Genomic DNA, 72,089 nt, shown 5'->3' with positions numbered 1-72,089 from the left:
TGTCACCGCCCCGCTTCACAGCCTAGGCACATTACGGCAGATGGCGCAGAGTAACCACGATGCAGTGTGGAGGGGGGGGGGGGCACGGGGGTCACTGACGGGAAGCCCTGTGGCGTCCCGGATGATGTCGCAGGCCTTGTCCTGCTGCCCGCCCTCGAGTTTGCGCAGGAAGAAGTGCAGCTCCCACCAGTGCGTGCGGCCCAACGAGGACCCTTCCTCGGGCCCGTTCCAGCGCTCCGGCCCACCCGAGGCCTCCCACAGGTACGGAAACGCGTATAACCCCGCGAGCGGGCGGCCCGGCATCTTTGCGGGCTCTGTGGAAGAGGGACACGCCAGAACCACCCGCATCTCAGTCACACACTGCACACTGCAGCAACTAAGATTCGTCATCAATATTGATAAGCACCGACGACTCAATGTAAACGTGCCCAGAGCTCTGACCTCTCAGCCACTGCCCACTACTGGAGTAACAGTTTTGATATAGCACTGTGATTAATGCTATTATTAATTTTTCTGCTTGTTTACTCAGGAAACTTCACCGAGACACACGGCTTTATCAAGGAGGGCCCTGTCCAGTTTTCGCAGTCAGCGTAGCTATAAGTAACATGCATATCTTTTCAGCATTCAGATGTTTTGGTCAATATCAGTTACACTGTATGTGTTTTCTTAGCTGCACAGGGGAACCCGGAGAACTCAGAGCAAACCCATGCTAAACAGACGGGGAAACGCACAAACTGCACACAGAAAAGGACCCCAAGTTGGAAGGTCCTTCTTGTTGCCAATGCATCGCCCCTGCTGCCCAAATTGCTGTGAATTACCTTAATTTGAATGTGCATGTCTCACCCGAGCTGGGTGTGGCAAGTGGGGGGGGGCTTGGGAAGAGGTTCTGGGTCGGGGTGGGGATGGCCGCGGTCCGTGGGGCCGCCGCCGCTGCCACCTGGACGGTGGGGGTGGTGCCACACTCTGTGGGGCTCTCGTCGGGCATGATAGCCACCATGTTCCAGTTCACCCAGTACGTGGCCTGCATCGAGTCCCAGTACACCTGTGTGCCAGGTGCAGGGGTGTGTGCGGACGGGGCGGTGGGATAGTGAGCAACATCTGTCAACACACGGGGATGAAACGCAACTTTTAAAGCATTGAGCATAGAACACAACGTGGATTTGTACGGCATATAAATGTGGCCGAATTTTGTTTTGTGTTGAGTTTGTTGTCCTTCCCCCGCACCACCGATTAGCACGGTTGGCTATGTACTTTACTAGCCGTGTCGGGTGGTAGAGGGTTACGATAAATGTATACTTACGCGATCTAACCCAAAAACTTTTATTATGAATAATATTGGTTGCGAAAGCCTACGTGTTAAACAATAAGCTGTTAATAAACATTGCGCATTTTATACAATCGTAAGAGGCAGGCGGTTAATGGCGGATGAAAAAAGGAGGGTCTTGAGCCTTCAGCTGCACAGATGGATGGAGGAGGGGAGTTCCAGACCATGGGGGCAGCAAAGGAGAACAAATACCAACGGTACGGCTAGCATTTAGAGTACGGCTCTATTACTTTGAGCAATTATCCGATAGCGTTAGTAGCTACAACAGCCAAGCACTGGCCATCTAGCCTGCGCCGATGGTCGGCCGATGGCGCCGCTCACCTGCACGGGCGGGTAGCCCTTGTTGACACAGCGCACCTCTCCCTTGTCGCCGGCCGATACCTTCTCGTAGTCCTCCAGCATGAGCACGCGCATCCCCACGCGGAGCTGCGCCTGCACAGACTCGCCGTAATCCGCACGTCTCGGAAAGTCGTCCGGCTGTCGCAGCGCCAGCTTTGCCTGCTTGGCGGCGCTGCCGTTAGCGGTGGCGGTGGCACTGCTGCCGCCGGCCGAGCTGGAGCCACCGACACGGGGGACCGGAGCGAAGGAGCTGAGGGCTCCGACAGACGCGCCACTGGAATCCGGAGGAGTGGTGGCCGGAGCGGAAACATTGCTGTCCGCCGAGGCCTGGAATATAGAATGCCGGCTTGGAGTCTGTAGGAGGGGAGATGGAACAAGTTCGTCAATGTCATCAAGAGCCACCGGGCATGCAAAACCGATACGAGCAGCACAGCCGAGTGGAGAAAAGGAAAAGTTACCGCAAGGGTGGCGATGGTGCCGTGCTGCTGGTTCTCAGGTTCTTGGCGGTCCCAGCCCAAAATGCGTGCCAGCTCCGTTATGAGATTGGCCATCGCCATACAGAAGTCAAACTCGCGCTGCAGTCGGCTGGACTCACTCGGGCCCCCTCCAGACCCCACCCCAGCTCCATCCGTGTTGCTCAGAGCGTCGGCCAGCGACGTCACGCACAGGTAGCGCTTCACCAGCGAGAACAGCAATCGCCCTGGAATCTGCGCGCGTGTGCACCAACAAATGCACGGTCGCACACGGTGCCATCTCCTGGAGTCGCGTCACACGACACAACGGGCCCGGGGTGGCGTGCACAAAACACGCATACTCGCGCCAATCTGCTCATTTCACCTGAGGAAGGTGGATGCCTTCGAAGCTCATGCCGTGCTCCTCGGAAGAGGTTGTCTCGGCAAACAGCTCCAGCAGCGTGAAGCGGTTGTCGAAGTCCATGCGCTGCTCGATGCCATCCTGTTGGCTCAGCGAGAGCAGCACGTACGCCCGGCTGCCTGCGCCAGCAAAACCCAACAGACCCATCAACCGCGTGGTGTTTTATTTTTAGGTTTATTTTGACGCAGGTCGGATTTCCTTACTCCAGGAGATTCTATTCCGTGACCCTCATGTACCGGCCAGGTGGCTCGGCGGTAGAACGAGTGGCTCTCCATCAGAAAGCTGCGAGTTCCAATCCTGGTTGGGGGGGGGGTTGACTCCGCCGATCATCTCTCCAGGGCTGATAACACGAGTACAACATTGTAAAGAAGTCAACAGTGGTTGTCCTCTGGACAGACTCGCCCTCAACAAAGGAACGTGCAAATTCTACCACTGGCTCAGGGCTGTAAACGGATGATGATCACCAATGCCTCAATCCTCATTTGAGCAGGAAACCACTTCATCTACTTTCCTATACATGTCTTTCCATTACATCCTACCATGTCACCCTCAGCCTTCCTCTATTCATGCCCTGCACCGTTGGCATCTCCATACCCCCTTTAATAGTTGGATTTTCTTATCAGCTTGGCAAGGGCAAAATCCGCCGGGGCCACACGGAACGTACAAACCACGCAAGGGCTCGTGTGCGGCCTGTGCAGGCGGCCGAGCGTACCTGCGTCGTGCGAGGCGAGAGCGCGCAACATTCTGCCGGCGCTGCGACGAGTCTGCATTTCTTTGTTGCACAGCAGCTCCATGAGTAAGTCCAGGGCGCCGGCCTCCTTGAAGACGGGCGCCAGCGGCCCGATGCTGGCGTAGGCGCTCAGCACGTGGATGATGTGCGAGATGTTGCGCGTGGCTTCAGGGCCCAAGGTCCTCTCCACCTGCCGCCGTGCGCGGCTGACCAGCTGGATGACGTCGCTGCGCATCGAAGAGAACTCCCGCTCCTCCAGGTCACTGTCGGCATCAACGCTCTGCAGATGGAGACACCACAATCATCATCACTGCCGCTGTAACAGCTCCAGCACACCTCTACCACCCTCTATGGAGCACGCCAACATCCCCTCTGGAGGCGCACAACCACAATTGATAATAATCCTAACAATAAATATAGCATTTCGATGGCACTGCTTAAATACTTCAGCAACTCAGTGGCAGCTGTCCCCGTGTAGCACAAGGTGTATCAGCACAGGCATTTAGTAGAGCCCGATTATTACCAGTAGGGGGCGATAGTTGGTATGGGTTATGCCCATCAAGTAATTTGCAATATATTTTTGAGATTTTTGAAAATTTTGGCCTTAAGTACATGGAGCACTGTGTATACATCAAGACTGGAGAGACAAAGGCGGCCGATTATGGTGCTGGCCACCCACCCCCTCATGTGCCGTGCCAGCTTTTATAGGTTCTCGCTAACGGCGCTTGACCCAACGGTCTGTTAAGGCTATATGGAGGATCTTTGTCCCAGGTATCTTCAGCCGAGTCGGGTGCAGTCGACCCAGTAGGAAAAACAGGCGAGGTGCAGGGTCTGCCTTGATGGTAGGCCTCGCTGTGCCGACACTAAGAAAACGATGACCGCTGCTCAATGAGCGGTGCTGCCGGTGCAGCTGAGTGGGATGTCGGGGACATGGAAAACAACCTCTACCAATGTCACTCGGCTCAAGTGTGAACGAGCAAACGCGAGTGAATGAGCGAATGGTGGTGTGTGCAAATATCAGCACTGGGGAGAAAAAGGTGACCGGGCGTGGTGTTGGCCATCTACCCCATCATGTGCCATGCCGGCTAAGAACAATTTCTCAAAGGCTATACGGGGGATCTTTGCTTTTGTTGGTGGTTTGAGTGTTGGTTCCGTTTTTTGGTATTGTGAGTTTTGGTGGTGTGAGTGGAGTGGTGTTGGTGGTGTTTCCAGTTTATTTCGTTTAACCAGATGAGAAACTCAATAGAGCAGCAGAATTATTTGCAAGAGTGACCTGAGGTATTAGTCTGCCAATATGGGGCGGCGATTTCTGCTTTGTGGAAATGCCGACACAACATGGCCTACTCTTCTTCACTGGATCTTTAATGTCCAGACGCCCGTTGTAATTACGGTTAATAAACACGCATTATTAAGCAGGGCGGCCTGTTGAATGGAACCGGCGAACCTCTGCAACAAGCAGCGAACGCGCTACCGCTTGGCCACGTCGCCAAGATGTCCAAACCTGCGGCTCTACCAAGAGACATCACCTCACCCACTCGACGAATCCGTGCACTACGTGCTGGAAGGCAGCAGTGCAAGCCCATCGTGCCAGGCTCAGAATATTTTTGATTAGAGTGCAATGGTTTTCCGGCCAGCCAGTCATGTCAGACAGGGATTTCGGAAACCCCTTCCCCGATTTCCCTTGCACGACATTCAGTTGGTGGAGCACAGAGATACATTTCAGCAAAGTCTGCTTGGGTTGGCGACCCGGAAAATATCTCTACACGTGACGCACCGCATCCGGCATACCTCTCGCGACTCGCGATGGCTGTGGCTATGACTAGTCGCCTGTCACCTACGCCAGTCTAACAATACCCGGAAACATCAAGCGAGAAGTGACGCCCTGGGTGGCGAGGAGTGCGGCGATCCTACCGAGCTCTGCTGGAGGAGATGGGTGCCACCACGTTCACTTCCTTCGGGTTTGTGCTTGCGCAAGAGAGCACCACAACACGCGCGCACGTCCTCTTCGCTCATCCACATGAGAATGTTCTCGGCTTTGCCGGCGGCGTCGCCGGTCGAGCTCCAGGCAGTGGCGGCGACCGCCCCTGCCGCGGGTGACCCCCCAGCGCCGCCGCCGCCCGCCTCGTCCGCAGTGGAGACCGTCCAGCGGATGAGGTAGTCGGGGCCGCCTTCCAGTGTGCGGCGCTGGCGCAGGAGCTCTGCAGGCCATGCCTGCACCCCGCGGGCCAACTGCACCACCAGCTTGCCTTGACTTCTCTCCGCCATCTCTGCATCCACCGGACCCGGCCACGCAGCAGTGGTCACGGCACACACACATACATATTCCTGTGGCAAGCATTGGCCTCACCCAACACAACCTGGTCCAGCAGCGTGCTCAGAACACGGTGAACTTGACACGCTTACACCCAGCACAATATATTAGTACACAGTAGTACATAGGCCTCGGCAAGGTAAGGTAAAAGTTAAAAGGTAAAAACAACGAGCCTACCTTTACCCTACCTTTTACCTTACCACAATACAATCACACTACCCTACCTTTTACCCTTTAGCAGGTAAGGTAAAAGGTAAAAAGCAACGAGCTTACCTTTACCTTACCTTTTACCCTTACCCCATACAAATTACCCGATTACAGGGTAATTACTAGGGAACTACTACACATGAACAAGGTTTATAACGGTAAATGCTATAGGTAGAGCGCTTTAATCATATAGCATACTCTCGATGATGCCAATTTTACACGCTTTCTTTTAACTCACTCTGTCTGTTGTTGTTGTCGTTGTTGTTGTATCCTCAAATCTTGAAACTCAATTTTTACCCACTTCCTAATGTGGTGTCGACTGCAAACTTGGTATACTTAGGTCATACTGATGACAATACTATATTCTATCATAAAAAATATATGTTTTTAAACATTATTTTTTATGTTATGTTTCGGCTTGGGTCTAATTGTCCACGGTCAACTCACGTTGGCTGTAAATCACCACGGTTTTTTACGTTATAGCAAGCTTCGGGGCCACTTCCTGAAGTCGTGGAGTTCTCCCATTACTAGTACATTTCATAAAAGCGTGTTTTTAATAAAGTTTGTTTTAATATTACTTATTAAATGTAGACCACGGACTGCGCCACGGAGCTTTTAGCGGTAAACAAGGTACCGTATTTACCGGGTAATACTTTGCGCTACCTTTACCCTACCGGGTAATTCTTCCGAGCTACCTTTACCCTACCCTTTACCTTACCCCTTGGCATGTCGACACCTTTACCCTTTTACCCGGTAAAAAGGGTAAATTACCTTACCTTGCCGAGGCCTAGTACTAGTACACTCATACGCAGCAGCACCCACAGCAGAACAACAGTACCCAGCATCTCAGCCAGTACCCCCAGCACCCAGCACAGGAACACATGATGCCCGAGCATCCAGCTAGCGGACACGCTAGCACCCAGTCAATAACGAATGGTTCACACCATGCACCCACAGAATCAGAACCCAACAATAGCGCTCCAGTTAGTCTGTCATCCAGCATCTTCATCGGAACCCTAGAAGCCACGACTATCACACCCAACGCTTACAGTAAAACCTCACTGGCACATGACTAGCAGCCACAGCAATAACAACACGGTATACAGTACTGGATGTGGTGTGCCGTGTTCCTGGCCGCTGGTAGACTTAAATTAGTGGCACGTGATTTAGTAACAACCACAGCCACAACGAGATGTATACTGCCTTAATTTGCCTGGGGTAGCAACATCTTTCGCACCTGATGACACAAATGAGCCAACACGCTCCACCACAGCACCCCCCGGGCTCAAACCTCACCCTAGAGCGGCGAGGCCACGGGGCCCCGGACCAGGCCCTCAGCTCTCGTAAGTACAAAGTGGGGGGCCCGAGACCTCTATTCATGAGGGTCCCAGGGGGTTCCCGGGGTGAGGGGGGTCCTGGTTCAAACCCCTCTCCCACTCCAGAGCGCGCGTGACGGCGCAGCAGCAGCAGCACCGAGATTCTTGGGTTGCAGTCGAGGGCACCCACACAGCCGACCGCCCGGGCAGACCCAACCACCTCGAGCCCACGGGTCGATCACCACTTACTACAATATACACGCCCCCCCCCCGCCCCCTTTCCACACGGTCTAACCACATGAATATGGCCCATAGCCCACACGGAACCCGAGGCCAACCGCGTACCGAAGGGCCTAAACACCGGCCTGGCAACCCCAGCCCTGCACAGGCGGCCTAAGCACATTCACGCGGCCCACGTGGAAAACGGGGCTCAATCACGAGCCGACACGGGGCCCCAACTTCCCTACCCGGGCCCACGCGGCCCACACAGCACGGACCCAACACCAAGCCTGGCGCACATCGGGGGGAACCCCGGGGCCGCCAAAACCACCAAACCCCGGGCCCCCCACACGAGGGGGCCCGGGGCCCAGACCGCCGCGCATCGCCCCTCGCCACCAAACCCCGACCCACCAGGGACCCTTCGCCGCGACTCGCTCGGGCCCCGTCCGCAGCCCTTCGGTCCCCGGCGCGCGCTGGGGAAGCCCCTGGGAGGAGGCGGCGGTGGTGCTGGTGGAGGTGTCGCTGCTGCCTCCTTCACGATGTGGGCCCGGCTGTGGCAAGCCACTAGGGGGGGCTATAAAGCTTCCTCACCCCTCCACACTCCTCCACAACCTCCTCACCCTCCTCACCCCTCCTCACCCTCCTCACCCCTCCTCACTCTCCACACCCTCCTCACCCCTCCTCACCCTCCTCACCCCTCCACAACCTCCTGACTCCTCCTCCTCACCCTCCTCACAACTCCTCACCCCTTACCACACCTCCACACCCTCCTAACCCTCCTCACCCTCCACACCCTCCTAACCCTCCTCACCCTCCACACCCTCCTCACCTCTCCTCACCCACGGGGCTTTCTCAGTCACTTGCCATCCTGTAACTTGCCAAACGAACCCGACATTGAATTTTGGGTCAGGCCACGCGTTGGTGGTGGCTTTCATGGCAAAGTTATTGTAATTTTCCCTCCACCACCCGACAAGATAATTCCGTTTGCACGGATATCGTTATTATTCATATTCTAACCAAGATACCTCATCCTCATCTGTGTATTTGGGCTTTTCTTGTCGGGCGTTTGAGGGTTTTATATCACAACAAGAAGCGAGAATAGAACGGCGTGGCCGAATTCCGTTTGGGATGGGCCCACAACGAATCGGTAGATGTCGCTAGATCTCCTCTCAAAGTCGTACAACATATCTCACCAGCATACAATGTCACCAAGATAGAGGGGTTCTTTTTTGGGTTAGATCGCGTAAATATATAAATGTGTCGTTAAAACCCGCCACCACCCGACACAGCCAACTAGTAAGTGTTGCCACGTAAACAGAACGTGCCAATTCGTCACTAGTACAGCACACCGGTGGGTTTTAACGACACATTAATATATTTACGCGATCTAAGCTCCGAAAAACCCCTCTATTATGGATTATATTGGTCGCGAAAGCCGACGTGTTGAAATGTAACCAAGCACAAGCTCTTAGCACGCGACTACTGTGACTCATGGTCTAATGTTTGGGTTTGGTCAGGAAATGAAATGGCAATTTGTTTTCGTTGTGAGACCCCCCACCACCCAACACGGCCAAACAAATTAAAATGTCACTTGTGACGACAGGCCGATTCTATTCTCGTTTCATCTCGCTCATCGGGCTGAATCTGAGAGATGATCTCCAATACGGTTCTGGACCGTCACTCGACACAAGAATGGTTCACGGACGTCGCCCGGCGCCTGTGTTGACGTGGACAGCAGTGGGGGGGGGGGGGGGGCAGCTCTGCACCCCCTCGCCCCGCAGGAACAGCGTGGTGACGTTTGGTCAAATTACCGACACTGCCCACACGGTAGGGGAGGCTGCCCTCATCCAGCAGTGGATTGGATTGGCATCGGGGGAATGCAATTATGAGTCTCGCACGCCTCGGCTGACTGGAGGATCAGGGCAATGGTAATCCATGTGTTCCACAACGTCGAGAGCAGGGGTAGGCAGCCAAAACAGCAAGACACTTTTTTTTTCGAATTTCAAGAGCCGCACTGCGCGTGAATACGAGGCGGTCCTTAGCGATGCGGAAAATTGCCGACCCCTGCTCATGCTAAACTGGGCTCCCATGGTAAACTGGACTCCCATGGTGAACTGGACTCCCATGGTGAACTCGACTCCCATGGTAAACTGTACTTCCACGATCAGGGGTCGGCAACCAAAATAGCAAGAGCCATTTTTTTTCGAATTTCAAGAACCGCAATGCGTGTGGAGAATACGAGGCGGTCCTTAAAGAGCCGCATGCTCATGCTAAACTGTACTCCCATGCTAAACTGTACTCCCATGCTAAACTGGACTCCCATGCTAAACTGGACTCCCATGCTAAACTGTACTCCCATGGCAAACTGGACTCCCATGGCAAACTGGACTCCCATGGTAAACTGTACTCCCATGCTAAACTGGACTCCCATGCTAAACTGGACTCCCATGCTAAACTGTACTCCCATGGCAAACTGGACTCCCATGGTGAACTCGACTCCCATGCTAAACTGGACTTCCATGGTAAACTGGACTCCCATGGTAAATTGGACTCCCATGGTAAACTGGACTTCCACGGTCAGGGGTAGGCAACCAAAACAACAAGAGCCATTTTTTTTCGAATTTCAAGAGCCGCACTGCAGTCCTTAACGAGCCCGACCCCTGTTCTAGAGAACGTGTAGAGGCGAGTGTCTCCCTGATCTCAACACAGACAACGGGCACCTCGTGGTGCCCCAGTCTCCACCCACGAGGACATCACACGTCTCGTTTATCTGCCTCTCATGCAGGAAGCCAGAAAGCTCCCCTCCGTCAACTAGGGCCACATGCGGCGGGAACGTTTGTGCCCGTTAGGGGCCGTCCATAAATGACGTCACGCACCTTGGTGGTGGGGGGGGGGTCAGACATTCGTGACGATATGTGACGAGGGAGGGGGGGTTTGAGAAATGTGACGTCATATTAAAATGCGAAACTTTAAATAAATATAGAATTTTTGATTTAAAACTTTCGTGACTGCAGGGATTGGTTCTTTCGGTAAAGTCACGTAGAAGGGAAATAATAAAATCATATAAATATAAAACAATAATAATTCTCACGACTTTTCAACTGCAACACAAGCAATCATCATCAGGTGTGAATTTCACACCTGATGATGATTGCTTCGTGAGAATTGTTATTGTTTTAACAGGACCCTGCGGGGTGGGCTGGTAGGAACGAATAACCAAAGAATATAAACATCATGTAGTATTACACTTGTTTAGCCAGGAAAGCCCCACTGAGTCAAAAGGTTTTTGTAGGGTCCTGCCAAGTGTTTGCAGTAGGGGGCGATGTTGCTACACCTAATCGGACGATACGAAGGGAGAGATTGAGGCCTAGTTCTAGGCTTTAGGCCTAGCTGTAGGATTTAGGGCGCTGTGAGTTAATTTTTAATTTAAATGTTTTAATTATTAATGTAAAAGCTTTAAATTTAAATGTTTCTATTTAAAAACATGAGGGAATGTAACATTGTTAAACATTAACTCCCTTTCACACACGCGGGGGTACGATACGAAGGGAGAGTTTCAGGCCTAGTTCTAGGCTTTAGGCCTAGCTGTAGGCTTTAGGGCGCTGTGAGTTTGTTTTATTTAATTTCAAAGTTTTAATTAAAAGCTATCTCAGGGAATTATAAGGGAATGTTACACGTGTTTAGCCAGGAAAGCCTCATTAATTTAAATGTTTTAATTAAAAGTTATCTGAGGGAATTATAAGGGAATGTTACACGTGTTTAGCCAGGAAAGCGTCACTGAGTCTAAAGGTTTTTGTAGGGTCATGCCAAGTGTTTGCAGTAGGGGGCGATGTTGCTACACGGACGGACGGATGGTCGAACGGACGGACGGACGAAATAATCTATTGGTGGCTGGTCCACTTCGTTCCTACCAGTATTATTTCCCTTCTATGTGACTTTACCGAAAGAACCAAGAAAATAAATATTGAATTGTTATAACACTAATTGTTATAACACTCCTACAACATCAGAGTGCAGTGCCACATTAAATACGCACGACAATGACAATAGTTTCAAGCGATTTGAAGCATGTTTTGTTTTCAAAATAGAAATATGGTTTGGGGGGGGGGCAGAGCTTTGTGACGTCATATTTGAGGGGGGGGAGGGGTCTGACTTTTTGTGACGCCGTGTGACAAGGGGGGGGGGGGGGTCAAAAATCGTCCAAAATCGCGTGACGTCATTTATGGACGGCCCCGAGAGCCTCGGGGCGAGAGGCGGGGACCTGGCGAAGTAACGGAGTCTTGGCGCACGGGACTGGCTGGCGTGGCATGCTGGAGAGCGCCCATGAAGACGAGACGCCCAATGTTTAAACCGATCCATGGGATGTGTAAAAAATAATAATGCACTCGTATTTTTAATGTGGAGAGAAAGACATGGGAAGGATGCGAATGGTCTGCTTATTTATTTTGCCACATATTCCCCACGACGCCAGTAATGTGTCTGTGTTATGTACTGGTGAGTTTTGTATTGAACTATGACCCGTACACGTTGATTCAAGCAAGTCTGACCGTGCTGATGAGACGATTAATGTCAAAACCGGTCCAGTTATCTTGTTGAACCGTTACGTCGAGGGACAGACATGGGACAGGCACACTGCTTATGCATCTTCCTATGGAGGCAAACGTGTCTCGAATGTTGGTTCTGGTACTGGATTCTCGCCTGGTCACCTCATTGCTCCCGTACTCTACCCAGGTTCTAATTTCAGGCCGAGTAAACCTAGGTGAATTCCACGGTCAGATATTCACTTCCATCGACGTGCACGGTCGGGAATGGTCATGGCGCTGTGATGGTCAAGGCGCTGTGCGGGGATGGCAACCACTACCCCAACCCATCTTCACGGGACACCAAGGCCACGCGATTTGTGCAGAACGAATTTATTTACAGTAGTGTACAGTGACATGTACAGTGTTTGAAATTCAGCCACCGGGCACGGGCACTGACACAAGTGGGGTCAGCGGTCCACATTGGCCCGGCCTTCACAGGGTGTGCGAGCCTCCACGTGGAGGCCCATCAACCAGGGAGAACTTTCAGACGGAGGTACCATCAACGAGAACGTCCACTCGAGGGCTCATCACCACGGAGAGACCCATCAAACGTGAAGAGCTTTCAAATGGAGACCCATAGACATTCTTGTGAGGTTCCATCAACCAAAAGAGCTTCACACATCGAGACCCATAAACATCCGTGTGAGGTATCTTCATATTCTTGGTTCTTTCAGTAAAGTCACGTAGAAGGGAAATAATTAAAATTAAACAATAAAATTCTCACGACGTTTCGATTGCAACACAAGCAATCATCATCAGGTGTGAAAACCACAGCAAACATTTGCTTGCTGTGGTTTTCACACCTGATGATGATTGCTTGTGTCCACGCAAATGTTTGCTGTGGTTTTCACACCTGATGATGATTGCTTGTGTTGCAATCGAAACGTCGTGAGAATTTAATTGGTTTATTTTTATTATTTTATTATTTCCCTCCTACGTGACTTTATCAAAAGAACCAAGAATATGAATCCCTGCAGTCACGAGACTTAAATCGAAATGAAATCCATGTGAGGGTTCCTCAACCAGGGAGAGCTTTCACATGGAGACCCATGAACATGTGTGAGGGTTTCTCAACCAGGGAGAGCTTTCATATGGAGACCCATGAACATCTGTGGGGGTTCATCAACCAGAGAGAGCTTTCACATGGAGACCCATGAACATCCATGAAGGTTCATCAACCAGGGAGAGCTTTCACATGGAAACCCATGAACACCCGTGAGCGTTTCTCAACCGGGGAGAGCTTTCACATGGAGACCCATGAACATTCGTGAGGGTTCATCAACCAGGGAGAGCTTTCACATGGAGACCCATGAACATGTGTGAGGGTTTCTCAACCAGGGAGAGCTTTCACATGGAGACCCATGAACATGTGTGAGGGTTTCTCAACCAGGGAGAGCTTTCACATGGAGACCCATGAACATGTGTGAGGGTTTCTCAACCAGGGAGAGCTTTCACATTGAGACCCATGAACATGTGTGAGGGTTCATCAACCAGGGAGAGCTTTCACATGGAGACCCATGAACATCCGTGAGGGTTCATCAACCAGGGAGAGCTTTCACATGGAGACCCATGAACATCCGTGGGGGTTCATCAACCAGGGAGAGCTTTCACATGGAGACCCATGAACATCCGTGGGGGTTCATCAACCAGGGAGAGCTTTCACATGGAGACCCATGAACATGTGTGAGGGTTCATCAACCAGGGAGAGCTTTCACATGGATACCCATGAACATGTGTGAGGGTTTCTCAACCAGGGAGAGCTTTCATATGGAGACCCATGAACATCTGTGGGGGTTCATCAACCAGAGAGAGCTTTCACATGGAGACCCATGAACATCTGTGGAGGTTCACCAACCAGGGAGAGCTTTCACATGGAGACCCATGAACATGTGTGAGGGTTTCTCAACCAGGGAGAGCTTTCACATGAAGACCCATGGACATCCGTGAAGGTTCATCAACCAGGGAGAGCTTTCACATGGAGACCCATGAACACCCGTGAGCGTTTCTCAACCAGGGAGAGCTTTCACATGGAGACCCATGAACATCCGTGGGGGTTCATCAACCAGGGAGAGCTTTCACATGGAGACCCATGAACATGTGTGAGGGTTCATCAACCAGGGAGAGCTTTCACATGGAGACCCATGAACATGTGTGGGTTTCTCAACCAGGGAGAGCTTTCACATAGAGACCCATGAACATCCGTGAGGGTTCATCAACCAGGGAGAGCTTTCACATGGAGACCCATGAACATCCGTGAGGGTTCATCAACCAGGGAGAGCTTTCACATGGAGACCCATGAACATCCGTGAGGGTTCATCAACCAGGGAGAGCTTTCACATGGAGACCCATGAACATCCGTGAGGGTTCATCAACCAGGGAGAGCTTTCACATGGAGACCCATGAACATCCGTAAGGTTTCATCAACCAGGGAGAGCTTTCACATGAAGACCCATGAACATGTGTGGGGGTTCATCAACCAGGGAGAGCTTTCACATGGAGACCCATGAACATCTGTGGGGGTTCACCAACCAGGGAGAGCTTTCACATGGAGACCCATGAACATCCCCGTGAGGGTTTCTCAATCAGGGAGAGCTTTCACATGAAGACCCATGAACATCCGTAAAGTTTCATTAACCAGGGAGAGCTTTCACATGGAGACCCATGAACATGTCTGGGGGTTCATCAACCAGGGAGAGCTTTCACATGGAGACCCATGAACATCTGTGAAGGTTCCTCAACTAGAAAGAGCTTTCACATGGAGACCCATGGACATCCGTGAGGGTTTCTCAACCAGGGAGAGCTTTCACATGGATACCCATGAACAGCCGTGAGGGCTCATCAACCAGGGGGAGCTTTCACATGGAGACCCATGAACATTCGTGAGGGTTCATCAACCAGGGAGAGCTTTCACATGGAGACCCATGAACATCCGTGAGGGTTCATCAACTAGGGAGAGCTTTCACATGAAGACCCATGAACATCCGTGAGGCATCATCAACCAAGGAAGAGCTCTCACATGGAGACCCATTCAACAAGGAAGACCTCCACGTAGAGACCCATCAAGCATGGCGAACTTATTACCCAACGGAGGACCTTTACATGCAGGTCCATTTATATAAACATTCATGTGAAAACCCCTCAGCACACGCCAACAAAAGCCTCTGTGGCAGAGGTCCATAAATACAGCAGAGCCTCCCCTGGAGAAACCTGGCAAGGCAGCAGTGAGAGCCCTCCCCCGAAGTGGAGACTCGACAAGTCAGCAAGGATCCACACATCAACAACAAGGCAGCTACGGACCACACGTACAGGTTCCTTAAGGCAGTGAGACCACGTGTAGAGGTACATTGACAAGGCAGCGGGAGCCCAGTAAAGTGCGGCTCCTGCGGAGGAGGTCTGGCCTGCGGGGCCTCAAGGCGAGACCTCCTCACGCAAGCTCTGCGGGCTCCCTTTTCCCAATGTCAGAAGCTACAGTAAATAATTGCATAAAAACGCTTATAAAATAGTGGAGTTTTCAGTGTATGTTACAAACAAGGCCACAGCGTGTCTCCAGTGCTGCTGCTCAGCACCTGCAAACGATTGCATTACATTTCAAAAAATAGGAAATATATTATTCTTTGGTGCATTAATAATAATAAAACACAATGTACATATATACAGTGAAATGGCATGGACAGAAGGTGTGGTTGGGGCAGCCGCCCAACTCTCGCGGAGCGCCCCGGGCTGCGGTGTTGCTCCGCTCGGCTCCACCCTCTTCAGCGCGCGAGGAGGCCACAGTCCACGGTCAATGGAGGTCGGGGCGGCGAGTTGGGCGAGCGAGTGGGCAAGGAGGCAGGGGGCTCAGTTTCCATTGGCGGCGGGCTTGTGTTCCGTCACGCGAGCCACGTGCAGCTCCGTCAGCGACTCGCTGCTCATCGTCGGTCCGATCACGGCCATCTGCCCAGGATGACAGACGCACGCACGCACGCGCACCCCAGGAGTTAGCCGCTCCTGGGGTGCGCACGCACGCATGCGCACCCCAGGAGTTAGCCGCTCCTGCAATCGACTCCGGACGCCGCACCTTATAGCCAGTTACTTTTATTTCGTCGCTGCAAACGGCACAGGCCCAGAAATGAAGTGGCCGGGACAACACACAGCACCATTAAATTAGCAAGAGATAACTGTCAACTCGTTCCTTGACTTGAGCAAAGTTATTATTATTTGAACAGCTTGGAAAAAGAGATGATGGCGATGGGATGAGGGAGGGCATTCTAAAGTGGAACAGTGCGTGGGAAGGAGAGAGAGAGAAATTAGGTGATCAGCAGTGTCGTCTGTTGAACACAGTGTGGCGATTGCTCTGTAGAGTTTGAACGTAGCGCCTCCACGATGGCCTTCGCGTAGTAAGAGCAACACAAACACTGCACGTCCACGTGAGCATGCAGCGGTGTCTGACATGCAAACGTTCGGCCACTTCTGTTAATCCACCGCAGGATGAGCGAGGGCCTCCCCATGCCGTTGTGGGTCACGGGGGTTTCAAGCGACCGTGCTCATTAGTGGGGGTTGGCGAAGGTGGTGAGAATAGATGCAGGAGCATAGAAGTACAGTACAGCACTGGATTTCAGTCCCAACCTGCTGGAGCTGCATAGGGATGTGCACAGGGCCGCTCGGACCGGCGAACATCAGCTGCTGGAGGCCACCTGAACACACACACCCACACGCATACACGTCTCTCGCACACACCCCAAAGACAAAGATCTCCCCCACAGCCTGAACAGACTTTTGGGAAGTGCTGTAAGTAATGACCTCTAAAGGCCATCACAGCACACAAGGGGGTGGGTGGCCAGCACCACGCAAAGATCGGGTACTTATTCGAGGCAGAGTCGACCTAGGTACTCATTGGAGGCCGAATCAACCTAGGGGAGGCCAAGGACCAGTTAAATAATTGTCACTGATGTTGGCCGTGAGTGGGACTCGAACTCTACGAACTTGGGTCACCGAGTTCGTAAAGTAGCGCACAAACCGCGACACTACCACTCCCCACACTCCCTGCACATACACGCGTTTCAGACACACCGTGGGCAACATGCCACTCAGTGTCCTCATCAGGGCTTCATTTCTCATTGAATATGAGTGAGAAACTTATTTTGCACCGTACGTAGCCAACTGTGCTAATCGAAGGCATGGAACATGTCCCAGGTTGCTGGTAGACTGGAGTACGTGGCACATGACGAGCAGTAGCGCCAGTCATCGCTACAGGAATACTGGATGTGGTGTGCCAGGTTCAGACCTACTTATTTCGCTCACCAGCCCGGATAAGAGGCCTATGAAATCAAGCCCCGGCCCTCACTCAAATTGTCCCGCAGCGACACAACTCTGAATGCGCGGTCGGTCCTCTAAACCCAGCCGGAACCGCGATCCAACGGAAGTCGTCCACAATCGATTGGTCGTCGCTTCCTCTCGGCCCACGCGTGGGGACCCACCCTGCTCGGCCGTGGGCCCAGGGCCGTGGTGGAGCTGCATGGAGGCCGGGCCCCCGTGGAAGGCGTTGAGGTGCACGGCGAGGCCCCCGCTGAGGCTGGTGCCGTCGCCGCCCAGCGAGGGGGAGCTCGCGTACATGATGCCATGCGGCGCCTGGTACATGACGTGCCCCGCCACCGACACCGGCATGCTGGATGACACCAGCGTGGCCGGGATGGGGACTGCACCCGCACGGGAAGAGGCACGTGAAGCGCGCCAAGAACAACAACAACCGCCAAGGACAACAACAACAACCGCCACCAGCGTCACCCCACTCACGACCACAGTCGATCAACGCTGACTTTTTCACAGCCGGAAGGCCTCACTTCGCCAATTGCCTAAGTTAACGCCGACTGCCCATTGACGAAGAGCGGTCGTGGCGCAGCCGAGTGGGCGGTCGAGGTCGTTTGCAAACGTCCAATGGCCCTTGGCCGTGGAAGCGGTTTGACTGGGGGGGGGGGGGGGGCGGGCGGGCGACCTAATGCCGCCTAGAGGCGACCTCCCCGGCCACAAGCGGCGACCTCCGGGGAGAACGGCCGCTGCCCCACAGCCCCCCACCACCCACCCCCCGTACCTGCCACGTTGCTGCCCAGCGATTGGCAGCCGCTGCCCTCCGACGCCGCCACCGGCTGCGCTCCCTGGGGCAACGCCACGTGGCCGTGGGCAGTGGAAGGCAGCAGCTGCGAAACGGCGACCCCACCTGGGCAGGCACGGCACGCACGGCATCACCGCGGCGCGGGCTACCCATGGGCCAAAGTGTGGAGAGACCGGGAGGTCGTTTGCTCACACCCACTGACCTTGCTCACTCCCATTCACTCATTCACGACCTTCCACTGATGCCAGCACCGCGCTCTTCCTCAAAGAGCAGTGGGCACCGTTTTCTTGGAGTATCGGCAGAGTGAATCTTCCCATCGCGGCAGACCCTGCACCCCGCCTAGTTTTCCTACCGAGTCGACTGCACTTGACTGAGCTGAAGGGACAAAGATCTCTCGTTTTGCCTTAACACTGTTGGGGCAAGAGCTGTTAGCGAGCATCGCCTATAAAGGCAAGGGCGGTGCACGATAGGGTGGGTGGCCATCACCACGCCTGGACGCCATTGTCTCCCCAATGCTGATGTTCACACACTGCACCAGCTACTCATTTAAGGCCGAGTCAACCTAGGGGACGCCCAGAACCGGTTAAAACATTCGCCACTATGCGTCGCCAACGTCCTGCAGGGCCATCCTCTACGGAACCACCCGGATGCAGGAATCGACGTCGCGGGTCGCCAAAGTCGCACTCCGCCCGCTCGCCCACCCGAACCCGTCCGCCTGCTCATCCGCAGCCGTCCGCTCACACCACCATCTCACCTCGACCTGGGCCTAGGTGAGCACGGCACGTGCCGGGTGGGGGGTGGGGGAGGTGTGGGGTGAGGGGGGGTTTGAGTGATCCCACCTGACAGCGAGTGTCCCTGCATCTGCTGCGTCTGCGTGTGACCCGCGGGTGGAGCGCCGCCCGCATGCGAGTTTCCTGCAGCCACAGACACACGGAGACACAGGGGTGCATGGAGATACGGAGACACGGAGAAACACCACGGAGAGACACTGAGTCGGGGGGTGAGTCGGGGGATGAGTCGGGGGATGAGTCGGGGGATGAGTCGGGGGATGAGTCGGGGGATGAGTCGGGGGATGAGTCGGGGGATGAGTCGGGGGATGAGTCGGGGGATGAGTCGGGGGATGAGTCGGGGGATGAGTCGGGGGATGAGTCGGGGGATGAGTCGGGGGATGAGTCGGGGGATGAGTCGGGGGATGAGTCGGGGGATGAGTCGGGGGATGAGTCGGGGGATGAGTCGGGGGATGAGTCGGGGGATGAGTCGGGGGATGAGTCGGGGGATGAGTCGGGGGATGAGTCGGGGGATGAGTCGGGGGATGAGTCGGGGGATGAGTCGGGGGATGAGTCGGGGGATGAGTCGGGGGATGAGTCGGGGGATGAGTCGGGGGATGAGTCGGGGGATGAGTCGGGGGATGAGTCGGGGGATGAGTCGGGGGATGAGTCGGGGGATGAGTCGGGGGATGAGTCGGGGGATGAGTCGGGGGATGAGTCGGGGGATGAGTCGGGGGATGAGTCGGGGGCCGAGTCGGGGGCCGAGTCGGGGGCCGAGTCGGGGGATGAGTCGGGGGATGAGTCGGGGGATGAGTCGGGGGATGAGGTGGGGGATGAGTTGGGGGATGAGTTGGGGGATGAGTTGGGGGATGAGTTGGGGGATGAGTCGGGGGATGAGTTGGGGGATGAGTCGGGGGGTGAGTCGGGGGGTGAGTCGGGGGGTGAGTCGGGGGGTGAGTCGGGGGATGAGTCGGGGGATGAGTCGGGGGATGAGTCGGGGGATGAGTCGGGGGATGAGTCGGGGGATGAGTCGGGGGCCGAGTCGGGGGCCGAGTCGGGGGCCGAGTCGGGGGACGAGTCGGGGGACGAGTCGGGGGACGAGTCGGGGGACGAGTCGGGGGACGAGTCGGGGGACGAGTCGGGGGATGAGTCGGGGGATGAGTCGGGGGCCGAGTTGGGGGATGAGTTGGGGGATGAGTTGGGGGATGAATTGGGGGATGAGTTGGGGGATGAGTTGGGGGATGAGTTGGGGGATGAGTTGGGGGATGAGTTGGGGGATGAGTTGGGGGATGAGTTGGGGGATGAGTTGGGGGATGAGTTGGGGGATGAGTTGGGGGATGAGTTGGGGGATGAGTTGGGGGATGAGTTGGGGGATGAGTTGGGGGATGAGTTGGGGGGTGAGTTGGGGGATGAGTTGGGGGATGAGTTGGGGGATGAGTTGGGGGATGAGTTGGGGGATGAGTTGGGGGATGAGTTGGGGGATGAGTTGGGGGATGAGTTGGGGGATGAGTTGGGGGGTGAGTTGGGGGGTGAGTTGGGGGGTGAGTTGGAGGCTGGGTTGGGGGATGAGTTGGGGGATGAGTTGGGGGCTGGGTTGGGGGATGAGTTGGGGGATGAGTTGGGGGATGAGTTGGGGGCTGGGTTGGGGGATGAGTTGGGGGCTGGGTTGGGGGATGAGTTGGGGGATGAGTTGGGGGATGAGTTGGGGGATGAGTTGGGGGATGAGTTGGGGGATGAGTTGGGGGATGAGTTGGGGGATGAGTTGGGGGATGAGTTGGGGGATGAGTTGGGGGATGAGTTGGGGGATGAGTTGGGGGATGAGTTGGGGGATGAGTTGGGGGCTGGGTTGGGGGCTGGGTTGGGGGCTGGGTTGGGGGATGAGTTGGGGGATGAGTTGGGGGATGAGTTGGGGGATGAGTTGGGGGATGAGTTGGGGGATGAGTTGGGGGATGAGTTGGGGGATGAGTTGGGGGATGAGTTGGGGGATGAGTTGGGGGATGAGTTGGGGGCTGCGTTGTTGTCAGCGCTGGGTGGCAGGGTGGGTGCGGAGCGACCCCCTCACCTGACATGAGGGTGAACGAGGACGCGTTGCCGTGCGTTTGCATGTGGCCCCCCTGGACCGTCTTGCAGGAATGTCCGCCGCCCACCATGTGGCCGCCCGCCATGCTGGTTGGGGGTCCCGCGGAGGAGGAGGGTGGGGAGTAGCTGGGGCTGGAGAAGTGGTGCGGCCCGGGCGAGGAACCCGGGAAGTTGGTGATGGTGAAGAGCGTGGGCTTCAGAGACTCCTGCAGCGGCAGCACGGACGCACACGTCAGGCCCACGCTCTCTCCCACTCCCTCCGGAGCTCTCTCCACGCTGAACCAGACAGGCTCCACACCTCGAGTGCAACCCTGGAGCACGACCTCGTTTAAAGGTCACGGCCACGGGGTTGGGGGCGTGACCCAGTGTGCGGAGGTTCGCGGTTCAGCTCCGGCATGCGGCCCTGGTTAATACTGCGGTGTGCGTTAACCTTTAAATTACCACGAGCCGTCCACTTCACAGCCGACGTCAAAGACCCCGTGGTGTCATTAGAAATAAGGTCGCTGGCTGCCGTCGGCATCACGATCCAAATTTGCCAAATTCGAAAAATCCGACCGCGATTACTTAATTTGGATTACACGGCAGACACATCGCTCGCCACTGCCAAGTCACTGCAGCCTGTCCCTGCACCGCACCACACCGCACCGCACCACACCGTACCACACCACACCACACCGGTGACGCGGCCCCGTCACCTTATCTCGGCGATAAGGCTTCCTCTGCCTGACATCTCTTAGCAGAGGGGACCTCCCGGCAGGGCAGGAGTGGGTGGGCGAAGGGACGCGACCCCGGACCCCTCTCCGTGGGGAGGGAGGTAGATTTGGGGGGGGGGCGGTGGGCTGGGCCTTGGAGATCGACGGGGAGGGGGGGCACTTCGTCCACGTGTGACGGAGCTGGGCAGCTGAGGGCCCTGGACATCCATCGTTGGGACCCCAGCTGCCACCCACACAGCTGAGCATGCGGGGTAGGGGGTGGGGGGGTGCGGGGCACGTGGCAGCTGCCACCTGTGAGGCTACACAGGTGTAGGGGGTGGGGACGAGGGGAGGGGGTGCTCTGGTGGGGGAGCGGTAACATGTTAATTACATTGTGTACACACACTCGCACACTCACTCACACACATACAGTGACACTCACTCACACACACAGTGACACTCACACAGTGACACTCACTCACACACATACAGTGACACTCACTCACACACACAGTGACACTCACACAGTGACACTCACTCACACACACAGTGACACTCACACAGTGACACTCACACAGTGACACTCACTCACACACACAGTGACACTCACTCGCACACTCACTCACACACAGTGACACTCACACACACACAGTGACACTCACTCACACACAGTGACACTCACTCACACACAGTGACACTCACTCACACACACACACAGTGACACACACTCGCACAGTGACACACACACACACACACAGTGACACACACACAGTGACACACTCACACACACAGTGACACACACACAGTGACACACTCACTCACACACAGTGACACACTCACTCACACAGTGACACTCACTCACACACACAGTGACACTCACTCGCACACTCACTCACACACAGTGACACTGACTCACACACACACAGTGACACTCACTCACACACAGTGACACTCACTCACACACACACACAGTGACACACACTCGCACACAGTGACACACACACACACACAGTGACACACACGCACACAGTGACACACACACAGTGACACACACACACACAGTGACACACACACAGTGACACACTCACTCACACACAGTGACACACACACAGTGACACACTCACTCACACACAGTGACACTCACTCACACACACACACAGTGACACTCACTCACACACACAGTGACACTCACTCACACACACAGTGACACTCACTCACACACACAGTGACACTCACTCACACACACACACAGTGACACTCACTCACACACACACAGTGACACTCACGTACTCACACACACAGTGACACTCACACACACAGTGACACTCACTCACGCACAGTGACACTCACGTACTCACACACACACAGTGACACTCACGTACTCACACACCCACCCCGGCTCCTCCCCACATCACCGCTCATTAATCGATTAGGCGCACGTGCACGCGCAACTCCCCCGGGCACGCGCCTGACGCCCCCACCACGATCACCACCATCCCGGCCATCCAGCATCTCCACGCGCACGCGCGGCAATGACAAAGATCCCCCGTACGGCCTTCACAAGACTGCTGGGGCAAGAGCCGTCAGCGAGTCGCACCTATGAAGGTCGGCATTGGCACACGAGAAGGCGGGTGGTCAACACCCACGCCCGGACGCCTTTGTCTGCCCGGCGCTGATGTTTAATACACAACGCACAGAGTAGAGTCGCCCTACGGGAAGCCCAGGACCGGTTGGTATATTCGTCACCATTGCCGGCCGTAAGCGGGCATCGAACTCAGGCCCTCCGGCTTCGAAGCGCAGTGCGTCAACCACTGCGCCACCGCTCCCCACGTGACAGCCACAGCATGATCCTGACCCCTAAGCACCCCGACGACTGACGACTCACCCTAAACCCTGAGAGTCTCTAACCCCCCCCCCCGACTCCTGACGACTCACCCTAAATCCTGAGAGTCTCTAACGCCTACCTCCCCCCCCCCCGACTCCTGACGACTCACCCTAATCCCTGATAGAGTCTCTAACGCCTACCCCCCCGACTCCTGACGACTCACCCTAATCCCTGATAGAGTCTCTAACGCCTACCCCCCCCCCCGACTCAAAACCGCTTACTGCCCGCATCGCCAAACTCTCGCTCTTTTCGACCCCGACCTCGAAATTCAAACCACAAATCGTGACCCTGAACTCGGATCTGTCATTGGAGCCTCGCGAGCGCGGACGTCAACCGCGAGCCCCAAGCCTTTACCCCAAAGCCCAACACTCACACCCACAACTAACCGTACCTCGAAGTATCACGCGAACTGCCAACACAAACTCTGAATGATACTCTCCCACCACTAACCACAAACCTCGACCCCTAAACTCTACTGACCCCTAAACTCTACTGACCCCTAAATTCTACCCACACCGACACCTACCCCTACCCACACTGACCTCTAGCCCCTACGGAGGGCCGTCTACCCCTAACACGTACCCAGTAACCCCTGCCCCCCGTCCTAGGGGAGCCCAGGGCAGTGAGTGTGGGCCCCGGGCCCCCCACCTCCTCCTCCCCGTGTCGGGGGGAGGGGAGATGTGGGTCCCTGATTGACGCTGAGATTGGAGAGGCCTCGGAGGAATGTCGGAGCGACGGCGGGACACGCGCACGGCATAAACACTCTCTCAACACACACACTCACACAACACACACTCAACACACACACACTCACTCTCAACACACACACACTCACTCACACACACACACACACACACTCTCTCAACACACACACACACCACCCCCCACACACACACACACCCACCACACACACACACCTCACTCCCAACACACACACACACACACTCTATCAACACACACACTCACTCTCTCAACACACACACACACCCCTCAACACACACACACACCCTCTCACACACACACACCACCAACACACACACCACACCCAACACACCCACACACACCACCCTATCACACACACACACACACCCTCACCAACACACACACTCACTATCAACACACACACACACTCTCTCAACACACACACTCACTCTCTCAACACACACTCCCCACTCATCAACACACACACACACACACACACCCTCAACACACACACCACTCATCAACACACACACACACTCCCAACACACACACTCACCAACACACACCCACACACACTCCCTCAACACACACACACACACTCACTCTATCACACACACACACACACCACTCTCAACACCACACACTCACCTCTCAACACACCACACACACTCACTCTCTCACACACACAACACACTCACTCTCTCAACACACACACACACACCACTCTCTCAACACACACACACACACTCACTCTCTCAACACACACACACACACTCACTCAACACACACACACCACTCTCTCAACACACACACACACACTCACTCTATCAACACACACACACCCACTCCTCACACACACACACACACTCACTCTATCAACACACACACACTCACTCTATCAACACACACACACACACTCCTCAACACACACACACACACTCACACTATCAACACACACACTCACTCTCTCACACACACACACACACACACTCTCAACACACACACACTCACTCTATCAACACACACACACACACTCACATACTCACACACACACACTCACACACACACACACACTCACTCTCTCAACACACACACACACACACTCACTCTCTCAACACACACACACTCACTCTCTCAACACACACACACTCACTCTCTCACACACACACACACACTCACTCTCACACACACACACACTCACTCTCTCAACACACACACACACACTCACTCTTCAACACACACACTCACTCTCTCAACACACACACACTCACTCTTTCACACACACACACACACTCACTCCTCAACACACACACACACTCACTCTCTCAACACACACACACTCACTCTCTCAACACACACACACACTCACTCTCTCAACACCACACACACACTCACTCTCTCAACACACACACACTCACTCTCTCAACACACACACACACACTCACTCTCTCAACACACACACACACACACTCTCAACACACACACACCACTCTTCAACACACACACACACACTCACTCTCTCAACACACACTCACTCTCTCAACACACACACACACACTCACTCTCTCAACACACACACACTCACTCTATCAACACACACACACTCACTCTTCAACACACACACACACTCACTCTCTCAACACACACACACTCACTCTCTCTCAACACACACACACTCACTTACTCAACACACACACACACTCAACACACACACACACACTCACTCTCTCAACACACACACACACACACTCACTCTCTCAACACACACACACTCACTCTCTCAACACACACACACACTCACTCTTTCAACACACACACACACACTCTCTCTCTCAACACACACACACACACTCACTCTTTCAACACACACACACACACTCACTCTCGCAACACACACACACCTCACTCTCTCAACACACACACACTCTCTCAACACACACACACACACACTCAACACACACACTCACTCTCTCAACACACACTCACTCTCTCAACACACACACACACACACTCTCTCAACACACACACACTCACTCTATCAACACACACACACACACTCACTTACTCAACACACACACACTCAACACACACACACACACTCACTCTCTCAACACACACACACACACACACTCACTCTCTCAACACACACACTCACTCTCTCAACACACACACACACACTCACTCTCTTAACACACACACACTCACTCTCTCAACACACACACACACACTCACTCTCTCAACACACACACACTCACTCTCTCAACACACACACTCACTCTCACAACACACACACACACTCACTCTCTCAACACACACACACTCACTCTCTCAACACACACACACACACTCACTCTCTCAACACACACACACACTCACTCTCTCAACACACACACACACTCACTCTCTCAACACACACACACACTCACTCTCTCAACACACACACACACACACACTCTCTCAACACACACACTCACTCTCACAACACACACACACACTCACTCTCTCAACACACACACACTCACTCTCTCAACACACACACACACACTCACTCTATCAACACACACACACTCACTCTCTTAACACACACACACACTCACTCTCGCAACACACACTCACTCTCTCAACACACACACACTCACTCTCTCAACACACACACACTCACTCTCTCAACACACACACTCACTCTCACAACACACACACACACTCACTCTCTCAACACACACACACTCACTCTCTCAACACACACACACACACTCACTCTATCAACACACACACACTCACTCTCTTAACACACACACACACTCACTCTCGCAACACACACTCACTCTCTCAACACACACACACTCACTCTCTCAACACACACACACACACTCACTCTCTCAACACACACACACTCACTCTCTCAACACACACACACACTCACTCTATCAACACACACACACACACTCACTTACTCAACACACACACACACACACACTCACTCTCTCAACACACACTCACTCTCTCAACACACACACACACTCTCTCAACACACACACACACACTCTCTCACACACACACACACTCACTCAACACACACACACTCACTCAACACACACACACTCACTCTCTCAACACACACACCCACTCTCTCAACACACACTCACTCTCTCAACACACACACACTCACTCTCTCAACACACACACTCACTCTCTCAACACACACACACTCACTCAACACACACCACACTCACTCTCTCAACACACACACACTCACTCTCTCCAACACACAACACACACACACTCACTCTCTCAACACACACACACTCACTCACTCAACACACACACACACTCACTCTCTCAACACACACACACACTCACTCAACACACACACACACACTCACTCTCTCAACACACACACACTCACTCTCTCAACACACACTCACTCTCTTAACACACACTCACTCTCTCAACACACACTCACTCTCTTAACACACACTCACTCTCTCAACACACACTCACTCTCTTAACACACACACTCACTCTCACAACACACACTCACTCTCTCAACACACACACACTCACTCACTCTCTTAACACACACACACTCACTCTCTCAACACACACACACACTCACTCTTTCAACACACACACACACACTCACTCTCTTAACACACACACACTCTCTCTCTCAACACACACACACACACACACTCACTCTTTCAACACACACACACACACACACTCACTCTCTCAACACACACACACTCTCTCTCTCAACACACACACACACACTCACTCTCTCAACACACACACACACTCACTCTCTTAACACACACACACTCTCTTAACACACACACACACACACACTCACTCTCTCAACACACACACACACACTCACTCTCTCAACACACACACACACTCACTCTCTTAACACACACACACTCTCGCAACACACACACACACACACTCACTCTCTCAACACACACACACACTCACTCTCTTAACACACACACACTCTCTTAACACACACACACTCACTCTCTCAACACACACACACACACTCAACACACACACTCACTCTCTCAACACACACTCACTCTCTCAACACACACACACACACACACTCTCTCAACACACACACACTCACTCTATCAACACACACACACACACACTCACTTACTCAACACACACACACTCAACACACACACACACACTCACTCTCTCAACACACACACACACACACTCACTCTCTCAACACACACACACTCACTCTCTCAACACACACACACACACTCACTCTCTTAACACACACACACTCACTCTCTCAACACACACACACTCACTCTCTCAACACACACACACACTCACTCTCTCAACACACACACACTCACTCTCTCAACACACACACACTCTCTCAACACACACACACTCACTCTCTCAACACACACACACTCACTCTCTCAACACACACACACTCACTCTCTCAACACACACACACACTCACTCTATCAACACACACACACACACTCACTTACTCAACACACACACACACACACTCACTCTCTCAACACACACTCACTCTCTCAACACACACACACACTCTCTCAACACACACACACACTCTCTCAACACACACACACTCACTCAACACACACACACTCACTCTCTCAACACACACACTCACTCTCTCAACACACACTCACTCTCTCAACACACACACACTCACTCTCTCAACACACACACTCACTCTCTCAACACACACACACTCACTCAACACACACACACTCACTCTCTCAACACACACACACTCACTCTCTCAACACACACACACTCACTCAACACACACACACTCACTCAACACACACACACTCACTCTTTCAACACACACACACACACTCACTCTCTCAACACACACACACTCACTCTCTCAACACACACACACACACTCACTCTCTCAACACACACACACACACTCACTCTCACAACACACACTCACTCTCTCAACACACACACACTCACTCTCTCAACACACACACACACACTCACTCTCTTAACACACACACACTCACTCTCTCAACACACACACACACACTCACTCTCTCAACACACACACACTCACTCTCTCAACACACACACACACTCACTCTTTCAACACACACACACACACTCACTCTCTCAACACACACACACTCACTCTTTCAACACACACACACACACTCACTCTCTCAACACACACACACTCACTCTTTCAACACACACACACACACTCACTCTCTCAACACACACACACTCACTCTCTCAACACACACACACACACTCTCTCAACACACACACACTCACTCTCTCAACACACACACACACTCTCGCAACACACACACACTCACTCTCTCAACACACACACACACTCTCGCAACACACACTCACTCACTCTCTCAACACACACACACACTCTCGCAACACACACTCACTCACTCTCTCAACACACACACACTCACTCACTCTCTCAACACACACACACACACACTCACTCACTCTCTCAACACACACACACACACACACACTCACTCTCTCAACACACACACACACTCTCGCAACACACACTCACTCACTCTCTCAACACACACACACACTCTCGCAACACACACTCACTCACTCTCTCAACACACACACTCACTCACTCTCTCAACACACACACTCACTCTCTCAACACACACACACTCACTCTCGCAACACACACACACTCACTCTCTCAACACACACACTCACTCACTCTCTCAACACACACACTCACTCACTCTCTCAACACACACACACTCACTCACTCTCTCAACACACACACACACTCACTCTCTCAACACACACACTCACTCACTCTCTCAACACACACACACACTCACTCTCTCAACACACACACTCACTCACTCTCTCAACACACACACTCACTCACTCTCTCAACACACACACACTCACTCACTCTCTCAACACACACACACACTCACTCTCTCAACACACACACTCACTCACTCTCTCAACACACACACACTCACTCACTCTCTTAACACACACACACTCACTCTCTCAACACACACTCACTCACTCTCTCAACACACACACTCACTCTCAGTGGTAGGGGTTTAGCGGTAGGGGTTTAGCGGTAGGGGTTTAGCGGTAGGGGTTTAGCGGTAGGGGTTTAGAGGTAGGGGTTTAGCGGTAGGGGTTTAGCAGTAGGGGTTTAGCGGTAGGGGTTTAGCAGTAGGGGTTTAGCGGTAGGGGTTTAGCGGTAGGGGTTTAGCGGTAGGGGTTTAGCGGTAGGGGTTTAGCAGTAGGGGTTTAGCGGTAGGGGTTTAGCGGTAGGGGTTTAGCGGTAGGGGTTTAGCAGTAGGGGTTTAGCGGTAGGGGTTTAGCGGTAGGGGTTTAGCGGTAGGGGTTTAGCGGTAGGGGTTTAACGGTGGGGGTTTAGCGGTGGGGGTTTAGCAGTAGGGGTTTAGAGGTAGGGGTTTAGCGGTAGGGGTTTAGCGGTGGGGGTTTAGAGGTAGGGGTTTAGAGGTAGGGGTTTAGCGGTGGGGGTTTAGAGGTAGGGGTTTAGCGGTGGGGGTTTAGAGGTAGGGGTTTAGCGGTAGGGGTTTAGCGGTAGGGGTTTAGCGGTAGGGGTTTAGCGGTAGGGGTTTAGCGGTAGGGGTTTAGCGGTAGGGGTTTAGAGGTAGGGGTTTAGCGGTAGGGGTTTAGCGGTGGGGGTTTAGAGGTAGGGGTTTAGAGGTAGGGGTTTAGCGGTGGGGGTTTAGAGGTAGGGGTTTAGCGGTGGGGGTTTAGAGGTAGGGGTTTAGCGGTAGGGGTTTAGCGGTAGGGGTTTAGCGGTAGGGGTTTAGCGGTAGGGGTTTAGAGGTAGGGGTTTAGCGGTGGGGGTTTAGAGGTAGGGGTTTAGCGGTAGGGGTTTAGCAGTAGGGGTTTAGCGGTAGGGGTTTAGCGGTAGGGGTTTAGAGGTAGGGGTTTAGCGGTGGGGGTTTAGAGGTAGGGGTTTAGCGGTAGGGGTTTAGCGGTAGGGGTTTAGCGGTAGGGGTTTAGAGGTAGGGGTTTAGCGGTAGGGGTTTAGCGGTGGGGGTTTAGCGGTAGGGGTTTAGAGGTAGGGGTTTAACGGTGGGGTTTAGCGGTAGGGGTTTAGAGGTAGGGATTTAGCGGTGGGGTTTAGGGGTAGGGGTTTAGCGGTAGGGGTTTAGCGGTAGGGGTTTAGCGGTAGGGGTTTTTGCGGTAGGGGTTGAGCGGTAGGAGTTTAGCGGTAGGGATTTAGCGGTAGGGGTTTAGCGGTAGGGGTTTAGCGGTAGGGGTTTAGCGGTAGGGGTTTAGCGGTAGGGGTTTAGCGGTAGGGGTTTAGCGGTAGGGGTTTAGCGGTGGGGTTTAGCGGTGGGGGTTTAGCGGTAGGGGTTTAGCGGTAGGGGTTTAGCGGTAGGGTTCAGCCGTAGGGCTCTCTGAGGGTTCAGTGTTTCCCAGGGTTGTGGTGAGAGTTCAGTGCTCGGGTTATAAGTGTGTTGAACTTCTTCCCCACCGTACGTAGCCAACTGTGCTAATCGGAGGGCTATGTATGAGGATTAACAGTTCATAGTATGGTTAACAACTAAACTATTACACTATTTTTTATTGTACCAGGTAAATCCCACTGAACTATATAGCTCTTTTTCAGAAACGACGTATAGCAGCCAAATATCTAAACGCATGTTTCTAAATGTGGAGAGAAAAACCGGAGGACCCGGATAAAAATCCACGCGACCACGGAGAAAACATACAAATACCAAATATACAGCAGGCGTCAGGGTCGGGATCGAACCCACGACCACCTGTATACCAGGCGAGGTGGTTAACATCTCTGTGTTCATCGTCACGTGGTCAGAGTTAAGTCTCAGTGTTAGGTGTCCATAGCGTGATGGTTGTGATTCCGTGCTGTGCTTCGGGCTCAGGGCCGTGTTTCTTGGCCTGGCTCAGCTCGGGTTCTGGTCGCTCGGTTGCTGCCAAAGAAGCAGAGCGGCTCAGCCATGGCCCCACTCGGACTGGGGCTCAGCGAAATCCTGAGTAGAGATGAAGCCACGCTCAGTTGGCTCAAATTAAGCGCTTGGCGGTGAGCCAGCTCACTTGAGCCAGAGCCGAGCCGAGCCAGAGCCAGAGCCAAACCGAGCCAGAGCTGAGCCACGACAAAGAATCCGGAGCCGAGTGGCTCGGGTTCAGCGCTGGTAGTTTTGAGGTTTGGCGTCAGCGTGAGGATGCGGTGTCCGTACGTTCAGGGGTCACTGTCAGGGGTGGTGGTGGTGGTGCTGGGGATTTGCTGTTCAGACTTGGGGTAAGTGTCACGGAGCCCTATTGTGAGACAAATCCCATATGTCAATCTCCCGCCCCGCCCCCCACTATGAGTGTCCCCGCTGCGTGAACCCATGGCTGCTGGCGTCGTCGAGGAGGTCCCCCTGATGGCACTCAGCTGTCTCAGCCGGTGTCACCTCCCCGGTGTGTCCGGAGATCCCCTGCAGCTGGGGTCAGGAGCGCGGGGGGTGGGGGGGTCAAGATGGGCAGTAGGAGGGAGAGAGGGGCGATGGTGCTGGGAGAGAGAGACAAGAGGTGCGAGAGGGAGATGGATGCGAGCTGGGTGATGGTGGGAGAGGAATACAGAGATGGTGCTAGAAGGCAGAGAGAGAGAGAAGAGATGGAGCTCAGGAGAGGGTAGGAGGGAGAGGAGAGTGGGGAGGTGGGTGGGTGGTGAGGGGCAGGGGGAAGGTGGGGGGGCTGCTCCGCGGAGCTGCCAGCGCAGAGGAATGCGCCGGCCCGAAATGGCCGGAGACTAAAAAGGGAATAGATGCCATAGCGGAGCGCGCGGGCGGCGACCAACGTGGGGAGGGGGGCACGGGCGCCGGGCGCGGAGGGCGGGCCCAGACCCCCCCTGTCGTCCCGTTTATTCAGCACAACCGATGGGGTCCGTTTCACTTCGTACAGCAGCAGCCCCCAGCGCGGGCGCTGGGGGTTGCGAGGAACTGGAGCTCGACGCAAAACCGTAACGGCAACAAGAGCAGCGGCCACAGCAACTACGACGACGACAACAACAACACGAGAGCAGCGCTGCGATGGTGGCGTTATCATCCTCGCACACGCGCTGCGCACACCACGTGGCACCGGCAACTCCCTGCGCATCACCCCCCCCCCCTCCAAGCCCCCCACCTGAGTTCCCTCCCAGCCGCCTGCCTACTCCGCTCCTCCCCGGTGCGCGAGTGGGATCAGCGCGATGGGGAGGCCGGTAAACGAGGCAGGTAAATGAGGCGGCTCGTGGCGGTGCGCAGGTAAAGCGCGCCTGCTCACAGGGACACCGCTGTGCGCTCGGCGACCCACAGCTGCCCTGCTGCCCATCACACAGCTGCCTAATGACCTGTAACCCAGTGGTGAACGTGGATATTTAGAATCACATTTTGGAACATCGTGCATCTTGCAGCATCCCATGTAAACTACCAGTGTGGCTGTAGGTTCAACTGGAAGTGCCGTGCGGATTTGGAACTTAGCTCAAACCGTGCATAGCTCACCGTGATGAATGGAGGTGCGTACGTCATATGCCGGCCCATTTCCATCACTGTCTGCACCCCACCACACCTGTACAGTGAACCTCACCTGCACCCCACCACACCTGTACAGTGAACCCCACCTGCACCCCACCACACCTGTACAGTGAACCTCACCTGCACCCCACCACACCTGTACAGTTAATCTCACCTGCACCCCACCACACCTGTACAGTGAACCTCACCTGCACCCCACCACACCTGTACAGTGAATCTCACCACCTGCACCCCACCACACCTGTACAGTGAACCTCACCTGCACCCCACCACACCTGTACAGTGAACCTCACCTGCACCCCACCACACCTGTACAGTGAACCCCACCTGCACCCCACCACACCTGTACAGTGAACCTCACCTGCACCCCACCACACCTGTACAGTTAATCTCACCTGCACCCCACCACACCTGTACAGTGAACCTCACCTGCACCCCACCACACCTGTACAGTGAATCTCACCACCTGCACCCCACCACACCTGTACAGTGAACCTCACCTGCATCCCACCACACCTGTACAGTGAATCTCACCACCTGCACCCCACCACACCTGTACAGTTAATCTCACCTGCACCCCACCACACCTGTACATTGAACCCCATCTGCACCCCAACACACCTGTACAGTGACCCCCACCTGCACCCCACCACACCTGTACAGTGACCCCCACCTGCACCCCACCACACCTGTACAGTGAACCTCACCTGCACCCCACCACACCTGTACAGTGAACCTCACCTGCACCCCACCACACCTGTACAGTGACCCCCACCTGCACCCCACCACACCTGTACAGTGACCCCCACCTGCACCCCACCACACCTGTACAGTGACCCCCACCTGCACCCCACCACACCTGTACAGTGAATCTCCCCTGCACCCCACCACACCTGCACAGTTAATCTCCCCTGCACCCCACCACACCTGTACAGTGAACCTCACCTGCACCCCACCACACCTGTACAGTGAACCTCACCTGCACCCCACCACACCTGTACAGTGAACCTCACCTGCACCCCACCACACCTGTACAGTGAACCTCACCTGCACCCCACCACACCTGTACACTGAATCTCACCACCTGCACCCCACCACACCTGTACACTGAATCACAGCTGCCTACAGCGGCCCCACCAGCTCCGTGGCTGACCCATGTGCCACGACCGCATCTTCCTGTGCCACAAAACTTGAGATAGTTCGACATAAAGCAGCATCGAGGTCGACTCATGGCCCACCACTCACCGGTTCACGACGGTCACTCGCTCATCGGTCGCCTGTGTGTCCCCCTCCTCTCGCTACTGCCATGGTTTACGGTTCGCGTGAACGTCGCCCATCGATTTCTCCACCCGCGTTGAGAACTCGGTCTACCAGACACTGACTCTTTAGTCCCGCCCATACTGTGTTCAACCAGCACAGAGTCACGCAAATATATTCACTCAACTCACTCCCTTACTCACCCAATCACTCACCCACTCCCTTACTCACCCAATCACTCACCCACTCCCTTACTCACCCAATCACTCACCCACTCCCTTACTCACCCAATCACTCACCCACTCCTCTACTCACCCAATCACTCACCCACTCCCTTACTCACCCAATCACTCACCCACTCCCTTACTCACCCAATCACTCACCCACTCCTTTACTCACCCAATCACTCATCCACTCCCTTACTCACCCAATCACTCACCCAATAACTCACCCACTCCTTTACTCACCCAATCACTCACCCACTCCTTTACTCACCCAATCACTCACCCACTCCCTTACTCACCCAATCACTCACCCACTCCTTTACTCACCCAATCACTCACCCACTCCCTTACTCACCCAATCACTCACCCACTCCTTTACTCACCCAATCACTCATCCACTCCCTTACTCACCCAATCACTCACCCACTCCCTTACTCACCCAATCACTCACCCACTCCTTTACTCACCCAATCACTCATCCACTCCCTTACTCACCCAATCACTCACCCACTCTCTTACTCACCCAATCACTCACCCACTCCTTTACTCACCCAATCACTCACCAACACTCCTCTTTCTGCTTCTTCCCTCCGCCACTGCTCTACTTCAGAATTCCCTCCCGCGTCTCCTCTCCCAAGCTCGTCTCACAAATAACCTTGCTCAGGTCAGGCAGCGTCTTAACTCCTTTGTCTATTACAACTTGGATGGTGCTGTTTGTTACTGGCCACGTCAGGATTTGGGCCTGTGAGCCTGGTCTCGGAAACAAAAGTATCGTGTCGTTTGTAGATATAACTCGCTGGCACGTCCCTACTAGCTTCATGGCTCATCGGATTCCTCCAGGATAAATAAACATTGTGATTCTGAATATTTAAATAAATAAATAAAATCCTCGTAGAGCCTTTAACAAACTATCGGGGCAAGTGCTGTTAGCGAGCGCCTATGAAGGCCGACACTACACACGAGGGGGTGGGTGGCCAACACCACGCCCGGCCGCCTTTGTCTCCCTAGTGGCAATGTTTACACACCGCACCAGGTACTCATTTGAGGCTGAGTCGACCTAGGGGAGGGCCCAGGACCATTCAGATAATCACCGGTGTTGGCCCTGAGCGAGAATCGAACTCGGTGGCCGGGTTTGTAGCGCAGCGCGCTAATCGCGACACGACCGCTCACACACACGCGCGCACACACACACACGCGCACACACTCGCTCTTCTCCCCCCCCGCTACCCCCCAACACCCACCGCTCCCACCTTGCTGTCCTCCATGATGTCCGGCTCCCCGATCTGGTAGCTGAGCTCCGTCTCCTCGAACCCGCTGGCGCTCATCCTCTGCTCGGCGCCAGGGTCAGGTGCCGTGGCGGCGGCCGCCGTGGGCCGAGGCGGCGAGTCGGGCGAGTTGAGGCACGTCTGGATGAGCGCCTTGCCGCTCTCGCTCGTGATCATCGGCTGCAGCTTGCGCGTCGCAAACGTGTACACGTGGCCCGTCTCGCTGGCCACCAGCAGCATCACCTGCGTGCCGGTCAGCGTGGACAGCTCGTACGCCTGCGGGGGGGGGGGGGGCAGCACGAGGATGGAGGCACGACACGTGTATGTTGAAAAAGGGCCATTGCCCGAAACGTTATCGATGACATACACTGTGTTTCCAACCCCCACCCCCCGCACCCCCTTTAAGGCGGCAGTGTTATTGACGGATGTCTGGAGTGTTCGTGTTCTTTTTGACGGATCGTTAACGACGCACAGATCATCCTGTGGCCAGGTCGCTTCTGAAAAAAAAGCGTTCAATAGCTCAGTGGGCCCCTTACACCCCGGCAAAATAAAATAGTTTCAATGAACATGAATGATGCGACCACCTGCTGATCGGTGTGTGACCATCGTGGGTGATTAACAGACGTGAGGGACGGGATTAATCACGTGACCGACACACGTGGGGGGGGGGGGGTGCGACTGATGATTGACACGCGGGTGATGCGGCTAAGACAGCCGCGGCTGACGGCCACGTGGTTCGTGACACACAGAGAGCTCGGCCATCACCACCCTTCCCTCCACTCCCCCCCACCGTGCCCCCCCCACTTCGTGCCCCCCCCCCCACTTCGTGCACCCCACCCCCGTCCCACTTTCACCGCCGCGTCTCCAGTTTCTCGCGGACGCGCGTCACGTGTCACGTGTGCGACGCAGACTTCGCTTCAAGTGTCACACGAACACACACTACCAACACTAACACACATACTTACACACTAACACACTCACACTACCAACACTAGCACACACTACCAACACTAGCACACACACACTAGCACACACACACTACCAACACTAGCACACACTAGCACACACACTACCAACACTAGCACACACTACCAACACTAGCACACACTAGCACACACTCACTACCAACACTAGCACACACACACTACCAACACTAGCACACACTAGCACACACACTACCAACACTAGCACACACTAGCACACACACTACCAACACTAGCACACACTAGCACACACACTACCAACACTAGCACACACTAGCACACACACTCACACTAGCACACACTAGCACACACACTCACACTAGCACACACACTCACACTAGCACACACTAGCACACACACTACCAACACTAGCACACACTAGCACACACACTACCAACACTAACACACACACACTACCAACACTAACACACACACACTACCAACACTAACACACACACACTACCAACACTAACACACACACACTACCAACACTAACACACACACACTACCAACACTAACAAACACACACTACCAACACTAATACACACACACTACCAATACTAACACACACACACTACCAATACTAACACACACACACTAACACACTCACACTAACACACACAACCAACACTAACACACACAACCAACACTAACACACACAACCAACACTAACACACACACACACTAACACACACACAGTAACAACACTAACACACACTCACACTAACAACACTAACACACACACACACTAACAACACTAACACACACACACACTAACAACACTAACACACACACACACACTAACAACACTAACACACTAACAACACTAACACACACACACACCAACAACACTAACACACACACACACTAACAACACTAACACACACACACACTAACAACACTAACACACACACACACTAACAACACTAACACACACACTAACAACACTAACAACACTAACACACTAACAACACTAACACACTAACAACACTAACAACACTAACACACTAACACACACTACCAACACTAGCACACACACACTACCAATACTAACACACACTCACTAACAACACGAACACACACACACTACCAACACTAACACACACACACTAACAACACTAACACACACTAACAACACTAACACACACTCACTACCAACACTAACACACACACACAAACAACACTAACACACACACTAACAACACCAACACACACACTCACTACCAACACTAGCACACACTCACACTAGCACACACGAGCACACACTAACACACTACCAACACTAGCACACACACACACTACCAATACTAACACACACTCACTAACAACACTAACCCACACACTAACTACACGAACACACACACACTACCAACACTAACACACACACGCTAACAACACTAACACACACACACTACCAACACTAACACACACACACTAACAACACTAACACACACACTAACAACACTAACACACACACTCACTACCAACACTAACACACACACTCACTACCAACACTAGCACACACTCACACTAGCACACACGAGCACACACTAACACAGCAACACTAGCACACACTAACACAGCACCACACTAACACTAGCACACACTAACACACATCACCCATATATCATTGATCAGACTGTTGGGGCAAGTGCTGTTCGCGAGCACCTATGAAGGTCGGTCAGGTGGGTGGCCGCTACAATGCCCAGCCGCCTTTGTCTCCCCAATGCTGATGTTAACACACCTTACGAGGTACTAATTTAAGGCCGAGTTAACCTAGGCGAGGTCCAGAACAGGTTCAGATATTCGTCCCCGGTGTTGGCCGTGAGCGGCAATCGAATTGCAGTGGCTGGGTTCGTAGCGCAGTGCCCTAACCACTGCGCCACCGCTCCTTATAACGGAGCGGTGGTGCAGTGACAAACGACGCACTCCAACGCAAAGATCCCCCGTATAGGCTTAAGTCTGTTTGGGCAAGTGCTGTTAGCGAGCACCTATTAAGGCCGGCATGGCACACGGGGGGAGGGTGGTCAGCACCACGCCCGACCGCCTTTGTCTCTCCAGTGACAATATTTACACACCGCACCATGTACTTATTTGAGGCCGAGTCGACCTAGGGGAGGCCCAGATCCGGCTCAGATAATCGTCGCCGGTGTTGGCCGTGAGCGGGAATCGAACTCGGCTCGCCGGGTTCGTAGCGCGGCGTAGCGCTGACCGCTACCCCACCGCTCCCCAGCCCTCTCATGCACCACAGTCGTCCATCAGCACCACCACCACCTCCACCACCACCACCACCTCCACCACCACCTCCACCACACACCCCGTTATTGCCTTCAACCCGACTATTGGGGCAGCAGCAGCACCATCGTCACCATCATCATCATCAGCCCCACGACCACACGCGCGCATCACCGTCACCATCAGCAGCACCACGACCACACGCGCGCACCACCGTCACCACCGTCACCACCGCACGAACGCGCGCAGCCCGATCCGACCCGAGGTGACCAGGACCCGCTCACGACCCCGATGATCTCGAGCGAGATCTCAAGACCGTGACCTCCCCCCCCCCCCCCCAGGGGCCCACCTCTCCTCCCGGCGTCCCCCCGGCCGCCCCCCTCACCTTCTTCATGATGCCCGTCTTGCGCTTGCTGAACGTGGTGTACCGCCGCAGCTTGTTGTCAATGAACTCCATCTTGATCTTGACGCGGCCGCGCGTCTTCTTGCCGGGCTTGAGTCCCGTGGGCGCCACTCCGCGCCCCGGGTCCATGGGGTCGCGCCCGGGGAAGCAGGGCCCCCCTCCCCCGGAGACGCCGTCGCGGCCGGGACCCCCCCCCTGGGCCATCGCCACCGCCCCCGCCGCCGCCTCGCCGCTGCCGAGGCTGTCGTCGTCGTCGCTATCGTCAGAGGCCCCCTCGGACATCTTGCAGTCGGAGTGACCCCGCAGGGAGAGGCCGGAGCCGGCCGCGGGCCCCCTATTGGGGCCCTCCATGCGAGGCGCGGAGCGCGAAACGGGTGCCTCCATGCGGGGCGCGGTCTCCCGGCCCCGAGTCGCACGCGGCCGCCGCGCGCGGCCCCATAAACACGCGCAGCACGCGTGTCACGCCGCGCCGCGAAAGTAGTGCGCGCGCGTCCGCCGGCTCCCGGGGCCCGAGGCCGCGGCCGAGAGCCCCGGGCAGAGTCCCGACGGCCCCGGCGCGAGCGGCGGAACTTGTTGCGAGGCCACGGCGAGTTTGGCCCGAGCGCCGATCGGATTTGCGCTTCACGCGGCGGAGCGCTCCGGCCGGCGTGAAGCGGTCATTGCCATTTATAGAAGCCGAGTCCCATGTTTGGTATTTGATGCCCAAACAAGGAGCGCGACGGCGCGCGCGCCGCCTCCGCGTGACGTCACAGGGAACCCTGCGAGGGGCTTCCCCCGCCCGGTGGATAGCGAGCGACAGTCACCAACCCCGTTACTCTGTCGCCAGGATTACATCTCCGTTACTATGTTACCAGGATTACACCCCGTTACTCTGTCACCATCCCCGTTACTCTGTCACCAGGATTACCACCCCCGTTACTCTGCCACCAGGATTACCACCCCCGTTACTCTGCCACCAGGATTACCAACCCCGTTACTCTGTCACCAGGATTACCAGCATCGTTACTCTGTCACCAGGATTACATCCCCGTTACTCCGTTACCAGGATTACCACCCCGTTACCCTGCCACCAGGATTACCACCCCCGTTACTCTGCCACCAGGATTACCAACCCCGTTACTCTGTCACCAGGATTACATCCCCGTTACTCCGTTACCAGGATTACCACCCCGTTACTCTGCCACCAGGATTACCATCCCCGTTACTATGTTACCAGGATTACACCCCGTTACTCTGTCACCATCCCCGTTACTCTGTCACCAGGATTACCACCCCCGTTACTCTGCCACCAGGATTACCACCCCCGTTACTCTGCCACCAGGATTACCAACCCCGTTACTCTGTCACCAGGATTACATCCCCGTTACTCCGTTACCAGGATTACCACCCCGTTACTCTGCCACCAGGATTACCATCCCCGTTACTATGTTACCAGGATTACACCCCGTTACTCTGTCACCATCCCCGTTACTCTGTCACCAGGATTACCACCCCCGTTACTCTGCCACCAGGATTACCACCCCCGTTACTCTGCCACCAGGATTACCAACCCCGTTACTCTGTCACCAGGATTACCAGCATCGTTACTCTGTCACCAGGATTACATCCCCGTTACTCTGTCACCAGGATTACCACCCCGTTACTCTGCCACCGGGATTACCACCCCCGTTACTCTGCCACCAGGATTACCAACCCCGTTACTCTGTCACCAGGATTAAATCCCCGTTACTCCGTTACCAGGATTACCACCCCGTTACTCTGCCACCAGGATTACCATCCCCGTTACTCGGTCACCAGGATTGCCACCCCCGTTACTGTCACCAGCTCCGTTACTCTGTTACCAATCCCGTTACTCTGTCACCAGGGTTACATCCCCGTTACTCTGTCACCAGAATTACATCCCCGTTACTCTGTCACCAGGATTACCAGCCCCGTTATCAGCACTGTTCACCGCACTGCGAACGACAAAGCCCCTCCCCCTCCCCGCGCCTCTGCCGTGTTTACCAATCCGCCACGTGACGCAATAAACAAGCGGACGATTCGCCTGGCTGACCACATTTGTCTCTCCACGTTACATAAATACAAGTTTGCTTTGCACAATTAAAGCAAGCATCGGTTCGATACAAGCACACTCTGGACCGGTATCGACATTCATCGTTTCATCAGCAGAACCAGGCGTGCTTGAACCAAGTGAAGTGTCACGTGTCTCTGTTTGACACGAGTCTTAGTTCCTGCAGAGTTGAAGGGTGTGGATTCAAATAGGGTTTGGCGGTCAGTGGTGGCACCCGCTTCCTGCGTGAAACAGTGCAGGAGTTCTGCAGACATCAACAAACATCAACAATAACATCATCATCACTAACACGCCACATGCTCGGCGTCACAGCTGATGACAGCGTCGCGTGGGCAGAGGGCCCCTCACCCCGCCCCGCTGCGGTCGAGCACTGAAGGAGGAGAGGAGGAGGAAGAGCAGCAGGAGAACGAAGAGCGGGAGGAGGAGGAGGAGGAGATGAGCGGGAGCAGAAGACACGGGAGGAGCAAGGGGAAGACACGGGAGGAGCAGGAAGATGAGCGGGAGGAGGGAGAGGAAGATGAGCGGGAGGAGGTGGGGGGGATGAGCGGGAGGAGTGGTGGAGGAGGAGCTACTCCGCGCTCAGCTCCATGTTTAGCCTCGTCTCGCCGCGCGTCACCCTGGCGCGCTATAATTACCCGTGAGAGCGGGGCTCCGAGCCCTAATAAGGAGCGGGGCGGCTCCCAGGGTCGCGAGCCCAGTCCCTTTGGCCCGGCTCCCGTCAGGGGCTGGGGCGGAGCGCAGGTGGAGGAGCCGGGAGGGATAACGGCACCAAGCTTCGAGGAGGAGCCTCCAGCGCTCTCCGACCCATCAACCCCCCTGTGAACCATCCAACCTGCAGCGTGGCACCACAGCTCGCTAGCATCTCGAATGCACGCGCGTCACTCGGCACGGGGTTCACTGTCAGCGTAGCCGCCGTTGGCCAATCTCACGCCTCACTCTGGTCGCTCCTTCATTGACCCATTGTCGAGCGTGAGAAGGGCGCGACCGTGACCCCTACACACTGACCCCGGGCCCTAGGAGGGCGCGGGGAGGAGGGTGGGCACACTCGGCTCTCACTCTCTCAGCAGCCCCACTGGCGAATCCACGTCCAATCCTCACTCCCATGGCAGGGCCCAGTCTCTTCATAGGATGACCACCTTGAATACCCACGGCAGTATTTGAATACCACCAGAACCATCCACACCACCAACGCCACTCACACCACTCTCACACAACCCACACTGTCATTCATCACTTAAGTGGCAGTGATGTCTTCACTTGCCTCGCTGTCGGCAGGTCAAGGGACAGACCCCGGTGTTTTAGGACGACTGACTGAGATGACTGGTAAGATGCTCCACCTGTGCCAACTTGCTCATTCGAGCCGTCCGGCGCTCTGCTCGTTGTCAGCGTCGCTCCTCCGTCCTCCGTTGTTACTGGAGGCCACCTCCCACTGCCTTGTAGCCTCAAAGTGCACCTAGCCTGGCACTGCACAGTATCGTCTTTCACAAGCTTCCTCCCAGAGGCTGATCTTGACCCTGCTGGTGCCAGTCATCTTCAAGTCAACTCTGCTGCCACGTCTTTCGGTACCAAATCAGTCCATCTCTTCTCTAGCCCGTGCCATGTCCGTTAAGCAACCTCTATCCGGCCAAACAAAAGCTGCTTGGTCATGCTGTGGCTGAGCATGCGGACTACATCACCCAGTCAACATAGCCTCGCCTGCCGAAGGAGCTCGCCGATGGGAGTGTCCAGATGAAAGAATCTGTGAGCTCCTCACACGATCCAGTCTGGTTAAACCCAGGATGGATTGCTGGCAGGCCAGCCTGAATTTGTAAAACCGTTCCAGATGTTCATATAAAGGGGTCGACGTTTCTCAAGCAAAGAGAAGGGAGGGCATAACTGTGGTCCAGAAGACTGGGAGCAACTTCCACACAGCTGATGAAAAGATAGTGCCGCTCGACTGATTGGGAAAAAGAACATCTGCTGGCAACACACAGCTGGTCAATACAACATTGTTCAGGTAACGGAACTTCTTCACTCTCTCGACAAGCACCCAATTGTTGATGGAAAGTTGAGAACATTAAGTGATCGAGGACACTGGGTACCTCGGCAGGTGCTTTGTTTTGGTGGGGTTTATGGCAGGGCTCTGCCTATTTGGGCAGCAGTGTCCACCTCCTGCCCGGCTCCAACTCTTCTCGTAGAGCTGTTGTGTGAGGGTAAGGGGGGGCACCATACCACTGACAGACCGCTAAGCACAGTGGACTTGCGGGAGCCAAAATGGACATTTGGTCGTGTCGGGCCAACCCCAGCAGCCGCCTAGCACCGTCCATACTCCCAACTCCTTCTCAGACTGAGCAACGATTACCAGATCATGAGCAGACATGGTTGACCCGTAGGGAACCATCATCCCTTGACCGCACCCAGGAGTAATGCGGCCAGCAGACGAGAGCTCTGTGTGCTCACTGTCTACTAAAATAATACCCGCCCCAGCCGCAGCAGCAGCAGCAGTAGCCGGTAGACATCTCACGCCGCCGCTGTTCGTGCAACAGTCAGCCCAGAGCTCTGACCCTGCACCGCCTTTATATACTGTCCTCGACATGACGCTCCTCCTCGAACCAGAGCCACCCATCCTCTTCATTGCTCACACCCCCTCGCCGGTGTGGGGGAGGCAATCAACGGAGAGCAATTGGCTAAACAATGTAATCCAGCTACGGATCAGGACTACAAGCTAGAGTGCACAAATTCCCACTCGTGTGTTTAACAAGGTTTAATAACCTTAATACCACGTGTACCTATACATTACTCGTGTCTGTGTGTATTGTGAGCCTCATGACTCAGGCATTATTGACCAGCCTCCCATTGTATCTGTACCACAGGGAGCCACGGATCGGATGGTTTAACGAACTACGTGTCCATTACCTCAACAACACCCGCACCACCAACACAACGAACAACACTCAAACTACCACTAACAACCGCCATTCGCCACGAAGTGGCTGTGACGTCACCACGGCGATTGTGCCAGGCTATGTGCACGTTAAAATCGACGTGAAATGTCAAACGCCCGCTGGCAGGTCACGGGATAGACCCAGGTGCCATGGGTCGACCGACTGAAATGACTGGCCGATGCACCACCTGTGCCCCCTACTGGGCCAACTTGCTGTGTTTAGCCACCGGCGCTCCGCTCATAGTTGTGAGCGGCGCTCCTCCGCCCTCCGTTGTTACTGGAGGGCGACTGCCTCCAATCGCCCAATAGCGTCCTTCACGAGCCTCCTCCACAATGGCTGAGTTTGACACCTCGTTCGAGTCATTGGCAAGTCCACTCAGCTCCATATCCCCTCGTACCACATAATTCGATCTCTTTTCTAGCCCATGCCGCGACCATTTAGACCCCTCTATCCGGTCGAACGAAAGCCTGGTTAAATCCATGATGGATCGTAGGCAGGCCAGCCTAAATGTTTCTGACCGGCGAAGATGTTCCATTAGGGGGGTCCACGTTTCGCAAGCATAAAGGGAGTGCATTATCATGGCCGAGAAGACCCGAAGCTTCGTGTCGAGCGACAGACCAGGTAGCTTCCATAGTGTTACGCAGCCGATGAAAAGAAAATGCCGCTCGACTGATTCGGAGTGAGACCTCTGCTGTCAAACTGGAGCCAGTCATGAGCACACTGCCAAGGTATGGAAAACTCTCCACTCTCTCCACAAATGCCCCATCACCAATTGGGAGTTGTGGCGGTGGAGTGCCCGATGATACAAAATACCCAGGCAGGTGCTTCGTGGCACGCTCCAGGTTCAGTAGCAGCACCTCCAATTCCTCCTGTGAGTGAGCAGCAATTACCAGATCGTCAGCATACATAACATGGTTGACCAATAGGGAGCCATCCCTTTACCGCACCCTGACATCAATTAGTCACCCATTGTATCTGTACCAATATAAATTCCTCCGGTACAGCCATCGAAGGCTTTACGTCTTTACAAAATACGAAAAAATGTGGGAGCCAGAGGACAACCCTGTTGCACCCCAAGGTGAACAGGGAATGGCTCAGACTCCCACCCATGTAGTTTTACCTGGGCTTGCCTACCATCATGTAGGTCCTTAATGATTGTGAGCTGAGACTCAGAGACTATAATAGCACAAAGAACAACACAGAGCCCAGGCATATTGGTGTAATAGGCCTTGACCAAGTCTATAATAGAGATATAGATGCTGTGGGAATTCCCTACACCTCTGGTTTAGCAGACGGACAGAAAATATGGTATCTGGGGCTCCACAAGCCTTTCCACAGCGTGCCTGTCACGGCGATATTGAATAATCCTTACCAAGACCTTTCCCAGCACACCGAGGAAGGATATGCACATGTAGTTGTTACAGTCTGTGCAATCTCCCTTCTTAAACAGGGGGACCACCAGGGGATCCTTCCAATCCTACAGAACCCATCCAGTGGTCCAGACTGTTATGTCATATAGGGCAGTCTACACCAGTGACGTGCGGCGAGGTCAATGGCTGGGGAGGCACTGGCTCGTGTTAGAGCCAGATTCATAGAGGGGGGCGTGGCCTCACTGGGGGGGGGGCGTGGCCTCACTGAGGAGGGCGTGTTAGGCACGTCCCCCTCAGTGAGGCAGATGTGATAGCTGCCTCCCCTGGTGCTTTTTCATTTCAGTTTCATGACGAGACCAGCGGGACTAAATATCTTTATACACATACGTGAAATAAGTTACCTGGAGTATGGAAGGCGAGGACATGAAATGAAGGGGTCTACAAACATTGCATTGGTGACATACTGAGATAGTAACAGGCACGCGCTTATTGCCCGCGCTCCATCCAATTTCTGAGGGGTTGCACAATCAGGGGGAGGCTGAGCTCGTCGCTGCCTCACCTCTCGTCTTTTCCTGTATTTACAGCAGAGCACCGCAAATTTGGCGGTTTTGACTAAAAACATGTTTGGAATCGTACAGAAATGACATTTATAACAGATCAGTGGAAAAATCAGATTTTTTTTTTCGTAACAGCTAATTTCATTGGAGTATGGCAGGTGAGGCTCTGCCTCCCCTGACCGCACGTCCTGGTCTACACACAAACACCACCTTCCCTCAGCAGTTCACTTGGGAAATCATCTCTGCCCAGCGATTTTCCTGGTCTCAAGACTTTGGATTGCCTTCCCTAACTTCCAACAGACGGTACTTCATCCAGCCACTCACAGGGGGTGACAACTACTTCCAATAATTGAGGCACCACATCCTCAGCAGGGTCACCCCCAATTTGCTCCATGACGTTTTCTGGGCCGAGGGATTTCCCCTCCCCCCAAGACTTCACAAACATGCTCAGCAAACCTGCAAACCTGTTTCTGTGGATTGGAGCTTGGATCACCTTTCTTAACCCGAAGGAGCGTGATGTGTGGCGGTGCAAGTTACTTTTTTGATGGAAAGAGAGATTTGTGATCATGGGCGACTGTGTCAGATTCCATCTCCTCAGCAACCCTCGACCACCATTCATCCTTGCAGCGCTGCATGGGTCTCCAAATCTCTGAGCGAAGGCTGCGGTAAGCCTTCTCATTTTCCATGGGATATTATAGACGGTGGGAGTGGACCTTTTGATTTTTCTCAACCAGCCGGAACACCACCGTCAGCCAGGGTCTCTGGGGAGTTCTGGACCGTGTACCCAAAGCAGGCACTGCAGCTGCACGAGCCACAGTCCTAAACCTCGCCCATTTCCCCTCGGCATCCAGACTGTTATAATTATGTCATATAGAGAGCAGTCTGCACACAAATTCCACCCTCAGCCGTTCGCTTGGGAGATCATCTCTGCCCGGTGCTTTTCTTGGGTCTCAGACTCTGGAACACCTTTCCATACTTCAACACATGGGAGTTCAGCCGGTCACTCATAGCGGGCAACGACTTTTTCACCAACAACACTCGCACCACCAACACGACCAACAAAAATTAAACTACCAACAAAAAATCCCCCGTATAGCTTTTAAGAGCTAGTTGAGGCAAGTGCTGTTTGCAAACGCCAATGAAGGCCAGCACAGTGTGTGAGGGGGTGGGTGGCCAATACCATGCCCGCTGCTGATATTAACACACACCACCACTCGCTCAAACACTGGTGTTTACTTGTCCAGACCCAATCTTTCGCTCACACTTGAACCGAGTGCCATTGGCTGAGGTCGTTTTCCATGACCCCGACCTCCCACTCAGCCGATGCCAGTAGCACCGCTCTTCCTCAATAAGCAGTGGTCGCCGTTTTCTAAGAGTATCGGCAAAATTAGGTCTACCATCAAAGCAGAACCTACAGCTCGCCTAGCTTGCCTACTGGGTCAACTTCACCTGACCGTGCTGAAGGTACCTGGGACAAAAATCCCCCGTTTAGCCTCAACAGACTGCACACGAAGGGGTGGGTGGCCATGACCATAGCTGGTTGCCTTTGTCTCCCCAGTGCAGATGTTTACACACCGCACCATGTACTTATTTTAATGCCGAGTCAATTTAGGAGAGGCCCAGACCCGGTTCAAATGTTCGCCACTTTGATTGCTCGTGAGCAGAAATTGAAACCGGGTCAGACATTTGTAGCCTAGCATGCTAACCACTGCGCCACCACTCCCAACTAATCATCAACACCACTCACGCCACCAACACCACTGCAAACACCACCACCACACGAAAAACAACAGCCACCATTCGCCACTAAGTGGTGGTAAAATTACCAACTTTGAGACTACGTGATAGGTCACAGTACACACCCAGGTGCCATAGGTTGACTGACTGAGATGTCTGGCAAATGCACCAGCTGTGCCCCCGACTGTGCCAACTTGCTGAATTTTAGCTGCCTGGCACTCTGCTTGTTGTTGTGAGCATCGCTCCTCTGCCCTACGTTGTTGTTGGAGGGCAACTTCCTCCAATTGCTCAGTAGCATCTTTCAAGAGCCTCTTCCATAGAGGCCGATCTTGATACCGCTTGTACCAGTGTTCGGCAAGTCCACTCAGCTCCAAATCTTCTTGTACCACATAACTCCATCTCTTCTCTAGCCCGTGCCACGCCCATTTAGCCCCCTCTATCCGGCCGAACACAAACTGTTTAGGCATGCGATGGCTGGGCATGCAGGCTACATGACCCAGCCATGCCCGTCTATCACTACCAACACCACTCGCACCGCAAACACCACTACCAACATTACCAACACCAGCGCTACCAACACGGCTGATACCGGCACCCCACTAGAAGAATCCACACACAATATGACGACGCCAGGCGGCTGCACGCTTTAACGGCGAGCCACCGCGGGCCGTCTCGCTGTATTGCACATCGCCGAGGACACATGCCGTACAGCACTCGTGGTTCTGCTTTGTTTTCTTTTTAAAATGCCGTCGTGCTAATTTACAGAGATATCGCAATATACAAGAGATTACAGGCACGGACAACAAAAGGCAAACAAAATTGGCCGCGTGGCCGTGACGGCCACTACACATCCTCCGAGCTCTTCTCATCGCCCACTTTGGAATTTAAGTAAAACATAAAATACCTCACAACCACCACACGCATCGCACATTTAGCATCCCCAGGTCCGTGCTCCCTTAGAGCTCCTGACACGCACTGTCACTGGAGTGCCAAGTCCACCGGCGCTCCGGGGTTCTGGCATTCCAGGGTTCCGGGATTCCGGGAAGTGGTTTCTCGGTGTCCCCAAGGTGCCGGTGTTGCGCGCGAGGCTTCCTCGGCCAGCAGGGGCCGTCTCCAGGTTGAGCGCGCTAGTCGAGCTTGCGGACCCCGAGGCGCAGCGGCCCCTTGGCGGCCCGGCGCTCGGCCCGCTTGGCCTCCAGCTCCTGCTGCCTCTGCTGCCGCCGCTCCTCCCGCTTCTTGCGCGCTTCCTCGGCTGGATTCGCGGCTGCGTGCGGGAATCGAACACGGTCGTCACGACAGCAACCTCCCCTCCCCGATGCAAACCGGAACCATGCCGACCTGGCTCCGGATCGCGCACTGTCACCACCCCAGAGTGGAGCACAGAGGGCCGGGAGGACTAGCGAAGATAAGCTGGGCTCAAACAATTCCCGTCGAGTGCGCGTGAGCGGTGCGGTGTGGTGTGCTCTGCGAGTGTGTCATGTTTGGGTGGGGTGGTGTGCTCTGGTAAAAGTGTTGTGTTTGCACAATGCAGTACGGTGTGGTCGTTGAGCAGTGCACACCGAGGCGTGCGTGTTACCTGCACTCGGCTCCAGGGATTCCCAATTTCCTTCCAGATCCCAGCCGCCCCCTCCTGCGTCCTGCACACATCACGCATCTGCTCTCAATGCCCCATCGCTGCCGTGCGTGTCACGACCACGTGTGCCGCCATCTTGTATGCCAAACCTTGCTATGCCATATCCACTTGCACCATATCTACATGTGCTATACCCTTGTAATGTACCAAAGTGCTTTAAGAATAATAATAATAATGATGATGGCCCTTCACCCTGGAAAGACTCACTGAGTCTCAGGACTCTTTTTCACGAGAGTCCTACATTATGATGATTGGCCAATTCAATTCAGTGTCACGTGCGGTGTTTTGAGGCCTGGCTTCAAGTTGGGAGGTAACGTGTAAAGCTCCACACAGGTCCATTGCTGCATCATGGGACCTTATATTCTTAGGTTTTTTCGGTAAAGTCACGTAGGTAAAACATCAAAATTAATGAAAATAAAATAAAAACAAAAATCACGACGTTTCGGAGGCAACACAAGTCTCCGTCATCAGGTGGGACCGTCACAGCCAGATTAGCTGCATCAAGTGAGGCAATGATTCAAGATGTAATCCCTTAAAAGCGAGTTGAGGGGGGAGGAGAGGGAGGGGGGAGCTCATCAGAATATGGTAGCCAATGAATGGAACGTATCGGGAGGGAGGGGGGGCGGGGCCAAAAGGGTGGGCGACGGCGTGGAAGCGATTGTGCGCAAGCAGCTAATCTGGCTGTGACGGTCCCACCTGATGACGGAGACTTGTGTTGCCTCCGAAACGTCGTGATTTTAGTTTTTATTTTATTTTATTTTCATTAATTTTGATGTTTTACCTATGTGACTTTACCGAAAAAAACCTAAGAATATGATTCCTTGCAGTCACGAAAGCTTCAAATCTAGAATCATGGGACCTCCTTTGGCAGTACCAAAATATGAGAATAGGTTTTCCCATTTTTGCTGGCAACAAAACAGGTGAAACCTTTCACAAGGAATCATGTCTGCATTAACCACAATACTTGTGGTCAGAATGCAAACAAAAAACATACTCTGATAATATATGCATTGTCTTTGAGACTGATTGGTCCACACCAGATACAGCTTTCTTTGGAGCCTCGTCTCAAACGGTGTTAAACCAGAGGATGCCAAAAGAGGTCTTCTCCAACCTGAAGAAGGTCAGGCGCATGCAACAGTGATGTGGTCATAGGCTGTAGGTGCGTGGTGCGCTGTGCCCGCGCGCGCCCCGTACCTGCGTGCGCGGGGCGGTGCCCTCCCAGTCATAGGCACTCGCTGGCTTCACGTCGTCGGCGGCGTCTTTGGCGGCGGCCCCTTTCCCCGTGGCGCGGCTCGACGCGGTCTCCTCCCCCCAGTCGTTGGCCCACTCCTCCAGGTCGCGTCCCTGCTGAGCTTGAGCCGCTACTGCCGTCCGCTTCTCCGCAGCCCCCGCGGGGCGACCCCAAGACGCCTCCTCCCCCCAGGCATCGTCCCACCTGGAGGAGGCGGCGGGCGGCCGGCTCGGGGCCATCTGACGGACGCACACGACGTCCGGCGCTTCACAATCCACGCAGATATTTAACATTTTTGTTTAAACGCAGTTTCCGATTGGCAATTGATTATTTTGGAAGTCAGATTATGCAAGTGAAATGCGTGTCGTACCGCCTCCACCACCTGACACAGACAATTAATAAAGTCGTCATGTGAACAAACGTGCCGATTTATCACTGCTTCAGAAGCCCCCAAATATGAAATGGTGCAATGACCCCTTTTAGTGCCGATTCAATTAGTGCGTGGGTGAGCGTGCAATAGTTTGTGTGTGTTGTTGTAACCTGCAGTGTGGCGAGTGGGTGAGTAGGCGAGTAAGTGAGTGGGTGAGTGTGCGATAGTTTGAGTGACTGTGTTGTTGTTCCATCATCCAGTGTGTTGAGTTGGTGAGTAGGCGAGTGAGTGTGTAGGTGAGTTACTGAGTGGGTGAGTGTGCGATAGACTGAATGAGTGTGTTGTTGTTATAACCTGCAATATGTTGAGTGGGTAAGTAGGTGAGTGAGTGGGTGAGTGTGCGATAGTTTGAGTGTGTTATTGTAACCTGCAGTTTGGCGAGTTGGTGAGTGGGTGAGCGAGTGGGTGGGTGAGTGTGCGATAGTTTGAGTGTGTTCTTGTAACCTGCAGTTTGGTGAGTCGGTGAGTGGGTGAGTGTGCGATAGTTTGAGTGTTGTTTGTTTATTAAGTTGTTGAGCCAGCTGGCCGGGAATTGGAAAAACTAATCCCACTACTTTCCACCTCGGAAACTGGAGAGCACAGACTAAGTGTTGCTGGCGTAACATTAAACCGAACAATAACATATTGAAGAATCACAGTTAAGAGACAAACAACATAAATATGCCATTAAAATAATTTAAGTAAAAACATTTAAAACTAAAAATATCATCAATGGTCCTCATACTGCCCAGGACACTGTTTCAGTGCCCAATGAGGCTGCTATTAGTATTTAAATAAAAAACTCCACGAGCAACAACTGGAAAATGTTTGCAATTTAAACCTGCAGTGTGGTGAGTGGGTGAGTAGGTGAGTGAGTGTACTGTAGTAACCTGCAGTGTGGTGAGTGGGTGAGTAGGTGAGTGAGTGGGTAAGTGGCTGATAGTTTGAGTGAGTGTACTGTAGTAACCTGCAGTGTGGTGAGTGGGTGAGTAGGTGAGTGAGTGTGCTGTAGTAACCTGCAGTGTGGTGAGTGGGTGAGTAGGTGAGTGAGTGGGTAAGTGGCTGATAGTTTGAGTGAGTGTTCTGTAGTAACCTGCAGTGTGGTGGGTGGGTGAGTAGGTGAGTGAGTGGGTAAGTGGCTGATAGTTTGAGTGAGTGTGCTGTAGTAACCTGCAGTGTGGTGAGTGGGTGAGTAGGTGAGTGAGTGGGTAAGTGGCTGATAGTTTGAGTGAGTGTGCTGTAGTAACCTGCAGTGTGGTGGGTGGGTGAGTAGGTGAGTGAGTGTACTGTTGTAACCTGCAGTGTAGTGAGTGGGTGAGTAGGTGAGTGAGTGTGCTGTAGTAACCTGCAGTGTGGTGGGTGGGTGAGTAGGTGAGTGAGTGTGCTGTTGTAACCTGCAGTGTAGTGAGTGGGTGAGTAGGTGAGTGAGTGTGCTGTAGTAACCTGCAGTGTGGTGAGTGGGTGAGTAGGTGAGTGAGTGGGTAAGTGGCTGATAGTTTGAGTGAGTGTGCTGTTGTAACCTGCAGTGTGGTGGGTGGGTGAGTAGGTGAGTGAGTGGGTAAGTGGCTGATAGTTTGAGTGAGTGTGCTGTTGTAACCTGCAGTGTAGTGAGTGGGTGAGTAGGTGAGTGAGTGGGTAAGTGGCTGATAGTTTGAGTGAGTGTGCTGTTGTAACCTGCAGTGTGGTGGGTGGGTGAGTAGGTGAGTGAGTGGGTAAGTGGCTGATAGTTTGAGTGAGTGTGCTGTTGTAACCTGCAGTGTAGTGAGTGGGTGAGTAGGTGAGTGAGTGGGTAAGTGGCTGATAGTTTGAGTGAGTGTGCTGTTGTAACCTGCAGTGTGGTGGGTGGGTGAGTAGGTGAGTGAGTGGGTAAGTGGCTGATAGTTTGAGTGAGTGTGCTGTTGTAACCTGCAGTGTGGTGGGTGGGTGAGTAGGTGAGTGAGTGGGTAAGTGGCTGATAGTTTGAGTGAGTGTGCTGTTGTAACCTGCAGTGTAGTGAGTGGGTGAGTAGGTGAGTGAGTGGGTAAGTGGCTGATAGTTTGAGTGAGTGTGCTGTTGTAACCTGCAGTGTGGTGGGTGGGTGAGTAGGTGAGTGAGTGGGTAAGTGGCTGATAGTTTGAGTGAGTGTGCTGTTGTAACCTGCAGTGTAGTGAGTGGGTGAGTAGGTGAGTGAGTGGGTAAGTGGCTGATAGTTTGAGTGAGTGTACTGTAGTAACCTGCAGTGTGGTGGGTGGGTGAGTAGGTGAGTGAGTGGGTAAGTGGCTGATAGTTTGAGTGAGTGTGCTGTTGTAACCTGCAGTGTGGTGGGTGGGTGAGTAGGTGAGTGAGTGGGTAAGTGGCTGATAGTTTGAGTGAGTGTGCTGTTGTAACCTGCAGTGTGGTGGGTGGGTGAGCAGGTGAGTTGAGTTCGTGATAGGGTGAGCGGGTGATAGATTTACTATTGATTTTTACTATTTTTATTTTGCCAGGTAAGGCTCACTGAGCGATGCAGCTCTTTTTCAGAAGCGACCCTGGCCACAAATGCTCGCTCAATGAAGTTGCTTATCGTGAGGAATGTGTATAGCAACAAAATACTCTAAACGCGTGATGTTGATTGTAAATGCGAAGGAAAAAAACCGAAGGACCCGGAAAACAATCCACGCGACCACGATGAGACAGAGAGAGAGAGACACGCAGACTCCAAATACATAGGCATCAGGATCGGGGTCGCACTCACAACCTCCTGTATATATGCTGTGAGTAGATGAGTGTTTGGGTGAGTGAGCGAGTGACTGAGTGAATAAGTGAATGGGTGAGTAGGTGAGTGGTTGGGTGAGTGAGCGGGTGACTGAGTGAATAGGTGAGTGGGTGAGTGGTTGGGTGATTGAGCGAGTGACTGAGTGAATAGGTGAGTGGGTGAGGAGGTGAGTGGTTGGGTGAGTGAGCGAGTGACTGGAGTGAATAGGTGAATAGGTGAGTGGTTGGGTGAGTGGGTGAGTAGGTGAGTGGTTGGGTGAGTGGGTGAGTAGTTGAGTGGTCGGGTGAGTGAGCGAGTGACTGAGTGAATATGTGAGTGGGTGAGTAGGTGAGTGGTTGGGTGAGTGAGCGAGTGACTGAGTGAATAGGTGAGTGGGTGAGTGGTTGGGTGAGTGAGCGAGTGACTGAGTGAATAGGTGAGTGGGTGAGTAGGTGAGTGGTTGGGTGAGTGAGCGAGTGACTGAGTGAATAGGTGAGTGGGTGAGTAGGTGAGTGGTTGGGTGAGTGACTGAGTGAGTGAATAGGTGAGTGGGTGAGTAGGTGAGTGGTTCGGTGAGTGAGCGGGTGACTGGAGTGACGAGGTGAGTGCTCGATCATCAATCACCCTGATACTATAAAGAGTAAAGAGTGAGGGGGTAAGTGGGAGCTCCACCCCAGGTTGCACATGAATCCAACAGCATGAGTCAGCTGTGCCCTCAGACAATGCGAGCCTCAGGGCTGGGAATCAGAATTCTGATTCTGAGGTTGCACTTCAAGACAATTGCGTGTACGAGCTGCGACTTCGGACAATGCGAGCCTCAGAGCTGGGAATATAAGAGGCAGACTGGGGACTCCGCTACAGAGCAAGTGCGTGGAAGGGAGAAACCCTACAAAAGTTCTAGAAGCTTCGATAGCATTTCACATTCATATCCAGTAAACATGAAGCTGCCACGGTGCAATGGTTCGCAGCACACCACTAGACTTGGTATCCAGAGGTCGCTGGTTTGATCTCAAGGCATGGCAGTTAAAGGGATGGTACAAGTTTCTTAAATCCCTCCACCTCTGTCTACCCAGCTGTGCGTATGCATACCACCACAGATAGTCTTTCAGCAGATTTCGTGTGGTGGGGTGAAGTGTAGCTACTGCCACCTCTTCTGAGATGTCTGGCCAGCATGGAAGAGTAGGCCAAATACACTACCCTTCGGAAGGGCTCTAGAGCTCCCTCTGCTGGAGGCATTCTGCCAGTAGTGGCGTGAGGGAAATTGGAGTGCTGCTCCTTTAGCTTTTAACTTTGCCCGTCAATACATTCACAGGATGTGGTTCACACGGAGCATGAGCGAGCGAGCGAGTGGGACGTCCTCACAGCACCTTCATGGGGTTCAGAGTCTTGTCCGTCTGCCTGTCCTTCTCTGCGGCTGCGCGGCTCGCCGACTGCGATTGCTCCTGTGCACGTAGGCGACACACGGGGGGGGTGGGGGCGGGGGAACCCACACACCTCCGTCAGGTTCAAGCTCTCGTCGGGTTCAGCGCCGAGTCGGCGACGTCCACAACAAGTGACTGGCGCTGGTGGTTGAGGTGGGGAGCAGGCACCTCCAGGCTGCCCCAGTCCCCGTCGTCATCCCACCCTCCCTCCTCCTCCTGCTGCTCCTCCTCCTCTTCCACCTCGTGCTCCTCTTCCTCCTCCTCTGCCCGGGAAGCCTCTGCTGCGCGAGGCACCGCTCCGCCTCCTCGTGTCCTCTCCACTTTGTCCCGCGCTGCACAGCGGTCACGACCAACGCGAGTGAGCGACGCGGCCTCGCGCTAAACGGTGAGCGCACGGCCGCAACCGACGCCGGAGCAGAGCGAGTGACGGTGCGGGGGGGGGGGGCGCGAGAAGGACGCGTTACCGTCTGCACCGGCCACGCCGGCGGCGGCGGGGGCTGCCGCGGCGACTGGCGGCTGTGTCGGCGTGGCCGCCGGCTGTCCGTGCTCGGAGGAGGGCGGCTGCTCTGCGGGACCGGTGGGGCCCGAGCGGATGAGCTTGGAGGTGAGCGAGGTCACACCCGTCACGGCCCAACCCGCCCACCCTCCACCCGCCAGGCTCCCATCGGGACCCCTGGCCCCCCCACCCACTCCTGCGTGTACATCCTTCTCTGGGGGGAGGGGGGTGGTGGGGGCAAGGGGGTAGCATCGGGGTCAAGTGTCAGAGGTCGCCACTTACCGCGATCAGCTCCCAATCATCGCAAAGCTCTCCTCCCATTGTCTCTGCCCCAGACGCTGTTACACATTACTTTACGCCTTATGAGAATTAAACTTTTAAAATGTTTCCCGATGACCAATTTATGAATCGGTACAAGAGCTCTTGCCACTCGCTTTAAGAAATGCGTCGGCTCTTCGTTGCAACCTCAGTGGTGCTGCTTGAAACTTTTAGCCTTTGAGTGATGCTCGCACACTCTGCTGTCGTTGTTGTCAGCGTGGTATGTTCACTGCTGGACAAGGTCTCCCCCCCGCCGCTCTCTCCAATTCCTCCCTCTCCTTCGTTGCTCCTGTCCAGTCATGGCCTCCGAACCCCTCAAACACCACGACGTCATCCTGGGGGGGGGCTCACGGGACCCCTCACCTGGTGAGAGCCATAGCCCACAGGTAGGCGAGGGTGAGCGTGGGGTCAGGGGGCGCGGAGGGGATGACCTACCCAGCTCAGCCTGCTTGCTCGAGTCTTCCGATAACGTCTCCAGCTTCCCCAAGAAGCACTTCACTGCCTTGAAGACCTGTCCAAAGACAAAGATCCCCCCCCGCATAGCCTTACGAGACATTTGGGGCAAGTGCTGTTAGCGAGCACCTATGAGAGGCCAGCATGGCACACGATGGGGTGGGTTGTGGCCAGGACCATGTTGAGCTGCCTTTGTCTCCCCAGTGGCGATGTTTACACACCGCACCAGGTACTCATTTGAGATAATCGTCATTGGTGCTGGCCATGTTGGCCATGAGAGGGAATTGCACTCGGGGCGCCGGGTTCATAGCGCACATGCATATACGAATGGACAGCCGAAATTCACTCTCACCCACACACACACAGCCTTTCACTCACACTTAGATGTTCAAACACAGGAATTGCTCACTCATTCAATCATCCAACTGTTCACTCACCCACACACCGAGACGTTCAATCGCTCACCCAAATGATCACTCACTCAGCCAGACTTTCACTCACACACCCATCTGATCACTCACACCCCCATCTGATCACTCACACACCCATCTGATCACTCACTCACACACCCAGCTCATAACTCACACACCCATCTGTTCACTCACACACCCATCTGATCACTCACACACCCATCTGATACTCACACATCCAGCTGATCACTCACTCACACACCCAGCTCTTAACTCACACACCCATCTGATCACTCTCACACACCCAGTTGATGACTCACTCACTCCATTACCCAACTGATGATTCACTCACACACCCAGCTCATAACTCACACACCCATCTGTTCACTCACACACCCATCTGATCACTCACACACCCATCTGATCACTCACACACCCATCTGATCACTCACACACCCATCTGATCACTCACTCACACACCCAGCTCATAACTCACACACTCATCTGTTCACTCCCACACCCATCTGATCACTCACATACCCATCTGATCACTCACACACCCATCTGATCACTCACACATCCAGCTGATCACTCACTCACACACCCAGCTCTTAACTCACACACCCATCTGATCACTCTCACACACCCAGTTGATCACTCACTCACTCACTCCATTACCCAACTGATGATTCACTCACACACCCAGCTAATAACTCACACACCCATCTGATCACTCACACACCCATCTGATCACTCACACACCCATCTGATCACTCACTCACACACCCAGCTCATAACTCACACACCCATCTGTTCACACACACCCATCTGATCACTCACACACCCATCTGATCACTCACTCACACACCCAGCTCATAACTCACACACCCATCTGTTCACAAACACCCATCTGATCACTCACACACCCATCTGTTCACACACACCCATCTGATCACTCACACACCCATCTGACCACTCACACACCCATCTGATCACTCACTCACACACCCAGCTCATAACTCACACACCCATCTGTTCACTCACACACCCATCTGATCACTCACACACCCGTCTGATCACTCACACACCCATCTGATCACTCACACACCCATCTGATCACTCACTCACACACCCAGCTCATAATTCACACACCCATCTGATCACTCTCACACTCCCAGTTGATCACTCACTCACTCCATTACCCAACTGATGATTCACTCACACACCCAGCTAATAACTCACACACCAAGTTGATCACTCACTTACACAGCCAACTGATGATTCACTAACACACCCAGCGAATCACTTACTCATCCAGCTGATCACTCCCTCACACACACACCCAGCTGATTGCTCACTGACTTACCCAGCTGATCACTCACTCACCCACACACTCCGCTGCCCACCCTTCCGTGTGCGAGCATCTGTGCGGCCCGTGGCCTCACCTGGTCGCGCACGTTGCGGTCGGGGTCGATGGAGAGGGCGCACAGCGTGGGCAGGATGCGCGCGGCGCACTCGCTCAGGGGGTAGAAGTTGTGCGTCGCCGCAAAGCCCAGAACGCCGGCGGCGCGCGACGGCGGGAACGGGTCCTTGGTGGCGCGGGAGAACGCCGAGGTCAGCACGCGCTGGCGCGTCTGGGCACACGCACAAACACAGAGATCCCACGTGTAGCCGTTAACAGACGGTTGGAGCACGTGCATTAGGGGGTTAGTGGCCAGCACCACGCCCGGCCGTCTTTCCAATGCCGATGTCTACACACCACACCACCATGTATTCATTTGAGGCCGAGTCAGGATTGGTTCAAATATTTACCACGGTTATTGGTCATGACCAGGAATTGAACTCGGAATGCCGGGTTCGTAGCGTGCTGCGTCAACCACGACAAAAACAACACACACAACGCATACGTCTGTTTAATTTACAAGCTGTTCAGCCAAAGCCAATGAGCGACCCATTTTAAAGGGAACTGAAAGAGACTGGGGAGTGGTGTAATGCTTCGTACATTGGACCTGCAATCCAGTTTCAGTGGGTTCACCACAATTTGTCACTTTGCAGGTGAGGTGCGGTGGGGTAAAGTGTGGAAGATTATCCCAAAAATACCCTCTCTTTCTCTCGAGGGACTCTCAACATCTCCCTCTATTGGAGCAGTGGGACGAGCGAGCAATCGCAAGTCTGCACCTTTACCTGAACCGAGGAGACCGTGAAAGACGCAGCAGTGCAGCTTACGAGCAGCAGCAGCAGCAGCGAGCACCGCCGGTTCGGCACCAATGCACGAGCGAGCGAACGAACGAGCGTCGTACTCCCCGAGTCACGAACGCCTCCGAACGGCACGGCAAGCGGCCTGCAAAGCTGCCTTGAGCGCCCCCCCCCCACCCCCCCACCCCGAGAGGCTCGCGCTTCCGCTCCAAACGCGAGGAACCCCGGGGGAAGTGATCCACGCCTTTGATTTTACACCTCGGCGTGGCGGCTAGAATGGAGGATGTGCTGGGGGGTGGGGGGGGGGCTATGCCCGGGACGGGGTGGGGGAGGAATTCCCGTCAGCGTGTCTCGGGAGGGGAGGGGCCCCTCGCTCACGGTGGGGGAGAGGCACGGCGCGATCTTGCCCAGGCACACGGTGGTGTTGCAGCGGATGGGGCCCTGCTCGTCCTTGGCCTGGAGCCGAGCGAAGTGCTTCATGAGCTCCACGTTCAGGTTGTTCTCGTTCAGCTTGGGCGCAAGAAGCAGCATCGACTGCACGCGTACAGACACGCGCGTACAGGCACGCGAGCACACGCACGGGCTCAGTCTTCAGGCTCATCGATATAGACGATCATCACTTAAACACGCACCAGCACGACCACATACACACACGCGCACACACGTAAACACGCTCGTCTACGTCAACATTCGTGATCCTTGCCATCACGCAAACACACACGAGCACACATCCTCTTACACAGACACACGCTCGCATGCATGCACACACACGCCACACAAACACGAGCACACAGAAACGCACGGACAGCACGCACGCAGACACGAAAATCGAGATTCCTGCTGTGTGAGCATTTTGTGCTGGTAGCGCCACAGCGGTGTAGTCGGGGGGTGGCGAGGGGGGAGCGAGGGGGGGCAAGGGGGGGGGGGGCGAGGGGTGGCGAGGGGGGGCGAGGTGGGGTGCGCAGGACTGGGGGCTCACCTTGACCGTCTGCTCGCGGATGGCCGGGTTAGAGTCGAGGAAGCCGTGGGCGACGTGGGGGAAGATCTGCGAGTTGACGGTGGTGTCCGTCAGGTATGGGATGAACATCTCCATCTGCGCGCACGGGCACCCAGGGGGCGTCACGGGCTCCTCAACGGCACTCGCATTCACGCACCTCCCGCATCAGTGGCACCGGGAGGAGGGACACACCATGAGGCAGACACTGGGAGAGGGGCATCTGAGAGGCAGTCGCAAAGCCACGAGAGTCATCAAGATCGTCATTGTCATCAGTCATGCTCGACCCACTGATGGATTAAAGTTTCCCTCAAGCCGTCACCATTTCTCACGACGGCCCTGCGACGTTAACAGTTCGTCTGTCGCCAGCTCGCGAGCCGATTTCGTCGCTCCACCTCCGCGGCGGACGAGCTTTTGGAGCCATATAGAAGTAGTTCCGCTTCGTGTGGTGTGCAAAGGCTGGGCTAATGGGCGGCCGTGCAGCGTACGAGACGCAGCTGTTGGGCTGAGACTACATCGTCTCAGCTGCTGCCTCGGGTCAGCTGCTCGTGGCAGGGGAAGAAGGGGGAGGGGCGCAGGAAGGAGGGGGCAGGAAGGAGGGGGCAGGAAGGAGGTGTCGCTCCTGGACTCCTGGCAGCTGCGTGCCTCACGGCCGCCACTCGTGTTTGGGTGTCAGCCTCCCGCACCCCCCCCCACCCCTCAACTGAACTTCAAACGAGCTCCTCCGCAGATTAACAAGCGCCACGCATCCCACACGGCCACGCGCCAAGCTCACCACCACCCCCACCTCGGCACGCGCGCACACAGAGACAAAGATTCCCCTATAGTCTTCACAGCCTGCTGGGGCAAGTGCTCTTGGAGAGCGCCTGTGAAGGCTGACCTGGCCTGCAAAGGAGTGGTGTGGCCAGCACCACACCAGGCTCCCCAGTGCTGATATTCAATGCACACGGCCACCCACGCGGCCGAGTATTTGTGTGCCAGTCCGGGCATCCGGCGCCCACACAGAGAAATTGGACGTCCAGATGAACAGCATCCGCCGGACAACAACGGGAGAACTGAAATGCACCGACACCGAGTGGCTCCCTGTTCGGGCCAACGTGCCACGATATCAAACCGCCTGGAGAACGCATCGGCCTTCTGTTACACTAACACCTGCTCGACCCTCCACGAACTCGTCCAAGACCCCGGGAACCAGTCTGGGATCGCCGCGCGAGATGAAGCAGCGTCAACCGAAGACCGCTGGCGAACGCCGAGGGCCCCCACCACCGCCCCGCCCGGCTCTGTTCTGCCAAGAACAACTGCGGTGGCCCCATCATCAACCGCTTGAGAGTGGCGACCGCTCGCTGCTGCGCACGCATCTTCCACAACCAGGACATGACCGGTGCCCCCCCTCAGTACAGGCGGACTGCAGCGCGGTGAATGATGGCATCATTCTACTCGGCTCGCTCGCCACCCGTGGACCGGACAGCGGTCGTCGCGCTACTCCCGCAGATCGCGTGACATGGCTGGCAAACTTAAACCTGCACGCTTAGACTAAACTAATTGACGTACACTTGCCACACGCTAGAAGGAGAACGCACACCGCGCCACGCACTCATTTGAGGCCGAGTCGACCGAGGTGATGCCCAGAACCAGTTTAGATAATCGTCACTGGCGTTGTCCGCGAGCGGGAATCGAACTCGGGGCGGCGAGTTCATAGCACAGCGCGCTAACCGCTGCGCCACCGCTCCCCACGCGCAGACGCGCACGCAGACACACACGCGCGTGTGCGACGCACCGGCACACGGAAGTCGGGGGAAGGGAGGCGCACCATTAAAAGTGCTGCAAATCACGGGCAGGGCAGTTGTTGTGACGTGCAGTAAATGTTTAGAGCGGACCGCATCAATGTAAACAGACCTCCGGCCCGTTTACCCAATGCAGGGGGGATAGCATAAACAGATTTTGTGGCGACCTGGACCACACGGCAGCGGGGGGGGGGGGAGTGGGGGATGACACGGCGCCGTGAACAGCTGTGTGTGTGCGGCTATGCGAGTGTGTGTGTGTGGGCACACTGTATGATTTTTGCGTGTGTGTGCGAGCTCGTGTGCCTCTTATCTGCTGTAAATACGCATGCATGTAACGTCTGCAGCAGTTACATCTGGAGGGAGTGTATTCTAAATGAACTGGTGGTGTGTATCAACGAATCATTCACGTGCTTATCAGTGTGTGTGACTTGGTTCGGATAACAGTGTATAAATGTGGTATTCACTCTACAATGACTGTACAAATGCAAACTGTAGAGGTTGTAGATTCAACGTGTGTGTGTGTATATACATACACGGTGTCTTCACGTGTTTGCTGCGTGTGCCTGAATCGGCACCCAGAGTCCCAGCATAAATGAGATGTTCCACCTCTAGTGATTTTCTCGGTGAAATATTTAATTACAAAAATAAATGAATGCATCCAATGAGCACCGATGCATCAGGCCCTCTACGCAAGTCAATAACGGTTGTTGTTTTTGCTCCGGTGAGCTCGCCCACTTCCTACCCTGCAATGTCCCGTGACTTGGTCTTGGGCCGCGGTCGTCCTTGTAACGATGCTGCTCGGCTCAATGGGCCTTAGCAGCTGAGATAACAAGAGTGCGAGCGCGGGTGACCAACACGACGGCGAGGACAGATGCTGGCGTGATGGGACCACAAACGGTGGGGGGAGGGGCACGGAATCTACAGGCGGCACGCGGAAACGGCTCTCCGAAGGGCGATCGGCAGACGCGTCGGGCCGCCTTGTGCGCCGGAGGCGCACAAGGACCCGCGGCTCTGGCCACGCGTGTGCGGTTGTGCCCACGCGTGGCGCCGTCCGGCGTGGCTGTGCGTGTGTGTGCGTGCGTGCGTGTGTGCATGTAGTGTGCGTGCGTGTGTGAGTGCGTGTGTGAGTGCGTGCGTGTGTGTGTGTGCGTGCACGTGTGTGTGTGCAGCTGTGCGTGCGTGTGTGTGTACGTGTGTGCATGCGTGCGTGCCCCAGCACCTGCTGCAGCAGCTTGATGCGAGTGGCGCGGTCCGTGGAGGAGAACATCTTGACGAGCACCGGGATGATCTTCTGCTGGTACTCCTCGGTGCTCAACAGCTTCCCGATCTGTGCGTGGGTAAATCGCACAAAGACAAAGGTCCCCCGTGCAGCCTGCACATGCTGTTGGGGCAAATGCTGTCAGTGAGCACCTACAAAGGCTGGTACGGCGCAATTAGGGGGTGATCTGGCCAACACCACGAACGGCCGCCTTCAGCTCCCCAGTGCCGATGTTTTAAGGCTGAGTCGACCTAGCAGAGGCCCAGGACCGGTTACAATTTTCATCACCAATATAGGCCATAAGCGGGAATCGAATTCAGGTCACTGGGTTTGTAGTACAGTGAGATACCCAATTCACCAATACACCACTGCTCCCCACTCACACACACACGCACGCGCGCGTGCGTGCGTGTGTGCGTGTGTGCGTAAACACATTGAGGCACTATTTAAATACACATTGTGTTGTATAACAAAGATCCCCCGTATAGCCTTAACAGACTGTAGAAGCAAGTGTTGTTAGCGAGCACCTATGAAGGCCGGCAGGGCACACAAGGGGGTGGGTGGCCAGCACCACGCCCAGCCACCTTTGTCTCCCTAGTGGCGATGTTTACACACCGCACCAGGTACTCATTTGAGGCTGCGCTGACCTAGGGGAAGCCCAGGACCAGTTAAGATAATCGTCACTGGTGTCGACCTCGGGTCGCTGGGTTCATCGCGCAGCGTGCTAACCGCGACACCACCGCTCCGCATATTGTGCACACACACAAAAACACAGACATGCCTCATGGAGCCGTCCGACTGTTGTCAGCGAGCACCTATTAAGTGCCGCTATCGAGCACCTACGAAAAGCGGCGATGGCGACGCGCGAGGGGGCGGCGGTGCACCCGGCCGCACCGTCCCCGCAGGCGCTGGCGCCACCCCGCACCTTGAAGAGCGGCGTGAGCACCACGGCGCCGGCGCCGCCAAACTCGAATGCGGTGAGCAGCTGCGGCAGGATGCGGCGCCGGCAGTACTCGTCCGGGAAACCGTCCAGGTGATCGCTCAGCGTTCCAAAGAATTCCTGCTTCTCCGCCGCGTCCTTGATCTGCACGCGGGGACAGAACGGCGGACACGGCGGATCCCACCGTCACGACGTTGTGCGTAGGTTCGCCCGCGACCCAATCGGCCTGGAGCGGGTAAAGGTGAAGCCCTGCAACTTCCTGCGCGTGCCAACCAGTTTGATCGTTGGCGAGATTGAACTGGATTCGATTGTCAATTCCACGACTCGTAGAATCGATCCAAAAATGAATCGACTGTGCTTTACCCGACTCGTCTCAAGCAGCCACCTTATCTTCCGGTGGTAAGTGTACATTTTTTTAATGTAAGTTTATTTACATTTCAAAAATATTTCTTCTGGTTACATTGTTTTAAATCTAAGAATATGTTATCATTGAAGGCTGTTCAGCGAGTCACTTCACACCCTTCATCGTTTTCTCTCTTCACCCTCCAAAGCTACGTTTTCTATTGCTTAGCGACTAACACTGTAACATGCATTTTTTCACAAATTTCATGTTCATATTTAATTAAATTATGCTATCCAACTAAAATGCAATCATTCAAGAACACGAAAAATCCAACAACAATATAACAAATTAACACGAAAAATATCAGTCACGCCTTAATTCCCATTGACTCAATGGTTATCATAACGCGATTTTTCCATAATGCGGTGTTTCTTCAGGAACGCAAATAGCACGTGATAGGAGAGCCGTCCTTCACCGGCCCTCATGCGGTCGGGCGTGCGGCCGCACCTGGATCTCCTCGAGGAAGAGGCTCGTATCCACAAAGCCGTTGTGCATGAAGCCCCCGGGCGCCCGGCAGCTGAGCAGGAAGCGCGCGGGGTTGGGGCGCAGGCGCGGGTTGGCACCCACCAGTTCGCAGTAGTGCGGCACGAGGGACTGCGGGATCTGGGAAGGCCGCAAACGCGCGATCGCACGAACACAGGCGTGACGATAATATGCTTGATCGCGACCCGGTCGCACAAGCGATGATTGTACGCGTGATCACATGATCTCACAATAGATCGCACACGCGATCAAACGTTCACACGATCACGAGCGTGGAATCACACGCAAGTAAGAAGACACACTCTCGTATTCACACACACACGTTCACGCACAATGACACAAACGTTAAATAATACATTCACACACATGATAAAGATTCCCAATATAACCTTAACAGACTGCTGGGGCAAGTGGTGTTAGCGAGCACCTATTAAGGCCAGCACGGCACACGAGGGGAGACTGTGGCCAGAACCTCACCTGGCTGCCCTTTGTCTCCCTAGTGGCAATGTTTAAACATAGCGCTTGGTATTGTTTTAAGGCTGATCTACCTAGGGGAGGCCCAGGACCAGCTGAGATTCGCTGCCAATGTTATTGGTTGTGAGCAAGCATCGGGTCGCCAGATTCAAAGCGCACTGTCATAACAACTGCCACACCACTCCCAACAAACATCGTCCCGTACAGCCGTAACAGACTGTTGCTGTTAGCGAGCACCTCTGAAGGCTGGCATGGCACGCGAGAAGGTGGGTGGAGAACACGCCCAGCCGTCTTTGTCTCCCTCGGGAGAATGTTTACACACCGCACCAGGTACTCATGAGGCTGAGTCGACCTAGGGGAGGCCCAGGACCGGTCCAGATAATCGTCACTGGTGTTGGTCATGAGTGGGAATCGAACTACGGTCGCCAGATGAGTAGCGCAGTGCGCTAACCGCTACACTACCACTCCAAACAAACGCACAGGCACACATGCACACACACACACCGCCAGCAGCTGTTCACTCCCCCTCGGCACTTCATCCAATTACTCAATCACGTGACCTTGCAAATAACTAAATTGCTACAGCGTGCATCGCGCGCGTGCTTAAATACAACGGAGCGCGATGGCCCCCGGCCCCACCACCTCCACTCGCTCACCTTCCCCAGTGCCTTTAAAGATGATGGTCTGGGCAGCGGGCCATTGAACACCTCCCAGACCAGGCAGCCCAGACCCCACATGTCTCCTGACCTGGAGGCACACACAAATACAAAGATTCCCTGTATAGCCTTAACAAACTGTTGGGGCAAGTGCTGTTAGCGAGCACCTATGAAGGCAGGAATGGCACACGAGGGGGTGAGTGGCCAGCACCACGCCCGGTCGTCTTTGTCTCCCAAGTAGCGATGTTTACACACCGCACCAGGTACTCATTTGAGGCTGAGTAGACCTAGAGGCCCAGGACCGGTTCAGATAATCGTCACTGGTGTTGGCCGTGAGCGGAAATCGAACCCGGGTCGCCGGGTTCATAGCGCAGCGTGCTAACCGCTACACAACCGCTCCTCATATTGCGTATGCACACAAAATCAAAGTCCCTGTGCGTACGGCCCCGATGCTCGCCCCCCCTCCCCCATTCTGTCCACGCACCACTTCTCGGCGGCGGCCTGGCGAGCGCGCGGATTCTCGGCCCGCTCGGGGGGGTCGTACTTCTCCAGCGCCGGCAGGGCCTTGGCAGGGGGAGTTGACCCTCCACCGCCGTTCGCGTCGCCCGCCGCGCACACGTAGTCCAGGCCGCCCAGCTTCCACTCGCCCGCGGGGTCCACAAAGACGGCCGCCACGCCCACGTTGTTGTGCACGAGGTTGCAGTCGTTGACGAGGAAGCTCAGGGCTTTCTGCGCGGAGGGGAGGGCGGCACGGGCAGCCCGCTAGGATCATGGAGCGCAGCTATTGGCCGGGTCAAGTGCGTGCTCTGTTCCGTGTGGTGTGTGTTCTCCCTGCTGTGTGTGTGCTGTGTGTGCTTTGTGTGTGCTGTGTGTGTGCTGTGTGTGTGCTGTGTGTGTGCTGTGTGTGTGCTGTGTGTGTGCTGCCTGCTGTGTGTGTGCTGCCTGCTGTGTGTGTGCTGTGTGTGTTCTCTCTGCTGTGTGTGTGCTGTGTGTGTGCTGTGTGTGTGCTGTGTGTGTGCTGCCTGCTGTGTGTGTGCTGCCTGCTGTGTGTGTGCTGTGTGTGTTCTCTCTGCTGTGTGTGTTCTCTCTGCTATGTGTGTGCTGCCTGCTGTGTGTGTGCTGTGTGTGTACTGTGTGTGTGATGTGTGTGTACTGCCTGCTGTGTGCTGTGTGTGCTGTGTGTGTGCTGTGTGTGTGTGCTGCCTGCTTTGTGTGTGCTGTGTGTGTGCTGTGTGCGTGTGCTGTGTGTGTGCTGTGTGTGTGCTGTGTGTGTGTGTGTGCTGTGTGTGTGCTGTGCGTGTGCTGTGCGTGTGCTGTGCGTGTGCTGTGTGTGCACTGTGTGTGCGCTGTGTGTGCGCTGTGTGTGTGCTGTGTGTGCGCTGTGTGTGCGCTGTGTGTGCACTGTGTGTGCGCTGTGTGTGTGCTGTGTGTGTGCTGTGTGTGTGCTGTGTGTGCACTGTGTGTGTGCTGTGTGTGTGCTGTGTGTGTGCTGTGTGTGTGTGCTGTGTGTGCACTGTGTGTGTGCTGTGCTCTGGGTGCCGCACCACGATCTGGTGCAGGCCCCAGGAAACGGCGTTGGCGTTGAGGTCCCCGCTGGTGCCGCGCTCGCTGCTCAGATGAACCTCCAGGGGCACCACGGGCTCCGTGACCAGGTAGAGGCACTTGTCAGTCTGCACCCGGCATCACCGCACACACAGACACATACACACCATATACACACACCGTACATACAGACACACACCGTGCACACACACACACCGCACACACACAGACACACACCGCACACACACACACAAACACACCATATACACACACACCGTACACACACCGTGCACACACCGCACACACACCGCACACACACACACCGTGCACACACCATACACACACACACACCGTATACACACACCGTGCACACACACACGCGCACACCATATACACACCGTGCACACACAACGTGCACGCACACCGTGCACACACACATACCATTACACACACACCGTACATGCCGTACAAACCATAACACACATCACACACATCGCATGCACCGTACAGCAGACACAGACCACACGGTTCGCCACCACGAGTTATTGATGATGCCACTGGGGGTGGGGACCTCACAGGGCCAGGGATCTCATGGGGTGTTTTGCGTGGGGGGACCGAGCGAAGCGCGGGGCGCACCTCGAGTGCGTCGATGAAGCTCAGAATGTTCGGGTGCCTCATGGTCTTGAGCCGCTTGAGCGAGGCCCTCGCCACGGCGGCCTGCGCCTCGGCGCCAGCGCGGATGTCGAAGACGAAGATGGACACGGGGTCACTGCCGGCCTGCGTGGTCCGAGCAGCACACACAGCACGCATGACACGAGAAACACAGCATGGCAAGCACGGCACGCATGACACACACAGAACGCACAGCACACACAGCACACACAGAACGGGACACACAGCACCCACGGCACGCACGGCACACACAGCACGCGTGGCATGCACGGCACACACGCACGGGACACACGGCACGGCACAGACAGGGGATCACACACAGCAGGTGTACAGCTCCATCAGGCAGATGAACACGGCCAGGCAAAGCTCAGGTTGGGTTCTCATCGAGTCCAGATCACAGGTCCCCATGAGAGCCCTTGGAATGACAACGCCCTCGAATGATGCTCAGTCGCCAGCTCCCTGTGTCACCATCTCCCCCCCGTGCCCCCCACATCTCCCCCCGTGCCCCCCCACATCTACCCCCCCCGTGCCCCCCACCCCCCCCCGTGCCCCCCACATCATCCCCCAGCATCTCCCCCCCGTGCCCCCCACATCTCCCCCCCCCGTGCCCCCCACATCTCCCCCCCGTGCCCCCCACACCTCCCCCCCCCGTTCCCCCCACTCCCCCGTGCCCCCCACCCCCCGTGCCCCCTACATCTCCCCCGCGTGCCCCCCACATCTCCCCCCCGTGCCCCCCACATCTCCCCCCCGTGCCCCCCACATCTCCCCCGCGTGCCCCCCACATCTCCCCCGCGTGCCCCCCACATCTCCCCCCCCGTGCCCCCCACATCTCCCCACCGTGCCCCCCACATCTCCCCCCCGCGTGCCCCCCACATCTCCCCCCCGCGTGCCCCCCACATCTCCCCCCGCGTGCCCCCCACATCTCCCCCTCCGTGCCCCCCACATCTCCCCCCCCGTGCCCCCCACATCTCCCTCCCTTGCCCCCCACATCTCCCCCGCGTGCCCCCCACATCTCCCCCGCGTGCCCCCCACATCTCCCCCGCGTGCCCCCCACATCTCCCCCGCGTGCCCCCCACATCTCCCCCACATCTCCCCCCCGCGTGCCCCCCACATCTCCCCCCGCGTGCCCCCCACATCTCCCCCCGCGTGCCCCCCACATCTCCCTCCCCCGTGCCCCCCCCGTACCCCCCCATACCCCCCACCCCCCGTGCCCCCCACATCTCCCCCCCGTGCCCCACACATCTCCCTCCCGTGCCCCCCACATCTCCCCACAGTGCCCCCCCTCCTGGTGCCACCCCCACATCCGCGCCACGTCACCGCGCTCACCTTACGCTTGCCCTGGTGCAGGCCCCACATGCACCGGCCCTGCAGCGCCTCCACGCGATCCCCGACCTCGAAGGGGAAGTCCTTGGCGGGGTCCCGCGAGAAGAACGACCACATGGCTGGCGGGGGGGGCCACGGGGGGCCCCGGGGCACGCGGAGCGAGCGGAATGGGGGGCCGGGGGAGACGCGGGACGCGCCGCTTCACGACACCTCCGCGAGCGCCGTAAGGTAGATCTACCCAGCAGCAGAAACGCTGCCGTAAAGTAGATCCACTCAGCAGCAGAAGCGCTGCCGTAAAGTAGATCCACTCAGCAGCAGAAGCGCTGCCGTAAAGAAGATCCACTCAGCAGCAGCAGCGCTGCCGTAAAGGAGATCCACATAGCAGCAGCGGCGCTGCCGTAAAGTAGATCCACTCAGCAGCGGCGCTGCCGTAAAGCGTCGCTCCCTGTTTTTTTGGATTCCCCGGGCAGGAGGGTCACACTCCTCATCCTGTCTCCCTGTGTCTCTCTGTGTCTCTCTGTCTCCCTGTGTCTCTCTATCTCCCTGTGTCTCTCTGTCTCCCTGTGTCTCTCTGTCTCTCTATCTCCCTGTGTCTCTCTGTCTCCCTGTGTCTCTCTGTCTCCCTGTGTCTCTCTGTCTCCCTGTGTCTCTCTGTCTCCCTGTGTCTCTCTGTCTCCCTGTGTCTCTCTGTATCCCTGTGTCTCTCTGTCTCCCTGTGTCTCTCTGTCTCCATGTGTCTCTCTGTCTCCCTGTGTCTCTCTGTATCCCTGTGTCTCTCTGTATCCCTGTGTCTCTCTGTCTCCCTGTGTCTCTCTGTCTCCCTGTGTCTCTCTGTCTCCCTGTGTCTCTCTGTCTCCCTGTCTCTCTCTGTCTCCCTGTGTCTCTCTGTCTCCCTGTGTCTCTCTGTCTCCCTGTGTCTCTCTGTCTCCCTGTGTCTCTCTGTCTCCCTGTGTCTCTCTGTCTTCCTGTGTCTCTCTGTCTCCTTGTGTCTCTCTGTCTCCCTGTGTCTCTCTGTCTCCCTGTGTCTCTCTGTCTCCCTGTGTCTCTCTGTCTCCCTGTGTCTCTCTGTCTCCCTGTGTCTCTCTGTCTCCCTGTGTCTCTCTGTCTCCCTGTCTTTCTCTGTCTCCCTGTGTCTCTCTGTCTCCCTGTGTCTCTGTCTCCCTGTGTCTCTCTGTCTCCCTGTGTCTCTCTGTCTCCCTGTGTCTCTCTGTCTCCCTGTCTATCTCTGTCTCCCTGTGTCTCTCTGTCTCCCTGTGTCTCTCTGTCTCCCTGTGTCTCTCTGTCTCCCTGTGTCTCTCTGTCTCCCTGTGTCTCTCTGTCTCCCTGTGTCTCTCTGTCTCCCTGTGTCTCTCTGTCTCCCTGTATCTCCCTGTGTCTCCCTGTCTCTCTCTGTCTCCCTGTGTCTCTCTGTCTCCCTGTGTCTCTCTGTCTCCCTGTGTCTCTCTGTCTCCCTGTGTCTCTCTGTCTCCCTGTGTCTCCCTGTTTCCCTGTGTCTCTCTGTCTCCCTGTGTCTCTCTGTCTCCCTGTGTCTCTCTGTCTCCCTGTGTCTCTCTGTCTCCCTGTGTCTCTCTGTCTC

At 54.9% G+C, this 72,089-nt stretch overlaps 3 protein-coding genes across 5 annotated transcripts in view; all 3 read right to left on the bottom strand.

The window, feature by feature from the left end:
- The window catches only part of LOC144944083 (cullin-9-like), a 36,285-nt gene extending 28,397 nt beyond the window's left edge, over positions 1-7,888 (bottom strand). The window contains exons 1-8 of the mRNA XM_078872148.1: positions 7,731-7,888; positions 5,178-5,533; positions 3,249-3,546; positions 2,501-2,655; positions 2,122-2,370; positions 1,646-2,017; positions 844-1,042; positions 100-314 (exon numbers count right to left, since the gene is read on the bottom strand). Coding sequence (XP_078728274.1) covers positions 100-314; positions 844-1,042; positions 1,646-2,017; positions 2,122-2,370; positions 2,501-2,655; positions 3,249-3,546; positions 5,178-5,531 — 1,842 coding nt within the window. The 5' untranslated portion in view covers positions 5,532-5,533; positions 7,731-7,888. The remainder of the gene's footprint in view (positions 1-99; positions 315-843; positions 1,043-1,645; positions 2,018-2,121; positions 2,371-2,500; positions 2,656-3,248; positions 3,547-5,177; positions 5,534-7,730) is intronic.
- A 3,982-nt stretch (positions 7,889-11,870) lies between these two features.
- Positions 11,871-40,652, bottom strand: LOC144944082 (serum response factor-like). 2 transcript variants are annotated; one of them, XM_078872146.1, is made up of 8 exons: positions 40,028-40,652; positions 36,410-36,700; positions 20,820-21,042; positions 18,830-18,904; positions 17,970-18,095; positions 17,359-17,577; positions 16,508-16,575; positions 11,871-15,835 (listed from the first exon to the last, which is right to left on the bottom strand). In XM_078872146.1, the coding sequence occupies exons 1-8, from the start codon at positions 40,427-40,429 to the stop codon at positions 15,740-15,742; spliced, it is 1,500 nt and encodes a 499-aa protein (XP_078728272.1). In that variant the 5' UTR covers positions 40,430-40,652; the 3' UTR covers positions 11,871-15,739. The 2 variants fall into 2 exon arrangements, with proteins under 2 accessions (XP_078728272.1, XP_078728273.1); XM_078872147.1 differs by lacking the exon at positions 17,970-18,095 and having other exon boundaries at positions 11,873-15,835; positions 40,028-40,651.
- Positions 40,653-49,353: 8,701 nt separating this feature from the next.
- Positions 49,354-70,746, bottom strand: SCYL1 (SCY1 like pseudokinase 1). Of its 2 annotated transcripts, none has more exons than XM_078872144.1 (18): positions 70,517-70,746; positions 69,155-69,295; positions 68,521-68,646; positions 67,461-67,705; positions 66,977-67,067; positions 65,811-65,966; positions 64,946-65,104; positions 63,982-64,089; positions 60,964-61,077; positions 60,363-60,518; positions 59,234-59,422; positions 57,361-57,436; positions 56,576-56,821; positions 56,280-56,443; positions 56,058-56,132; positions 51,532-51,807; positions 50,281-50,341; positions 49,354-49,968 (listed from the first exon to the last, which is right to left on the bottom strand). In XM_078872144.1, exons 1-18 carry the CDS (start codon positions 70,628-70,630, stop codon positions 49,832-49,834), a joined length of 2,634 nt encoding a protein of 877 aa, XP_078728270.1. In that variant the 5' UTR covers positions 70,631-70,746; the 3' UTR covers positions 49,354-49,831. The 2 variants fall into 2 exon arrangements, with proteins under 2 accessions (XP_078728270.1, XP_078728271.1); XM_078872145.1 differs by having other exon boundaries at positions 56,058-56,134; positions 56,372-56,443.
- Positions 70,747-72,089: the final 1,343 nt, after the last annotated feature.

Source organism: Lampetra fluviatilis, chromosome 33 (assembly GCF_964198595.1).
Source record: "Lampetra fluviatilis chromosome 33, kcLamFluv1.1, whole genome shotgun sequence".
NCBI lineage: Eukaryota > Metazoa > Chordata > Hyperoartia > Petromyzontiformes > Petromyzontidae > Lampetra > Lampetra fluviatilis.
Note: the sequence above shows the minus strand (reverse complement) of the source record. Positions and strands in the feature narration are given on the sequence as shown.

Bases quoted from the DNA above. Each gene is read 5' to 3' on its own strand.
- LOC144944082 (XM_078872146.1), bottom strand. From the start codon at position 40,429: ATGGAGGCACCCGTTTCGCGCTCCGCGCCTCGCATGGAGGGCCCCAAT. The intron at 36,701-40,027 runs GTGAGGGGGGCG...CCCCCCCCGCAG, and splicing joins AGACGGGCATCATGAAGAAG to GCGTACGAGCTGTCCACGCT. The intron at 15,836-16,507 runs GTTGGGACTGAA...CATCCTGGGCAG, and splicing joins TCCCTATGCAGCTCCAGCAG to ATGGCCGTGATCGGACCGAC.
- SCYL1 (XM_078872144.1), bottom strand. From the start codon at position 70,630: ATGTGGTCGTTCTTCTCGCGGGACCCCGCCAAGGACTTCCCCTTCGAG. The intron at 50,342-51,531 runs GTACGGGGCGCG...TGATGTGTGCAG, and splicing joins GCACCGCCCCGCGCACGCAG to GACGCAGGAGGGGGCGGCTG. The intron at 49,969-50,280 runs GTAACACGCACG...TCCCGCACGCAG, and splicing joins ATCCCTGGAGCCGAGTGCAG to CCGCGAATCCAGCCGAGGAA.